The 72,089-nt window shown below is 40.2% G+C and overlaps 2 protein-coding genes across 2 annotated transcripts; both read right to left on the bottom strand.

The window, feature by feature from the left end:
- Nucleotides 1–14,564: 14,564 nt before the first annotated feature.
- LOC101390819 (rho GTPase-activating protein 20-like) lies at nucleotides 14,565–46,200 on the bottom strand. Its single transcript, XM_014784489.2, has 14 exons — nucleotides 46,136–46,200; nucleotides 45,007–45,174; nucleotides 38,505–38,654; nucleotides 37,407–37,448; nucleotides 36,688–36,772; nucleotides 32,599–32,676; nucleotides 30,229–30,295; nucleotides 25,261–25,428; nucleotides 22,403–22,578; nucleotides 20,837–20,998; nucleotides 17,956–18,065; nucleotides 16,975–17,164; nucleotides 15,621–15,759; nucleotides 14,565–14,698 (listed from the first exon to the last, which is right to left on the bottom strand). Exons 1-14 carry the CDS (start codon nucleotides 46,198–46,200, stop codon nucleotides 14,565–14,567), a joined length of 1,734 nt encoding a protein of 577 aa, XP_014639975.2.
- Nucleotides 46,201–59,122: 12,922 nt separating this feature from the next.
- MAD2L1 (mitotic arrest deficient 2 like 1) lies at nucleotides 59,123–67,008 on the bottom strand. Its single transcript, XM_004426536.3, has 5 exons — nucleotides 66,846–67,008; nucleotides 65,856–66,002; nucleotides 63,169–63,289; nucleotides 62,047–62,150; nucleotides 59,123–61,324 (listed from the first exon to the last, which is right to left on the bottom strand). Exons 1-5 carry the CDS (start codon nucleotides 66,916–66,918, stop codon nucleotides 61,152–61,154), a joined length of 618 nt encoding a protein of 205 aa, XP_004426593.1. The 5' UTR covers nucleotides 66,919–67,008; the 3' UTR covers nucleotides 59,123–61,151.
- Between the last annotated feature and the right edge of the window lie 5,081 nt (nucleotides 67,009–72,089).

Here is a 72,089-nt window from a genome sequence, read left to right as displayed (position 1 = left end):
TGAAGACATGCATTTATGAGACAAAAAATTAGAGCCACCTTGGAAGGGAGTGTAAATAGAGAAGAGCAGATGGTTGAGGGCAGCATCTTGGAGCGTTCCAAAAATTGGAAATTGGCAAGATGCAGAAGATACACCAATGGAAACTAAAACACAGAGCATCCAGGGAAACAGGGAGAAAACCTGAGAGAGTCTGCTGTCCTGAATGCCAAAAGGAAGGAGCAGTCAAATGCGTCAAGAGCTTCTGAGAAATCAGATTAGATGAAGACTGAGAATTGACCATTGGATTTGGCAATATGGAGAGCTTGGATAATATTTGATTCAGTGGAAAAGTGGGTCAAATCTTATTGGAGCTGGATCAGAAGAGAATGGAGTTGAAAAAGTGGGGACAGTGAGTATAGAAAACTTTTATAAGGAATTTCATTATAAGCAAGGCAGGCAGTTCCAATGGCAGCTAAACAGGGGATGTAGGGTTAAGGGGGGCTTCTACTTAAATATGGGAGATAATACAGCATATTGGTATGCTGATGGGAATGACGTAGGAAAAATTGATAATGCAGAAGAGAAAATAATTGTAGAAGCAAAATCCTTGAATGGTGAGATACGAGGTGATAAGATGCACAAGTTGAAAGGTTGACCTCTGTGAAGACCAGGAGAAATAGCAGAGCATGTAGGTTTAGGTACAGGTAGGTTGGTAAATTTGGTGGTGAAAACATCAGGTGGCTTCCTTGTATTATCTTGGTGAATTAAGAAATAAGGTCAACTGATGAGAGTGAGAAAAGTGGATAGGATTTTGGATGTTTGGAGAGAGAAGATAGAATCTTCTGGAAGCGAGGGAAGGTTGATGAAGGAAGTGTTATTGAACTGCTGGGCTTTATCGAGTGTTCCTTTGAAATTTGCTGTCATAAATTTAGTATTGTTGCCTTGTAGTTGTAAATCTTGCATCGTGAATGCAGTTGTGATTGTGTATTTTTTCCCAGCCTCATTGATCTAGTCTGTTACAGGTGTGAGATATGTAAAGTGGCAGGTTTAACAAAGTTAAATTTGTGCAGGCAACTAGGACTTAGGGACAGAGGGGCAAGGTTGTCAAGGCTGTATGAGAGAGATGAAGTATAATATTGGGTCATCATTAGGGCAGGTGAGTAGGAAATGAACTGTCTTTTGTGGTACTTGAACTTGATGTCAGAAACTTTACAAGTTTGGGCAAAAGCCTTGGCAGGGAGCATCGAAACTGAATGCTCAAGCCAGGAGACCTAGAATAGTCTTACAGGCAATGAGCAGGAAGGTAGAATAGGTAGGATAAAAGAAGGTCAGGGATGGAAGAGAGAATAGAGCAGGCAGACTGCATCAGCCTTGAAGAGGCAGTGGGCTTCAGTCAGCCAGCAGTCAGCTAGGCTGGAGTTGGGGGCAGTAGCTGGACTAGAATAACTTACCACGGGATGTGTTGTGCTACCAGAGACAGCTACCAAATGCAGTCTTTCTGTGGGGGGCTCCAGGGCATCCCTGAGAAGCTCAGATGGTCCATCCTCACTCTAAAGAGGCCAACATCAAGAGCCCAATCCCGGTGAAGAAGAGGCTTGAAGTCAGTTCTCTCGTGTTGGCTCACAGGACAGCCTTAAGCTTTCACGGTAGACCAAGGACCTTGCCACAAGCTTAATGGGAGCTGAATTTCCAAAATATCTGGCGTGGCCACAGTGTGTCACCAAAGCTGGGAAAAGGGTTCTCATAGCTGGGTATGTGACTGGGTTGCTGACATGCTGTTCCTTTCTGACACAAAATATGAGTGCCAAAAAAGCAATTCTTTTTCCTGTCATTTGCTCGTGAGGATCCATTATTATACTTTATCTTTTTCACACACCCTGTTAATTGGCAGAGTGCATGATTTTGTAAAAAAATTTCCTTTTCTTGGTAATAGGAAACTTCTTTCATGTTGTCCAAGGATAGTAAGTATCATTTATTGAGAGTTTATATATGCCAGACTACACTAAATTCCTTAACATGTTATCTCATTTATTCATCTCAATATGCCTCTGAAGTAGGTATTATCATGACTCTATCTTTTTACATATGAAGTCATTGAGGCCCGGAAAGTCTAACCAACCTGCCCAGAGTCACATGGCCTATAAGGGTAGGAGCCAGGACTCAAACCCAGAGCTTCTTCCAAAGTCCTTGCTCTGAAACTGCGTCATACGCGTGGAGAAGAATGCGCCGTGGACAGCAAGAAGGGACGGATAGAAACCATGTGAGATGGGAGAAAATTCTAGCTTCCACTTTCTCACTCTCATAAACATGTCCATTCTACTTAAAAAATCTCCCATTAAAGATTTATGGGGGTCTTCTGGGAATTCTTTTACCGCCAGCAAACTTTTTCAACAATGGTGGAGACTATTTTTTAAAAATAAAGAGGAGGATAAAACTGAGAAGTGGAAACGATGGAGAATATTTTGCCTTCCATGTCCAGGCAGATGCATTTCTCTTGTAGCTCTCTCGAATCCTGGTGGAAGATACAGACACTCAGCAAGTGAAACTAGTGCTCTTCCCAACACCTGCTCTGCCTGTAAGAGGACTAGACAGAGTCCGGGGAGAAGATCCTCCTCAATCTTCTCATCACATGCCTCACTTGATTGGCATTGTTCCAGAGCAAATAAATTACTTGACTACAGACAGAGCAGTTACACTTGAGCTGCAACTAAACAACAACAACAATAGCAAAAAATAACAATAAAAACAACTGTGGATTTGTTTGCCTATTGGATTATTCACAAATGTGAGGGTCACAGACATAAATGTGTCTGTTGTCTAACCCCTTGTCTTCTATGGTACATAATGATCCAAAACTTTGCCCTGAAAAAAGTGTGCGAAATTTACATAGAGTGAAATTCATAGAGCCCACAGTTTTTTGATTGTCCATTTGATCAGGGACTAATTACCATATTAAAATCACCCTCTATCAGCTACTTTTTTTTTTTTTAATGTGTGTTGGTTTCTTGTTTAGTCAAACATATGCATTTCATTTCCGCTGAGTGGAATTCTAATTCCTCATTATTTAACCTTGACCCAAATCTTACCCTTTTTTTATAAATTAGGACACAGTTTTGTAAAAATATTATTTCTAATTATCTGCTAATACTTTCCTTTCTCTTTCACCTCTAACAGAAATAATTGAATCTTTATGCAAAGATATCTGATGATACAGATTTTACAGAATACCATGATATGTCATTTCTATTGCATGACTCATTTTAGTGTTTCTGTCTATCAAGATATAGTATTCATATGCGGTTTCTCTAATAATGTTCACGCTCCTTGTGAATAAACATATATAAATGAAGTAACTGGCTTACAGCATGTAACTGGGCTGACTTCTTTGTTTGTATTTGGAGATTTATACAGTGATTTGTCTCCAAAAAGCAATTGAAGTAATTTTTAAAGATGGAAAACATAAACATTTTAATGTGAACGCTAGAGGGAAGGTTTTAATTAAGGAGAGGGCTGATAAATTTTCTTGCTGATGAAAACTCTGACATCATTGAATTTCTCTGTGAGGATGGTGAGAGAAAAGATAGGAGGGTGCTTTTGTAAATTCATCGTTACTCTTACTCAAGGCAATGAGCTCTTAAGTACAAGCTTAATGATGACCTCTGTTCGTCATCTTGATGCTTAATAATGCACCAGATGCACTCTTCCTGCTCCGTCTGAGTTGACTGAGAATTCTCAGCCAAATGTGTGACTGTCTGCCATCTCCAGAGGATATAGGTGGTTTACCCACATCTAGCCTCCAGGCAAGCACCAACTCATTTTCTTCTCAAAATGTCTTCTTCCCTGGGACAGGTTCCACCAGAAATTAGACTGGAAATTTGCGTGCTTCCTTACCACATCTTAGGTCAGAAGAAACAGAGGAAAAAATCACTCATCTCTGACTGTGCCCGTGATAAATGATTGAGATTTGTCAGAGGACAGAATAATTTTAAAAGGAAAACAGTTGTTTTTGACATGGAGGCTTTCCAGAAGCTTCATTAGCTCCAGGAGCTAATGACATGACTGTGTCCTGCACAGATAACGGCAAAGGAGCATGACTCATTCAAGTGCTGCTCTGCACCTAACAAATCCTTGAAAGTCTTTCATTTAGTTCTCAGAAGGGATGAGCTCAAGTTGAATAAAAAATTGTATTTTTTAAAAAGACAAACAGACGAGAGGTTATAAAAAAGAACATTTTAGAGTCTTAGAAATGGAAAGACGTAGATTATCCTTTTTTGATTCTAAACTATCACTAATGAAGAATACCATTATCCAATTTTCAAAGAGGGAAAATTAATATTAAATTCCAAATTTTCTTACCAATTGAATCACCCTTCAGCTATTTCAGGCGGTCACCATTGTTTTATTTTTGGTTTTCATGGGAAAATTTAGACCATAGTTTAGGTAAAATAGCAGCCTTACAATTTGTTGGAGTTTTTTTTGGCTAGATAGAGTATTCTTTTCATGCGTAACTCCAAAACTCAAGTGTTGGTCTTCAGTATTATACTGACAAATATGGCCTACGTAACATACAATTATTTTTGCCTTTCAGAGTAAAAGCTCTTTGTTCTCCAGCAGTTACACACACACACGCACACATCCACCACTTGAAAACTGACTTCTGTCAGGCCACTTGGCCATCTGTCCGTGAAAGAAATCAGTAATTTGATGGGCTTTGTGATACAGACTGACCATCTGCAGTCCTGGTTACAGTATTTAAACTCTGAGATCCCAGTAGGAAATCTGTTCAAGTTTGTTTTCTCAGGTCATCCAGTGCCTTATGTTTTCAGCAATTTTAAGACTAAATAAAAGGGAAATCTTAATTATGTTGGGAGAATTTCCTTTCCAAGCAGAGAATGATCCAAGTAAGCACTTCTGAAGATTATATCCAGTTGCATACAATTTGACATTGTGCATTTCTGGAAAAATACGAGATTTACTTGAAAATAGCAATCAGTAAACAGGGTTTGTGAAAAATTATGTTCAACAAATATAGAAATTGACTTTGGCATATCTATAGAATTAATATGTTTTGGCTATAATATTAGATAGTTTTAGTTCTTTAAAATTAACATAAGTTAACATAGTCACTTTCAGTAAATTTGATTCCCAAACTGAAATAAGGCTGCCTATGCTGTGTTATTAAATGGAGCATTTATAATATATATAGCTAGCCTAAGCAAAATGTGCTAGAGAGAAAAATTCGAAGATGACTTCTTGAAAAGTTCCATAGAAAAAGTCATTTCTACAAATTATAGAAAGAACTATTAGTTTCCATTCATAAATGTACAGTGAGAATATTTAGTTGGGTTAAGTTGTAAAAGACACACTCACACAAAGGCTATGCATTAAATAGTTAATTAATTATACAATAACTTTAAAATGGCATTTAATCCTCAATTTATCCTGATTTCCAAGTTTGCTTTCTGCACTGAATAGTTTATCTTTATTCTACGTTTGGGGTACACTTTTTTTCCCAGCAAATATAATTTTTTGACCTGCAAAAGACATCTTTGTTCTACTCGCAACATTTCCCCCTATTTCTTCAGAAAAATTTAGATCTCTATTAAGTTTGGTTTAAAAAGATAAAGTCTAACAAATTTTTCCCAAGATGTAACTAAGGCAAGTCTATTAACTTCTGATTTTAGTTAATGTGTTTGTGTGTGTATACCTTTTTCAGTTTATCCTCTAAATAATCAGAACTGAAGATTTTTTATTATCTTCTTATTAAAGGGGAGAAGAAGGATAGAAGAGAAAGACCGAGAGAGAGACTTTATCTTTAGTTTCCATTATCCAGTATTTAATAAACTTTGAGGACATTATTATAAATGTTCTTTCTATAGAAAAACAGAAGCTTTCACTTATGAGGACTTAATGGAAGCAAGATATTAGACCAGAGAAAATAAAGGCAGAAGGAGGAGAGCTGAAGGAATAAAAAAGTTTTGAAAACATGCCTTGCTTGTTAGATCTGGTGGATTTTTTGTTTGTTTTTGAGAGCTAAACCACCACCACCGCCACCACCACCAACAACAAAAATCCTATCAGCTTCCAGGTAGACAAAGAATGTCGACTATTCTATCAAAGGACATTTGCAAATCTCACCATAGTTCCTCAAAAATAGAGCTGGAAGTCAAACACTGATGGAAATAGAAGTATCACCTTCTTTCAAATCCAGCAAATGTTAGTTGCAGAAACCAAGTTTGTTTTCTCTTAAGTATTTGTTCTTTGATTAAGGGGAATCTTTCATGATAATGGCATTTTTTTGGTCTATTTTATTTTTCTTAGGAAAAAAGCAACTTAACAGATGCTCTGATATGACATTCAATACAACCCTGTTTGTAAATGTAAGGCAGACTATAAACAGGAGATAGAAATAGTCTTTTGAAAGAGACGGTGATTTCTTTGTAATACACTTCAAATATTCGTTTGAAGTTAATCCTTCAATTGGTCTTTGTTTTTATTTGATATTCTCAAACTTCAATTTATCTCTACGTTTTGTCACTAATCTCAGAGTTTCATTTTTTTCTCATTTACTTCTCATGTACCTAGTTAACATTAAACAAGAATTTTCTCTGAAACATTTCAGTGGAATTTAGACCTAGTTGAAAGAATTTATCCCAAAATTCAGACTAATTCAAATTCCTTGAAGAGATATTCTTCATTATTCCTGAAAAATTCCTTTAGAAGTACCTTTTCAGTGGTTAGAGTAGTGCAATTTAGTGGAATCAGCAATTCACGAGTTTTTAAATTTAGCTCTTCTTTTGTTGCAATCTAATTTTGTGATTTAATTTCAGTTTTAAATGAGAATTAGAATGAAAAGTATAAATGGCCCAGTGAAATCATGAATATGCTGGCAAATATTAGGCAGTTAACACCAATGTTTTTCAGAATTGTTTCCTTTTTTATTCACTGTTATTTGAAATTACTTTTTAAACCCTTAGGTAATTTAAGAAAACATTTGTCCTAAAATTTGTAAAAACATTGTATATAAAGCTAGACCTTTACTTATCATGTCCTATCACAGTCTGCCTCCGTCTCCTCCTGGTAGAAACCATAGTTGCATTTCAGTGTGCACACATGAAGAGATATATCAGTGTATTTATATGCATTCGTATGTATACATACAAAATATAAAGAACTTTTACAGGTTTTCTCATTAATATCATTTGATACATTCTTACTGAAATTTGATTTTTATTTTTACTCAAAAATATGTTTTGGAGTGCTTGCTATTTAAATATAGAAAGAGTCTTCTGAATGCCATAGTGTGGATTTCTCCGTCAGTGGTCATTCCAACTGTAAAGCTATGTTGAGGTGTACATGTGTATGTTTTCCTCTCAGTTACACATCTAAGATGGAAATGGCTGGTTGTAGAACTTGTGCACTTTCAGATTTAGTGGAAAATGCCCAACTGTTAAGAAAGTAGATGTCTATATGAACATTTCAGTTGCCCCCAACCTTGTCAACACAATGTTATCAAACTCTAATTTTTTCTCAATTTGTTATACTTGTCATTTTGATGAAGTTTTTATTACATGTGAGGTTGGATACCTTTACGTATGTTTATTGGTTATTATAAGCTTTTTCTTTTGCAAAATGTCTTAACATGTATGGCCCAATTTTTATTTAATTTTTTTAAATTACAAAAAGATAGGATTTTTTAATATATTTGGGATACTGATTTTTTGCTCATAATATATAGATATTGTTGCTTGCTCTATGGCTTATTTTTTCCACTCTTTAATATGGTTCTTTGAATTTATGTAATTTATTAATTTTGATGTCTAATTTATCAACATTCTCTTTTATGGTCAATATATTTTGTTTTTATTTAAGAAATTTTTCTTTAAACCAAGTGATTAAAATATTCTCCTGGTATTTTCTAAAAGCTTCATTATTTTGCTTTTTCCATTTAGGCCTGTATTCTTTTTAGAATTGAGTGTTGAGAATTAAGGGTCTAGTTTCACTTTTTTCTTCCATGTGGATATTCTCTTATGCCAGTGCCAATTTTCATTTTTTTGGGGGGGAGGGAGTGAGGAAGATTAGTCCTGAGCTAACATCCATTGCCAATCCTCCTCTTTTTGCTGAGGAAGATTGGCCCTGGGCTAACATCCGTGCCCATCTTCCTCTACTTTATATGTGGGACACCTGCCACAGCATGGCTTGATAAGCGGTGCGTAGGTCTGTGCCTGGGATCCAGGCCTGTGAATCCCAGGCCACTGAAGCAGAGCGTGCGAACTCAACCACTACGCCATTGGGCGGGCTCCAATTTTCAATTTTTTAATGTGTTTAATTTTTGAACTATCTGCCTCTTTCTTCCCACCCCAATAAGTAACTGTGGATGTTAGTTTCTTGTGTATTCTTCCATATATAATTTTAATGCATATAGAAGCTAATATAAATAGAGATTCTTCCCACAGCTACTTTGACATAAAATGTAACACACTATACCTACTATTCTGCACCTTGTGTTTCTTATCTAATAACATATCTCAGAGCTCTTTCATATTAGCAGAAAAGATTGTTTTCATTATTTTTAATAACTACATATTATTCTTATATCAGTATAATTAATGGAAAATTCTGTATTTTCTGCATTGCTTTGAGTCTCTGTCATAAGTCACACATTGACAATGTGTGGGGCTGTTTCTTTCTTTTCTGTATGTTAAATTGGTTTATTATTTGATTCTTGCACTAATGCCACATTCTCTCAATTACTGTAATTTTAGAACAATTCTTGGTATATGAAAGAGCAAAGACCTTTTATTATTTAATTAGCTATTCAATGCCTGCTCCATCTGTAATTATGATCACTTTTTCACTCCTGATATTTATTTTTCATTTCTAATTGTTTGCCAGGATTATGGCAAATTAATATTCTTTAATGCAGCAATTTTTGCTTTTTATTCACCCTCTTTATTTTATTTCTCTGTCTTGTTAATTTCCACAGTTAGGTTCTTATTTCCTTCTACGTGTTCATTCATTTTATGCTTGCTGACAACTTTTAGAGGTGGTCAATTTGCTTGTAACTCCTCAGTGTCCTCCTCTTTCAATGTTAATTTTAAAGCCAAAACTTTCCTTCTAAATACAGTTTCAGATGCAACCCAAAAGACATATGCCGCATTCTCCTTACAATTCCATTAGAACTATTTTCTAATTTTTATTATGCTTTTCCTCTTTGACCTATGGATTACTTAGATGTACAAATTTTCAAACATATCATATTTATATATATTTTTGTATATTTTTAACTTAATTACATTGTGGTTTATAAGCATTTCGTTTACACTTTCACAGTTCTTCAAAATATGTTGAAACTTATTTTATAGCCTAGCATATGATCAATTTTTATATGTGTATTTTGTGTGCGCTTGGAAAAAAAATGCAGTTTTGCAATTGGTGGTGGTAGGATTCTAAATATGTTCCTCAAGTTTTGTTTTAATCAAGTTAATCGAACATTCTATATTTTTCCTGAAGTTTTTTTCCTGCTATTGTGAAGTTATTTCCCATCTATTACTGAGCAAGACTACCACTTGATTGTGAATTTGTCCGTATCTCCTTATATTCCTCTAAGTTTTTGTATTTTTAGAGGCTATGTTATTAGATGCATACAAATTTAAACTTGGTTTATCTTTCTGGAGAGTTAAACATTGCATCATTATAAACCTTCTTTATCTCTATTTTTTATTAGAATTGCTTTAATAAAAACTGAGGTATACCATGAATACAAAAAAGTGGATAAATTGTAATCGTACAACTTGAGGAGGTATCAAAAAGTGAACACACCCGTGTAACTATGACCCAGAGCTGGGAGGAGAGCATTCCCAGCACACAGAAGCCCCCTCAGACTCCCAGACGGTTACTGCCCACCCTCTTCTGAAAGGTGCTCATCATCATGGTGTAGATGGTTGTTGTTTTTCTAACTTTATATACATGGATCCTTTTGTATCTGGCTCCTTTTGTTCATCAGTATATTTGTGAGGTTTATGTATCTCTTCTCCCATTGATGGACATTTAGGTTGTTCCTGGTTGTTGGCTGTCATGAATCATGCTGCTGTGAACATTGTAACACATGACTTTTGGTGCCGTATGGACACATTTCTGTTGTGTATTTCCTTGCAAGAGGACTTGCTGGGTCTCTCTCTCTCTCTCTTTTTTTTGCCTTAAATTCTAAATTGTCTTTAAAACATCTACAAAAAGACATATCCTCTCTCCGTCTTTTAACTTTGTCTCTGTTTTCCATATTGTAATGCTCAAATTTTCCATGCCCTTTGTGTTAGATATGCCCCTTCTAAACAGCATATAATTGGATTTAGTTTTTAGCAGAGTCTGACAACCCTTTTCTTTAATAACAAAGCATTCAAGCTGCTCATATTTATTCTTTTTGTGTGTGTGTATGAGGAAGATTAGCTCTGAGCTAACATCCGTTGCCAATCCTCCTCTTTTTGCTGAGGAAGATTGGCCCTGGGCTAACATCTGTGCCCATCGTCCTCTACTTTATATGGGACACCGCCACAGCATGGCCTGACAAGTGGTGCATCGGTGCACGCCCGGGATCCGAACCTGCGAACCCCGGACAGCCGCAGCAGAGCACGCGCACTCAACCGCTCCCCCAGAGGGCCGGCCCCTCATGTTAGTTCTAATTACTGTTATATTTTAATTTCTTCCTAACACCAATTACGCTATAAGCAAATAAAACATAAACAAAAATGGAAAATAGAGTTACCATCTGTACTGTATTTAGAGTACTCAGTGGCTTCTTTGGCTAACATGGAAGGAATTATAGAAGCATATGGAAGGCATTGCCCAATGCTTTCTGGAAAACAGAGGCTTTTTGTACAAGTATATATACTCCATCTCCCAAATTCTTACATGGTGCTTCTGTGGAATAAAAATTGTGTGTGTATATATATTCCATTCCATATATCATAGTAATTGATTCTCACCATCAATGAGAATTAGTTTTCCGATATGGGTAGCCTAGGCATAGCTTTCTTTCTGGAATAAAGTAAGATATTCATCCTCAGTACTTTTGTTTTACTTTTGGAAATGTTTCACCTTAATTATATCCCTAAGTGCAGATTGACTGATGATTACACAGATCTTTCCAGCTATGTTAAAGACCAGTATCAGAAAGTCTAATTGCCTTTTATTCATTCTAGATTAGACAATTGGGTCCTTTTACCGTTTATCAGTACTAGGATCTTTTCTCAAAACTAATATGTTGCCTTTCTCAAGGAGATATTATACTTGAGTATCCTGAGGGAAAAACTAACATTTATTACCTATTTCCCCGTGGCAAGAATTTCCTGTATGAGTTGCAATTGACAAATTAGTTGAATTTCAACTTTTCTTTACCTTCTCTTATTTTTATCTCTTCTCCTTTTCAAATCTTTCTTGGCTCAGAAACTCACAGATGCATTGCCCAGCCATGTGTTTTGCCTCCCTTATTCTGAAAATGTTGCTATTTAAAAGAAATTTCACACAAACACGCAATTATTTCAATATATCACACCGATATATTATTTTTCATATGATGAATAAAAATAGTATATCCCAGAACCTGTTAATAAGTAAAAGCTGTGAAGTCATATCTAAAAAACTTAGTCAAACTGGTGTCTTATTGCCGCTCTGTGAAGTTCCATATGTGCTGTGTTCCGCCTCTTCTGCTTTTCAAAATTTGCAGTCATTACCAATCTTTGTAAAATCTCTACACTCTTAGGAAAGTGCACATATTCATTCATATATTTCTTTTAGAAGACATTTATCCAGGCATTAAAAGTAATATAAAACCAACACAAGATATAGTCATTTACCACAGGAATTTGGACTTGTTGGATGACGTGTAAACATACCAGCATAATTCCTGATGGTGCAAAGCAGCATATGAGCCAATATCTGTTGGGGTCAAGTGCTCATGCGTTCTTAAAGAACAATTAATTTGAGGTCAGGGAAGGCTTTGTGAAGTTTCTGAGAGAGGAAAACCCAAATGCCTATCTAGAGTGTAGATATATAGAGACCAAGGGGAGTTGAGAATTGTAATTAGAAAAAGGAGTGTGTCTTGTTCAGGGAACAGTGAAGTATCTGACCTAGCTAAAGAAAAGGATCTTCACTGGGAAATAGTGAAGATAAAATTGATTCCTAGAGAAGATTGCATTGTGGAGGGTCTTAAAAAGGACATTTTCCTGAAAAAGAAATCAGAAGATCCATTGAAACCCATTGAAGCTTTCTGAGGAGGTGTGTGAAATGGTAAAATCTGTGACTTAAGAAGATAAATTTAGATTAATGTTTATTAGTGTATGTTCCCAGGATCGTTAACTAATAGAGTTCCTCCAAAAGGGTCTCCCAGGTCAAATAAATGTGGAAAATACTGGGTTTCTTGACTGGGTGGGTCTTCTCTAAGACTTAAAATGTTAATGGGCATTTTGACTTCCAAAAGGAAAACACAGCATTTCCCAGACCGCTATTTGACCCGGTAACCCTTTCTAGGAAAACAACGCCTGGATCCAAGTATTTCATATGTATTGGTGCTAATCTCAGTCTACAAAGTGATATGTGTAAGAAATGTGCTGTTTTGTATTTTTACATAACTCATTTGATCTTTAGTTTGCTCCTCTATCCCTAGTTTGGTAGAAATTCAGGATCGCTCTATTTTCCCCAAGAGTGTGTCCATGTTCTAAAGTCTTCTAGTGCCGAGGAGTTAGGAGGTTGTGGAACAGTGGGGTGGCCTTCTCTGGTCCTCTGTGTCATCTGTGTATGCTGAAATCTGCTGAGATGTCCTAACTGGTGTCTGGTCCTGGGAGATTGGTCTGTACAACTGTGGCTGAGATATGTCTCATTCAAATCCAGTGGCTCTCTTTGTTACTTCCATACCACTCTGGGATTGATGGGAAGAATTTCACTGATCTGTTCCATGTGGAAGTATAAGAAACTCTGGATGAATGTGCGTGACTCCATCTTTCCTAGACATGTCATTTAGCTATTCTGTGAGTGCTTCTTGCTTCCTTTTGATTTCTGTTCAGGAAATGGGGCACATATCCCATACACCTATTGGTTTTGGGATTTTCCCATGAGAGTTCCACCTAAATCTTTATGCTATGAATCATTTTTGTTTCCTAGGAAACTAAGTTTTTAAAATTCATAAGCAACAAAGAGCTTTCTTCTCCTCATATTCAGCTCTAACTTCTCTTCCCTGATGAAATGATCCTAACTTTCTCTTAAAACAGCTTAAGACAGGGAGAAATGTAGAGGCAAGGAGTATCTGAGGAAAAATATCAGTTATTATTTCAAAGATATTTCCTATCGCACTTGTAATACCCTTTAGGAAATGCTGGTCTAAAGAATGTTGGGTTACAAGCTGATGAATAAAAGTATGTGTGTGGTAGTGGTGCTGCCTTGAGTTTTGATTACCATGTGTGGTAGATCACAGGCATAGCGCTCAAGAAATAAGGAATATCCCCTCGTCTAATAACTCATTGTCTTTGCAGTCCCTTGTGCAGCCCCTCCGACGTTGACACTGGGTGTGGCCATGTGACTGACTTTGACCAATGGGACATTAGGACATGTGAAGCAAGCAGAGGCTTGAAATGCCCCTCTTGCTGCAGGGAACTCTTCCCCCACCACATAAAGAAGGCTGGGCCAGCTTGTTGAAGACAGGGGGAATGACTAAGAGCCAGCACCAGCTGACAGACACGTAAGTTAGCTCCAGTTGAGCTGCCAATTGACTGCAGGTGCCTGAATGACCTCAGTTGAGAACAAAACTTCCCAAGTGAGCCTCCATCAAAGTGTTAATATGAATTATGAGCAAATAAAATGGTTGTCTAAGGCACTAGCTTATGGAATGATTTTTTTTTTTTGTGAGGAAGATCAGCCCTGAGCTAACATCCATGCTAATGCTCCTCTTTTTGCTGAGGAAGACTGGCTCTGAGCTAACATCTATTGCCAATCCTTCTCCTTTTTTTTTTCCCCAAAGCCCCAGGAGATACTTGTACGTCATAGTTGCACATCCTTCTAGTTAATGTATGCAGGACGCGGCCTCAGCATGGCCGGCGAAGCGGTGCGTTGGTGCGCGCCTGGGATCCGAACCCGGGCCACCAGTAGCAGAGCGCGCGCACTTAACCGCTAAGCCGTGGGGCCAGCCCTGGAATGATTTTTATTGCATCAACGTAAAAATATTCAGTACAGCACAATACAAAAAACATATAATACAATATAGTAGGAATGGAAGGATAGAAGAGATATTTATTTGTGGGGAGGTTTTCTCAAATATGGATATATGCGATCAAGGAAAAGAAAAACTCCAATGGGATGCTCTGGGCGCTTGTAAGGTCCTCATTTTTCACTCAGTCTTCCAGCTAAAAACAAATGATCTAAAGTGGTTGTCTTAGTTCAAGGTGCCTTCTGCCAGAAAATTCACTTATTTCTGGATAGGACCTGAGGATTTAGTCCAAATTCAGTATAATCCTGCTTTTTTATCTCAGTGGGATATTGTGGGAAGTAGAGGAGAAGGAAGGGTCAAGGGAGATAATGGACATTCTCATCTTCAGTGACTAGAATGTTGTATCAAGGTAGCTGGGTGGAGCCATGCCACCCGGGACCTTGGCATCATCCAGCTGTTGTGCCTTTTTGTAAAAGACTACCACTGTCACTGGCTTGGATTCAAGACGTGGTTTTGTTGTCACTGCTGAAATGAAAAACAATTGTCTTAGTTTAAGCGTATTCTCAGATACTAGACTCATCTCATTCTTGATGAAATGGATTTTCCTAAAGAGTTCCTCAAAGCAATGAGGTAAATGTCATAACAACAAGAAATGTCAAAAATACAAAGGGAATCATGATACATGTCCTCAGGTTCTGAACCTAAACTGCACCCTACACAATGGACCCCTGACAGTTTGCTGGGATTAGCGAGGCTCCAACACCAGCTCCAGTCTCACGGGCACCCCTACTAGTCCAATTAAATGCTTTTTTACACATTTATTTTGCATCCCTTATCTTATTTAATCTTTGCAACAATTCTAAGATTTAGACATTATTACGAACATTTCAGAGAAGAAGAAACAGAGGAGCTAGAATAATTGGCCAAAGATAAAACACCTGGTAAACGGTGGCACAGGAGTTTCTACCACTCTGAAAGGTTGAATGATATCAAGTCAAGTCCTTTCTTCTGAATGATGCTGGTTGCTTTCAACCTGTTTCCAAGAGCACTGGAATCCCGCGGTGCCTCAGGGACCAATGGGCGGGAAAAGGAGGGAGGGAGGAATCAAAGCGGCAGTGCTCTGGAGCCCTGACTCTGGTTTCAACCAGAGCACGTCTATTATACAGATAAGGGTCCCGTTTGAAGTTTGGTTTTAAAAAGTTCCCAAACACTGTATCGTCCCATGATGTCTCCAAAGCTATTATGATCTGCACTAGCAACTTCTTGAAGTCAGAGACGTTGACTTCTTGTGTCTTTGGTCTCACGACAGTGTGAAACCCTCCCCGAGCTGTGAGCCAGCCTGTGGAGGAAGGAGCAGGTGGGAATCATTGCCCCTGGGATGTGCTCTGGGCTCCCCCTGTCTAAGCATCTCCCATGAGCCCCGGCGGCCTCGCAGTCTGTTGCTCACCAAAGTCAATCAAATCAGTCCTGGTCTCCGTGGCCTCCTGGCTGCGATCACAACTCGTGGAGCTCTCCCCCAAGAGGGAAGGGATGTTTTCTCCAAATATCCTCAGGCATTTCTCAAGGAGGAATTGTACCAGAGAAACCTGGAACACACAAGGGCGAAAACGGGGTGTTCTCTCTCATATGGCGTAGTTACAAATCACATTGCATCTATGAATCTTGGCTCTAACGAACAATGTGAAAGAATTCTGAGAAAAATTCCAAGGTGATAAAAAATATATATAAACCAGTTTTCTCTGAGAAAGAACTGTGATTCTCTCGTGAGTACTTTGGGCACAGGTTTTAAAATACTTTTCCTCAGTGGACTAAGGGCATCATTTGTGGTCTAGTTTAATGGCTGACATCTTTATATCAATGGTTACATCTTGCAAAGTAGGGTAGTTTTCAAGTGTAACCCACCTAGGATGTTTGGGGGAAAGATGTATACTCTCTTACTAAATTTTACTCATTCATTGTTATTTAACATTTTTTTCCAGTCTTCTTGAGATATAATTGACATATCATATCTTATTAAAATTTATAAAGCAGGCAATAAGGCAAAAACTTGTGAAATTCATTCTTAAGTTTAGGTTCTGATTAAACTTGGAAAGCGGAGGTTTCTGTGTGTTTTTGTGAGGGAAGGAAGCCGCTGGAGAGACACCATGTCTGTCTGTCTAACTGCAGCCCCTCCTCTTGCATTGCCTGCCTCACGCTTGCTCTCTGGGTGACCTTGGGGAAGAGCTGTGATCTTATTGGGCGTGTTGTGGCTCTATAGGGATGTTCTGGAATCTTTTGCTGGTTTCCTCACCCTGTAGCAGAGGCGAAATAGTGGCCAACTATTTTTCTGAATGAGCCACAACCGGCAGAGGAGGGTCAATGTGTGTGGAGCCACGGGGACCCATGTGGCCCAAGCCGCCTAGGATGTGCCAGCAACGACCAGAGGAGCTGGATGTTGTCACCACTGTGCAGGGATGAAACCACGGCTGGGAAACTTCACCCAGGGTTACACATCCCTCGGTGGGCAGAGTGGAACCTTGGTTGGTCACACTCCAAAGGTGAGGAGGCCACTCCTCTCTCTCTGTTGTTTAGTCAGGCCAGAGTTTAGTCTCCTGGCTGGGAAGGGAGTGACTCCACTGCTCTCAATTCCCCCTTAACACCCCCCTTCCCATCCCCACAGCGGGGGATGAACGAGTCGGCCACTCCAGAGTGTACTTAACGTGAGCACTTTCAAACACTGGTCTGTCAGAGTTAATATTGCACGTTTTGGGTTAAAAGTGGGGACTCTGCCACGAGGACATGAAAATGAGCGCCCACATTACCTTTCTTCTTGTGTCACTTTCCGATTCCCAGCTGCAGGCATTCGGTGAACAAAGAAGGCTCGGGGCTATACACGTTGATAAATTATAAGAGGTCATCTTGTTGTGTGATGATTGGCTCTGGATATTGTGTAACACTCCAAACAGATATCTCAAGAGCACCAGGTTGGCTGTCGGAAGCTGGTCTAAAAGCCTAAAGACAACAAAATGGACTTTTAAATAAAACAAGTCATTTCGCTTAGGAAGTTGGAAATAGAGAGACAGGGAACAGAGGAATTCTTCGTAGACCAGGTACAAAGCCCAGTGAAACTCCACAAGAATGTAGAAATATGTCTCATAAACATACTGCCTGAAATGCCTATAATGGGTTTTAATTTGGGCAGAGCTTAGTAATATCTAATTCAACATAAATCTATTTTAAAACTCTGAAACATCGCAGAATGTGTTCAATCACAGTTCACAAAAGCTTAGTGATTAGATTAAACAGCAATGAAATTTAAAAGGCCCCCTTTATTTTTCACATAGCCATATGGGAATGCTATCTCAGGGTAAGAGCCTAGCAAAATTCCAGGCAAAAATGCGTACACAAATGTTTCCTTGAATTCAATTCCTGAACCAGATAAGAACTTCTCTGGTTAGTTAAGTGTTGGACAAAGTTAAGATCATAACCCCTGGCGGACTGGTCCTCTAGCACCTCTCTTGGACCAATGGATTTCATCTCCTATCAGATTCACATACTCAGAAGGCATTAAAGGTCAAGGAGGCCACATGAATAAGATTAGGAGAAGAACAAGACTTCAATAACAGCACTAAGACGTGCCTCTGTTTTTGAACTGGCCTCCGAGGGTGTGGGCAAATCAAACTCTTTGGCCTTGGTCACTATTTTAGTGGACAGAGCTGTAAAGTATAAGCTAATGTTTTCCTAAGAGTATGCTGGTTGTACTTTTGAGGTGTGCCCCGAAAGAGTAATCATAGCATCGTTACCTCTGAACGGCAGTGAGTCTCTCCTGCTCGTTCCCTTGATCAGTTACACCAAGCCACTTATCATAGAGATTGGATGTAAATATACTTCCGGGGATACTTCGAAGAAACTCCTGACATAGATCAAAAGAATAGTATTATTCTTATGGCAAATTTGTACCGGAGAAATTACAGGGAAAACATGTAGTTGAAAAATTGAGTTTCTGTCCCCAGTCCCTTCACAGCTCCCCAAACTGTGACCCACGTGGTGCTTGGCTCCGCCTCCCCACTGACTTGCACACCCAGCAGCAGGTGCTGGGGATTTGCTCCGACTAAAACTTAGAAGCATAAAGGCAGAGTCTGGGCTGCAGTGGGAATGAAGATGAAGCCCCCTTCCGTCACATGGAACTTCCTCTTGGTGTACATTTTAGCGAACTGGTAGAAACTGACACGGTCTGGTCCTAGTCATCCTCAATCCTATTGGTTTCGTGAGAAGAAATAGCCACAGCCATTCTCTTGTTTAGTTTAGACACAGTGCTGGCTCTTACCTCTAGCAGGAGAAGTTCTGAAACAAACCAAACAGGCCCCCCCTCGTGCCCCTGCACACATATGAAGAGAGAACTGAGGTGTGTGTACTCCTTGGGAGAAAACTGCTCTCATAATAGCTTCATTCTTCCCACTTTTAACTGTATAAAAGTTCAGTTCTGCAGACTTGTACGCAGCAGGGATTGGAAATATATCCAAATCCCCAAAGGGTTATGACATGTTACCCGCTGCAGCCCCATGAGTGGAACATACATATCCTTCCAAAAAACGAACCTTACTCAAAATTTAGATATATCACAACCTCAGGCCTCTGAGCATCAGCGTTCCAGATCTACAAATGTCAGCTTCATAAGTGGAGGCCTGGAAAGTCAGCCCACTTTAGAGGGCTGAGGAACAAGCTTCATATCGCAGAATTGGCCCTATTAACATTTATGAAGCTGTACTGTTCCTGCAAGACGGAGAGGAAGTGGTCACATCGTCTTGCTGGCTTCCAAGGCACACCTTGCTTCCACTGGTCCCTCTAAATAGCCCGAGACTTCTCTTCATAGTCGCTCGCTCAGGAAATGCTTCCGGGCAACTATCACGATTATAATCCAGTGATTGTTCACTCATGCTCATACTTAATTGAGCTGCTGTTTGTGCCAGGCACTGCTTTGAGTACCGGGGACAGAGCAGTGAAGAAAATGGACAGAGTCCCAGTCCTCTCTCACCTTTACTCTCTTAATTGGTGTACAGTACCCACCCACGGGAGTTCCTGTTTTTCACCGTGTTTCCTAGGGAGCGCTTCCAGTATCTTTGGAGGGAGGAAGCGCTCCAACTCCGGCCGCCTCTGGGAGTCTGGGAGGGTGCAGGAGGGCCTTTGCCTCCTGTGTACCACACTACAGGCACTCGGAGCGTGTGTCTCCTCTCTGTTTCCTGGACCCCGTGCTGTGGAGTCCATTGGTGAGGCTGAGTGTGACGAAGCCAGAACGTGACCCAAGAGCATATGCCAAGGGTACTCACTGTTGGACCTCTGTCTTTAGACAGTTCAGGGGCAACTCAATGTGGGTCCTGATGATACACTCGTTTCTGGTTCAGGCCCACACTCCAGTTCATGGGGCATGGTGTCCTCAAGGCCATGGTTGCAAAGTCTGATTCCCCACCAAGATCAGTCGAATTTGGGAATGCCTAAGAACTGTACCCACAAGTGGCCACCCTCTTGCTAGTCTGCACTTACAGCATCAAGATAGGCAAGACTCTGCAGATGGGCACCCCTAACTCTGGCTGGAAAATCAATTCCAGGTGTGCACCTTACAGAGGGCAGCACTCAACTTGCTATCTGCATACCTAGTGTATATTCCTAGCGGTCCCAGTGTCATAGTGGTCGACTCAGTCACGTTCCTGTTTATCACACAGCCGAACGTTAATGGGGGACAAGGAAAGACCAAACGTAATCGCGATTCTAAGATAATTTCAAGAACCTGTTCATAGTCATTTCTACATTACGATATTCTTCTCTAGAGCTGTTAACAAGTACCAAGATGGATTGATTAAATTCTTTCTCTGTTCTGTTATTCCCTTTATAGAAATGTAACTGGATATTGGTGATTTAGTTGTATCATTTAAAAATTAATTTTTTGGTATAAATGTATTGAATTTTCAGAGTTCCAGACAAATTTGGGTTGCTGCACCTCCTTTAAAATTCAGATTTATAAGAAGAGGCGTGTGCTCTTCTTATCTGGTGCTATGTAACTGTAATCACGGGTGGTGGGTGAGGCACAACAAACGTTAACAAAGCATGCCCATGTTGGTAAAGGTGAAAGAAGTCACAAAAAGTGGACTCACCCCTACACTACTTTTAAATTCAAAGGCATTAAGAGAGACAGGCGAAAGAAGGATGATGAAGTGAACAGAGCTTTTGGTCGCTCATCGAACGGTGTTGGGTTCAGTGTAAGGCAAATGTTGGCTTACTCACTACGGGAAACTTCTGTATCTATTTTCGAATCTTGAATATGAATTTTCTTTTGGAAACGTTGCCTTCATTAGGACGATGGTGAAGAAGTCACCAAAAGTAGGATGTCTGTTTTGGTAAACGTTCTGTATATCTAAGCGTGTATTTAAAATTTGTATGACTATTATTCCGCATGGAGTGTGCAGGAGTGAGGATGGGGAGGGTGGTGTTTGATGGAAAGGGAAAGTATATCTAACACACGGGGCTTTTAGCACTCAAAGTAGCTTCCTTAAATTTGACTTTGTGAAGTGTTTTTGAGTTTCCTAATCTATTAACCCTCCCGTGGTTCTTGGGCAATCGTGGTGAAGGAAATCGATCGTGTAGCTTCAGAGTTACGCTGTGTGTGGATAACGCTAGAACTTTCCCTACCTTTAAGACAGAGGCCACCACAAGAACAGATTCGGCTTGCACATAAACTTTGTCCCCAGAATTCAGTTTCTGCTTTAGCTCTCTGCATGATTTTATATTGGCCGATTTTCTGAAGATGCCTTCTGTGAGCGGCCCTTTTTGATTGATGAGGAGAAGCATATCCTGTAGGGAAGAAAAGAAAGGAAACGTCGATGGCGTCCTGTATCCACGGGCCCAGAGCCCCCGCTCAGCCCCTCGTTGACAGAGCTTGGGTCTCAGTGGGTGTAGTGCTGGAGCGGCAAGGACGCGAGCAAACTTGCAATGTTTTTTTCAGTGTCTTCTCTGTATGGTTTCTACCCAACAGTCCCTTCTACATTCATACACTCAAACGTTTGAAACACTTTTTAAATCAGATTTTCCTTTTCAGTGAATTTACACTTTTCGATCAAACGTCCCTGTTTCCAGGCCTTTGTGGAATCACCCTCTCCTACTCCATCATTCTTTTCTCATTATGCCCTACTATAGACACTCTTCTCCAGCTGTGGGAATCTTTGTGCCACACCCATGTCCCACTGTTTATTCCCCTTGATGGGGCTGTAGAGCCCATTCCTACTTCCTGTAACGCCTTCCCTCTTTGCAAAATCGGGCTCCAAACCCCTCTCCTCCTTCTCTGATGACATCCCCTTCTCATCACCCTCCATTTCCTTTTGCTGGATCTTCACGTCCTCTGCTTGCAGTGTAGAAAAAGGTTCCCGGTGTTGGACTCAGGTAGTCCAAGGGACCTGAAGTCTTTGATGCTACGTCTCGGCTGTGTGGCCTTGGGCATAGTGCACACTTTAGTGAGGCTTCTTTTTGTTTTTCGTTTGTGAAGTGGGAATGATGATAATCATAGCTACCCCCTTAAATTTGCCGTGAAAGTGGCAAGGACTGGGGTAGTGGCTAGCGTGTAACTAGCGCGACACCTGTCTTCACCTCTAGCATAAAATTCCCTACATCTGGTATAGTGCTTGGAGAGATACAGGACACTCGATAGGTGTTAACACGGGCAATTCAACACACTAATTTGAGATAACACAGGCCAAACTCTGTGGCTTTCATTTGACACATTCTGTTCGCATGAAAAGATTCCTTTTGGCCAGGAGATGAGTCTTTGTGCGTGAGCACTGGAAACACAGATCAAGTCCATGTGAGAGATTTTGAGTTGTGGGATTGAGGAGACTCAGCTGAAGGAGAATGGAGACCAGTGTGGAGTTGAGGGAAGGAGATAAAAGAGAAGATGAGGAGGAGGGGGACTCTCAGAGACTGATACACGCACAGAGCCCATTTTGCTTGATCTCAGCAGGCGTGTGCGGGTCTTGGCTGAAAGCTGTGGAAGGGATAAGGGTATATATATTCTTTTGTGTTTGCCTTATGACTCTGCAGCACCTAAATCAGATTTTGTTCTTTGAAGTAATATTAGCAGACTTCTCCCCAAAGCCAGGGACTGTCTAATGATTTCTCCACTTGGGGGTAGATTCGGATGAGAACTCTTGACCTCTCAGAGTTCCCCTCCTCAGGAGAGCTGCAGAAGACCAAAGTGAGACCCACCAGAATGGAGGCGGGCAGATTGTCGTTGTCACACACATTCTGGAGGCCAACGCCGAAGAGCTGTCCCGGCTTTGCGGACGGTGGAGGTGTGCCCCGGAGGTCCCCCCCGGTGCCGGAGCCCTGCCAAGAGGCCCAGTTGCCCAGAGAATTCATTTTAGCTGACTTCTGGCCTGAATCTAAGGAAGAAGTGAGATCATAATTAGTAGTTAGTTTAAGTCACTGAACCTGATTTTTACCATTTCCATCTTACAGCATGTTCATTGCGATGGCTGGAAGAGAGAGAAACTGAGTCAGTTTTGTGTGTGTTGGATTTCCAACGTTCTGAAATTGGCTAATTGCATCCCTGTGGTGTTAACGTGTTCTTCTTCCCCACATCCTGCAAACGGGGGGTGAAACCTAGAGGCTTGATCAGACTCAGGGTCAATTCTTCCAGTGGAAGTACTTGCTAGACAGTGCTGTCTCCTGCCTGTTGAGCCGCGTCATGAGACACTTAACCTGCAGTTGGACGTGTTTTCTGATGCTAACTAGGAGCAGTGGATTCACACCACCTTTTAAAAGCTAACCAGATTTTCAAACCAAGCAAACCTTAGCAATCATTTACTTTTATAGTAAGTCTCCACCCACTCTTAGATTTTCTGTTTGTGTTCTGAATGCTAGCCATGGTCAACTTGCCTTCAACAAGATCTGCCTTTCATGACACAACCTGCCTCAGCCCACTTCTAAGCCAGCCTCTGTACCCTCTGCTCTGGGGGACCACAACTGTCTGCCATCTCCATGGATGACCTTCTGCAGTCAGTGTCTTTGGGGTGTAGTCATTAAATGCTGGCTATGTGGTAAGACTCCAGGTGGCCTTGCTTCTTGTGGCACCCCACCCAGCTACCCAGAGATGATTTTTCACTACCCAGCAGCCCCTCTGAAAGGAATGCTGAAGAAGAGCTTCTCAAAGTAAACGTGATATGCTGAGTTCAAAGTTTCTACTGCTCAGCTATGAATGTTTTCCTAATAAGGTACCTTAACATTTGTTTCAATAACGTTCTCATACCGAATACTTAAAACATCAACACAAGAGCCAACTTGTAGAAAGATAAACGGCTGAGCAACAGTTCACCAAATATTCTTAAACGCTCGTCCACTTGGCTTTTCTGGGAAGTAGTGAGTGCCTCTCCACATCCACTCACATGAGTGCAATGCTCCTGGCGCTGGAACAGAGATCAGGATCAGAGAACCTTCTGGTTCTCCGCCATTTAGTTGGATAAGTTTCCTCAAAACTCTTTGAGCTTTGGTTTGCTCAACTTTAACATAAATGATGCTACCTACACTTCATTGGACTGAATAATATAATGTACCACTCAGCACAAGGCATGGCTCATAGCAGCCTTGACAAGAGTAATTTCCCTCACTCAGAGGGCCTAAGGCAGCCTAGACATCAATCTCCTCCTTGCAGCACAGACCCCTCCCATTCTTCATTTGATTTTGCAGCCTCCAGAACGTATGCAGTCGTGAAGTAATACCACTAACTAAGGCTCTTTCTTCCTGCCTGACATTCATACCTCCACCGTTTTAAAAAGAGAGAAGAAAGCAAATACATTCTTAAATCCAGGAGGAGATTCCTGTATGTCAACATGAACAAATGTTTGTCTAAGATACATGTTAATATATAAGTTGAGTTATTGTATGCAACCTGGTTTCCCGACTCTTAACCTGATTTTATTATTTCTGAAACTATCCAAATGTATTCCATTATTCAGCTTTAATAACAATACTCTTAAGAAGAGTGCTCTATCCCTCGATACAAAGCTATATATCCAGCTACTCTTAGGAGCAGAGGCAGAAAGCAGATAGACATTGAGTCCTGTACTTTCTCAAGAATATTTTCAGGCTTAGCTGGACCTTTGGTAATCTATATTACTTGGTGTTGGAGTTCATTTTGACTCTCTGACCAGTAAAAATATATGCTATAGCCACGAAAAATACGGGAATGATTAACTAAACTAACTTTATAGAAACCTAGCTTCTCTTAAACAGTCTTGGCAAGATTTAGGTTAGTGATTCCTCATGTTCAAATTAGGGTGTGTTAAAAAATAAATTTTTTGAAACTTTGTGCTTATAGAATAACAATCATAACAATAAAAATACTTTAAGTAGAAATTCTATTCTGGCCCAAATACTTACCAAATAAATAAAATGTTTTCTTCAGAAAAAGAAATATCAATGGGAGAATATTGGAATGGTAGGGAAAAAGTGTCCAGAAGGAAGATAGAAAAGCCCTGACCATAAATATTCAGTCTAGTTTCAGTCTCAACCTGGGTCTGAAGCAGACGTGAGCTTGCTGTGGAGGCAGAATTGAGAGTTCAATTCTAACTGGAACCCCCAGGCCACTTTAGCCTAAACCCAGAATAGGTTCCAATTCAATTCCAGAACTCTTTGCTCCACTGGAGTTCTTTTATTCTGGGTGTGTCTAAGCCATGTGGTCATCTGATCACCTCCTGTGATGGACTGAGATACTGGACAAAATCCGGGGACGGGGAAGACACGTTCCCAGCCGTAAGAAGCACATACTCTTATGAGACACACAGACGTGGACACACATAGTTACATGTAGACGGTGCTCTGGGGATACAGAGAAGGGAGCAACTGCCTACCTAGAGGATTAAAAATAAAAACCTTCCTAGAATTGAGTTGAGTCTTAATTTCAGACCTTTGGGGTTTCTCTAAGCTTGATTCTGGGTGGGTGTTGGGTTCCTGCCTATACTGTCCCTCCACCCACACGTGGAGAATCAGCTCTAAGTCATGAGTTTGTTTTGAGGAGTGCAGACATGAGCCAAGAGAAGGCACTTGCAGGAAGGGAAGGGGCTCACCTCTCCCCTGCTGGTTCCTGGCTGGGTGCCTGGGCTTCAAGATGAACTGGCCTGGCATCTCTGGGAACTCCTGGAGGGTGGAAGGAGAGGCGGAGTCCTCTGGTCCCTGTGGCAGGAGCACAGTAGCTGGAAGATGGCTCATTTTAATTCCATAGGGATGTTCATGCCCTGTATGGAGAAAAATCTAAATATAGATCCAGGATGATGGTGAAGGGCGTGATCAAACCTCCGGACTGTGAGCGTGTGTGCCACACTGCTGTGTGCTGCCGTACTTCGGAGCTTCTGGATGGAGAAGGCTGTGCCTCCTGAGGGAGCACCATGCACACCCCATGTGCACCCTTGTGGGGGACACCTTGCAAACAGCAGGTGCCCAAGCAGAATTGTTTAAAAAGTAAAGAGAAAAAATTTTTTAAACACGTCGCTTCCTGTGGAATGCATAGATCCGCCAGGGCGTAGCACCGTGTTGACTTTTGCTGTGTTTCCCTCTAAGAATACTTAAGGCCTTCTAGTTTCTGCCTTGATACTCACTAGATCTGTACATCTTAGGCAAGTTACTTGACCTCTCTGAGCCTTATATTCATCCTTTTAAATGCTTACCCTCACACAGACTTATAAGGATCAAAGAAAATATATTACTAAACATCGGTGGTCAATGTTTTTTAAATAATCGGACTATATACGTTCAGAGTTGTTGTGATCACTGTTCTCTCCCACGTGATGTCAGTTTAACAAACAGATTTTCCATTTCCTTTTGTCAATTCTACAGACAGGGCTACTCAGAGCAGCAGTGGGGTTTGCCTTCTGCTTCCCTCCCACTGCAGCCCACCCTCCACGGGCCCTGCCAGGCAGTAATCAGAGGGAGGCTGCACGGTGTTGGAAACCCAGAAGCAAAATGCAAAACAGTGTTTCCAGAGTGGAAAACTGCACCCAAAATCATCTGGAGTTGCCTGCCGAGTGATTTGTTTTGCTCTTTCATGCTTTAAATTGCTTCCTCTCCATAGAATTCCCCATGGAGAATTTCATTTTTCTCCAGGACTGTAGCACGGATTTCACTTTTTAAGAATACAGGCATGCCTCGGTTTATCATGCTTCACTTTACTGCATTTCACAGATATTGCGCTTTTTCAAATTGAGAATTTGTGGCAACCATGTGTCGAGCAAGTCTATTGGCACCATTTTTCCAATGGCATTTGCTCACTTCATGTCTCTGTGTCATATTTTGGTAATTCTCACAATATTTCAGTCTTTTTCATTATTATTATAGTTGTTGTGGTGATCTGTGATCAGTGATCTTTGATGTTACTGTTGTAATTTTTTGTAATAATTTGCCACAAACTGCGCCCATATAAGATGGAGAACTTAATCGATAAATGTTGTATGTGGTCTGACTGCTCCACTGACCTGTTCCCCATTTCTCTCCCTCTCCTCGGGCCTCCCTATTCCCTGAGACACAACAATATTGAAATTAGGCCAAATAATAACCCTACAATGGCCTCTAAGTGTTCAAGTGAGAGGAAGAGTCACACGTCTCTCATTTTAAATCAAAAGCTAGAAATGATTAAGTTTAGAGAGGAAGGCATGTTTAAAGCTGAGATAGGCTGAAAGCAAGGCCTCTTGTACCAAAGAGTTAGCCAAGTTGTGAACGCAAAGGAAAAGTTCTTGAAGGAAATTAGAAGTGCTACTCCAGTGAACACACAAATGAGAAGAAAGGGAAACAGCCTTATTGCTGATATGGAGACAGTTTTAGTGGTCGGGATAGGAGATCAAACCAGCTACGACAGTCCCTTCAACCAAAGCCTCATCCAGAGCAAGGCCCTAACTCTCTTCAATTCTATGAAGGCTGAGAGAGGGGAGGAAGCTGCAGAAGAAAATTTGAAGCCAGCAGAGGTTGGTTCATGAGGTTGAAGGAGAGAAGCCATCTCCATAATAGAAAAGTGCAAGGGGAAGCAGCAAGTGCTGATGTGGAAGCCGCAGCAAGTTCTCCAGATCTAGCTAAGATATGTAATGAAGGTGGCTACACTAAACAACAGATTTTCAATTAGATGAAACAGCCTTATATTGGAAGATGATGTCATCTAGGACTTCATAGCTAGACAGGAGAAGTCAATGCCTGGCTTCAAAACTTCAAAGGACAGGCTGACTCTCTTGTTAGGGGCTAATGCAGCTGGTGACTTTAAGTTGAAGTCAATGCTGATTTACCATTCTGAAAATTCTAGGGCCCTTAAGAATTATGCTAAATCCACTCCACCTGTGCTCTATGAATGGCCCTACAAAGCCTGGATGACAGCACATCTGTTTACAACATGGTTTACTGAATATTTTAAGCCCACTGTTGAGATCTACTGCTCAGAAAAAAAAAAAAAAAAGATTTTTTTCAAAATATTACTGCTCACTGACAATGTACCTGGTCACCCAAGAGCTCTGATAGAGATGTACATTGCAAATAATGTTCTTTCCATGCCTGCTAACTCAACATCCATTCTGTAGCTCATGGATGAAGGGTAATTTCAACTTGCAAGTCTTACTATTTAAGAAATACATTTCGTAAGGCTATAGGTGCTATAGATAGTGACTCCTCTGATGGATCTGGGCAAGTCACTTGGAAATCTTCTGGAAAGGATTCACCATTCTAGATGCCATTACGAATATTTGTGATTTATGAGAAGAGGTCAAAATATCAACATTAACAGGAGTTTATGAGAAGTTGACTCCAACCTTCATGGATGACATTGAGGAGTTCAAGACTTCAGTGGAGGAAGGAACTGCAGATGTGGTGGAAATAGCAAGAATCTAGAATTAGAAGTGGAGCTTGAAGATGTGACTGAATTGCTGCCATCTCATGTTAAACTTTAACAGATAAGGAGTTGCTTCTTATGGATGAGCAAGGAAAGTGGTTTCTTGAGATGAAATCTACTCCTGGTGAAGATGCTGTGAAGACTGTTGAAATGACAACAAAGGATTTAGAATATCACACAAACTTAGTTGAGAAAGCAGCAGCAGTGTTTGAGAGAATTAATTCCAATTTTGAAAGTAGTTTTTAACCACAGTAGTGTGGTTAAAGTACTATCAGACAGTCTCGCAGGCTACAGAGAAATTGTTCATGAAAGGAAGAGCCAATCGATGCAGCAAACTTCATTGTTGTCTTATTTTAAGAAATTGCCACAGCCACCCCAGCCTTCAGCAGCCACCGCCCTGATCAGTCAGCAGCCACCAACATGGAGGCAAGACCCTCCACCAGCAAAAAGATTATGACTCACTGAAGGCTCAGATGATGATTAGCATTTTTTAGCAATAAAGTATTTTTTAATTAAGGTATGCACATTCTTTTAGACATAATTCTATTGCACACTTAATAGACTACAGTATAGTGTAAACATAATTTTTATATGTACCGGGAAACCAAAAAATTCATGTGACTTGTTTTATTGCAATATTCGCTTGATTGTGGTGGTTGGGAACCGAACGCCTAACATCTCCAAGGTGGCCTGGAGAATGAAAGTTCTCTTTCTTTTGTTTCTGATTTATTATTGAATGTAACTTGGGGAGCTCTTGCTTTTCCTTTTCATCTGGTGTAGTTACAGTGTCAATGCTCCTTTCAGAACAAGAATCACAGTGACTTCCAGCCATCTTTTAAGACAAAAGAAGCTTCTATGACAGCAGTAAAATGCAACCAAATCACCAGGATATTGAGGAGTTAATCCACAGTTGAGGACTGAGAGCATGTTAAAAAATGTGTTCAAAATAGCTGCTAAGGGATCCTCATGAAGGACAGGCTTTTAGGATTCCTTACAGCTAGCCATGGTGTGTGAAGCTGTTCTTAGCCTAAAAGTTATCATCTACGTTGTTTTATCTAAATTAATGCATTTTATTAAAATAAATATATTTAAGTGTTTATTTGATCTTTTTCACTTTATTGCTGACTGACTTTTATGAAGTCAGTCAACAATAATAAAAAAACACGAAATGGGTAGGGGGATTTTGTCCTCAGATGTGTACTTGGTGACTCCCTAAAGACTGAAAATATACATTTCAAAGAAAAAACCTGGTTGTTTAGATTTTCCACATGACTTGAAAACATTCTGCAGATCACTTGAAAAAGAGTTACAGCCTCACAGGATCGTTGAAAGGATAAAAAAGAACAAGCTAGTGCATGTAAGAAGGGCTGCTCTGAGATGTCCCGCAGAACGTGCCATCCCCGTTGCTCCGCTGCAAGGTCTGCTGCACGTCCTGTCCTTGCCCCTGTCCTGATCCCTCCAGTTCCGTGAACCACACTGAACCAATCTTCCGCTCCAAGAATTATTCCTATTCTTTTAGCTAACTTGCTCTAATAACTACTTTAGGAGAGGTGTAATCTGTTTATCAATAACCTCGAGAACAATGCTGGAAAACTCAGCCTGAGACACAGCAACGTACAGGTAGTTTAGTCAGTGAAGACTTGAGGAGTCTAACTGTGATTGTCTCATTTTCTTTATGATGCTGAGAAAAGTTCCAGACACAGAGCAGGTGTTAAATAAATATTTGTACTTGGATTCAGAGTTATGACTGGATTTTTGAGGATTTTCACACAATAGAGGCTACTTAGCAGTTAGGAAATGGAACAGAGGAATTCAAGACTGGAATATAAAAACATAAATATATGGGAAAAGAAATTCCAATCCATCTTGCTATCATACCAGAGTAAGTAAAAGTTTTTCAAGACAGCTCTGTTTGTCAAGTAAAAAAGCAGAGAAGAAAAATTCACATTTCTCTCCCCAAATAGACCATAAGCTGCTGAATGAAGAGATGTTATCAGTGCCTGGGATAGAGTAAGTGCTTGGTAATTATTTAATAAATGTGTGAATGAATATTGCATGAAATTTTCACTTTTAAGGATATTTGAGCTTGAGACCGAGCAATCCTTACTTTGACACTTCAGAGTTACAATTTTGAACCCAGTCCACCCCTCTTAGATTTTTCTCTGACACTTACCAGTGAGTGGGCATGGGGCCTCTTCCTTGCCAGAACTGATCCACAGCTGGTAATCTTTCTCAGAGCCCTTGGAAACAAAAAGAACTATGCATCACACTAAATCTTTCACAGTAGGTACCATTTCCTTAGCATTTCGGTTTCCAAAAAGAAAAATTGGGGCCAGTATAAATGCTCTTCGGTCCATGGGGGTGGCTACAGTTTTTGAGTCAACAGTGCTGGTTTCAGTAACCCCTCGTCTCTTGCACAGCCTCCAACAGACTGTCCCAGGTTCTTGTCCCTTTTGATAAAGGCCCAGGATCTACGGAACCATATTTCCAATCAGCCCCTCACTTTGGGGGTGGCCTGTGGCGTAAGAAATCAGTTATGCCCCTTTCACTAAGGAGCAAAAGTCTAATCTCAAGAGTCCTGCCTTCTGCTATCTCCAGACTCCTTGGAGACGGTTGGCTTTTGCCTTCAAATGCCCCTGCCCAGACAAGCATGTTGTCCAGAGAGCCATACACCCTGCCATGACTGTTTCTTAGAACGTAACACTTGAAAGGTCTCAATAGCTCAGCAACCCTGCACACTAGGAGACAGGTGCCCAGGAGGCCTTGGGGAGATGGCAGAGTGAGGTCAGCACACTAACTCTGGTGCAGAAAAGCCCCACTCTAGGGAAAGTAGGGACAAGAAATGTAACCGAGAGAACAAGTCAGATGAAGAAGACAGTCACTCCCAGCAGAACTATTGCCCAGTAATACTGTAAATCCTACTTGAAACAAACAAGTCTAAATTATGAAGACTGCTGAATTATTTTAAAGAGTCCTCCAGGAAAGGATAAAGCAAAAAATGTTTTACGTGGAGTTGTTGGTGATAGGTACTGTGCTTGCCCCTGACTCCTGATTAAAAATCATGGCCTTGACCCTATGAAGAAGGGTCCCAGCTATGGCAGCAATCTCACACACACACACACACACACACACCCCTAGACACACACGCAGACACATGCACGCACAGCTAAATCCGCTCAATATTGTGTTGCAAATAGGAAGTGAAAGCTAACAAAAATCTTTTTTTTTTAAAGTAGGGATTAGAAACACTATGTTGGACTCTCTTAAATCAGGCATACATATATGGCCAAATAACCCCAATTCTTCAATAAAATAGAAATTTGTTCTTGTCTAGTGAGATTGATCACCTTAAGCAAAGGAAAATTACAAACACGAAATAAAATGAGCTATACATTAATCTGTCTCCCCAACCTCATCCCTAAAAACACTCACTCTCTTCCAAGATGTAATTGTCATTCAGGGCATATATATCACATAGGTTAGAAATCGATGCAGAAGTGTGCTTTACTCTGTGCATATAAATTCCATCTCATTTCAAATGTATTATTAAATTGTTTGCACAGAAATCATTGATTTCTTATGGCAAATTCTGGTTGCCCTTAGTTTTTAAGGAGCTTTATTATACCATTGGGTCAGGCAAAATTTAAATACAAATCTTGTAATTATGTCATGTCACAGTAGCAGGACATTTTTACATTGACATAGAATTTTACATAAGGAGTTGTGCTTTAGAAGTGCTTCCTTCATTTCTGTCCCTCTGAATGTCACTCTTTCTCTCTTTTCCCTTATACAGCCTCATCCTCAAATATACCCACCTCTTTCACCAAAAAAATTTCAACAACTCACACCAGCCCCATCAAAACATCAAGGAACAGACACTTAAAAGCAGAACGGGATGAAAGTGATGTGTACACAAGTGCACCCAGCTTCATGGTCTTATTTAGAACTTGTCTCCTCCTTTACCAGTTCACAAGAGGCATCAGCCATCTCATTCTCAGGATCTGCATCAAGAGCATGTAGCTTCTAGCCAGGTGGTCTTTATGTCAAAATTTACAACAAAACGTGTTATTTAGGATTTATCATAGACAAAGTCCTATAGATTGAGTCCTTGAGTGATAACCGGGAAAATGGGGGTGGGAGGGAAGGAATCAGGAAAGAAGATACAGAAAGAACAGTCCAGTGGAGGAGGAAATATTTAGACTTTTATAAATATTTTACTATCTACATATAAAATATGTACAGTAAAAATGTGTGTTGTTATTAGCACTCTAAAATTATAGCCCAATTTTATTATGCTATTACTTTCCATTTGCACAAAATTTTAAGTGGGAATACAAGAGTAACACCCATGTGTAGGCTAATAGCTTTGCTGCCTTCAATTTCCAAATCTGGAGGGGGGAAAAAATATGACTTTGATATCTATAGTAACTGGTTGTCATGATGGGAGCTGCATTACACACACACACACACACACACACACACACACACGAATCTCAAAAATCAAAGTTGTTTTTTAAGTAAAAATAGCTTGCAGGTAACTTACAGTTATTCCTAGCATTGGTAGTGACTTGTTGATAGTGTCATTCACTGTGTCTGAATTTGTTACTGTTACAGTTACAGACTGTAAAAAAATAAATGATAAAAATTGCTATAATTTAAATTTAAAAACTTTAAAGCAGGTGAGTAAATAATTTGTTGTCAAATGACTATCCGTACTCTAAAGGCAAGCTTGTTTTCAGGTAATGACGAAGTATAGCACATGTAGAGCATGAACCCCTAATTATAATTTACTTTCATTCCTTTATATAACATGAAGCTAGCAGGAAGCGTTTCAGTAAAACATATATTTCTCTTAAAGGATTTGTGGCACACAACATGTAACAACTTAAGCAAGAAAGAGAAAGACTGAGAATTCCCAGAGGGCACATGGGCTGGTCCTCAGAGCCTTAACGCTATTTCTGTAATGGAAGGGCAATAGTTTAAAAAGGAGGAGCTGGACTCTTTCTCTTCCTGAGTTGTGTTTTTGTAGTATGGCTTTATTTCTTTACAGTAAAATCAGATTAAGAACTGGCTAGAAGAGACATTTTTAAAAACTATTTAGTGAGTACTTTCTTTGTGTCAGGCATCATGGTTACTAAGTTTTCATTGTTGAAATCTGTTGAGACAGTGAAATAAAACCAATGAGTCTAGGAAATGAGACTAAAAATTTTAGAAACTTAAATTCCATTCCCAACTCTGCCAGTGAATAGGGTATTCATAATAGCTCTCTGCCACACCTCCCATTGAGAAACTGCTCCATCAAAATAGGAAGACGATTTACAGAAAAGTACCTGAAAGGGATTAATAGTATTCTGAGGTAATATCCATCAAACTATCTGAATTCCAAAAGACATATTAAAATAAGACAAAATGTAACCAAGAACGTTTACTATGCACATAGGTTTTATAATATTATCAGGCAATAAGCCTGTGTCCTTTGATAAACTGCTTAAAGAAGACAGACAGCATGAGGGGACATTCCCAGGCCTTAAAAATGATATCAAAAACAAAGTTGAAGGAAATTCTTTCATATTTCATTACTTGTCCTTTCGTTTTATTTTTCTTCTTATGAATTCAATTCAATTGCTTGAGATGACAGATGGCCCTGAAAGTTGTTTGATAATTGAACTTTTATCAACAAAAGCATTCATTGATTTCAAACTGCTGTAGCCCTAAGGATTGTGAAAAAGTGTTTCAGAACCCAGCATAGAGCTCAGAGTACCCAAATTCGGGGACGTTGGGAGTTTCCTGTGCTAAATTTTCTGGGAGGATTCAAACACTGGGCTTTAGCTTGGGGTTTAATAAGTAACAGTTCTGCTATTTTTTAAGATGTCTGAAAACCATTCAATACAACTTAAAAATTCTCCCACGAAATCTTTTGTAAAGTAAAAAAAATCTCTTTTGCAATGCTAATAATTACTACCTAATTTATCTGGGCTGTAAGATAATGGTTTTTCATGGCATAAGGAACATATTATGTTCAAAATAGTAATTCCAAGGATATATGTATTTCTTCCTGCATGTTGTCTGTTCTCCAAAACAGATAAATTCCAGTAGATACAGCTTTTTGTAGACAAATAACTTAAAAAAATAAACTATTTTATCAAATAATCTGAAAAAAAATGGAAATGTGACTTTTTTTTCATATGAGCTACAGTGTTACTTGATATATGCAGAACCAGGACAATGTGATCAATTCTCAAGAGTTGAGGCCAATCCTGAGATGATCTGAATGTTCAAATTATTAGCCCAAAACAGCGATTACAATTATGCTTAATTATATAAGTGAAAATATGGTCATAATAAACAAAAATAAGCAGTCTCAGTGTAGAAACTGAAAATATTGAAAAATAGAAATTTTTTATCTGAAAAATATCTGAAAGAAAAAATTTACTGGATGGGCTAAATTGCATAATGAAGATGACAAATGGAAGAGTCAGCGATTTTGAAAATAAGTAATAGAAGTTATCCAGTTTGAAGAATAAAAAGGGAAAAAAAGATTGAAAAAAATTAGCAGAGCCTGAGGGACCTGTGGACAATATGAAAAGGTCTCATATACATGTAACTGGATTCTCAGAAGGAAAGAAGAGAGAATATTGGCAAGAAAATAATATAAGGTAATAAGGACTAAAATTTCGCAAACTTGAGACATAATTTACATACATAAAGACACAAATTTAAAAATTCAAGAAGTTCAGAAAAGGCCAAACAGGCTAGATTCAAAGAAAACCATGATTTGACACTTCGTAGCCACACTGCTAAAAACCAAAATTAAAGAGAAAATCTTGAAAGCAGCTGAAGACAAATGACCAATCACATACAGAGGATTAATGTCTGAATGATCACAGAGTACTCTTCAGAAAGCACAGAGACCAAAAGACAGTGGAACATCTTCAAAGTGTTGAAATGAAAAAATTTGCAAACAAAATTCTATATCCAGCAAAAATATCTTCCAAGAGTGAAGGTGAAATAAAGACATTTTCAGATAAAAGAAACTAAGAAAATCTATTGGCACCAGATCTGCACAACAAGAATTGCTACGGAGAGTTTCTCCAGGATGAAATGAAGTAGTATTAGAGGGAAACTTAGATCTTCAGGAATGAATGAAGAACATTAGAAATGTTTATTTTGTGTAAAGCATATGTAAATAAAGTTGATTTTTAAAAATTTCAAGGTGATTTTCCATGAAAAATTCTGAATGTGAGGCACTGCCATAACTGACATCAAAGCAGGCAGAGACAATAGTGTGCTTTGCTAGGGAACTCTCTAGTCATATCTCCCTCCAGCAAGGCATCTCTCTGATACTCGGAAACAGATCAGAATATTTACATGGATTTTCCCATTGGCTTTTCCCATTGGCCAGAGAAAGAACTGTCTTAAACCACCTCTTTTTCCACCTTCACATACTATTTTGTGTGAGCGGGAGCTCCTGTAAAGTGTAACAGAACAAAGTGTCATAAAAAATACCCCGAATATCTCGCTCAGTAGGGTAAATGTCCTGGCTCCTGCAGTACAATTTCAGAGATCAAATTACACACAAATAACGGAGGTGTAGGTTTTTTTTCCCCAATAGTATAAACACAATAAGGTAGAAATTTGCTGCTCCCTTAAAAGTGTCATCCCTCTCAGCTCAATTCAGTGCTGACATTCCTCAGAATGAAAGACCTTTCAAAACTCCTCTGCATTTGGCATAACAACTAACTGCAATACCTGACCCTCCAGTGGATTCTCTACGGAAAAGGGACATTCCTGAGGTCAACCGACAAAATGGGAACGTGAATGGTAGATTAAAGTATTACACCAATGTTAAATGTCCTAAAGGTGATAACTGTATGGTGTTATATAAGAGAATATCCTTATTCTTAGGACATACCGAAGTATTTAAGGGCCATGGTGTATGTGTGACCCTCAAAAATAGGTATCCTCATGCACAATAGAGAGAAGGAGAGACAGACAGGGACAGAAAATAAATGATAAAGCAAATGGAGTAAAATGTTACTAAATAGATCAATCTAGCCGAAGGGTGTATGGGTGTTCTTTACACTATTTTTATTTTTGCAGCTTTTCTGTAAGTTTACAATTATTCCAAATAAAACATCATGGGAAGAAAAAAACTGTGGAAACAACCCAGACCACTCTGTATGGAAGTAGCAACAACTGGAAAAAATGTTTCATTCTAATAGGAAATACCTGCCTGTGAAAGTCACTTTACTACAACAAGCCACTATAATTGCCACTGGAAGGATCCAGAGAAACATTATGGACACTTAACATGCAGTATTCTTTCCATGCTTAAGCACTGTAGCTATCACAGATTCCTCATGCTTCATATTGCCTAGGATTCATGTTTTATAGACACGATGTGTACACAGGAAAATACATTTTCCCACATGGTACTTTCTAAATTCGCTCTCTTCCCCTCTCTTCCTTTCTCCCTCCTCCCTCCCCATCTCCCCCTCCTATCTGTGTCTCTCTCTCTCTCTCTATTTCTATCTCTATCTCTCTATGTCTTTGTCCATGTCTATGTCTCTCTCTTTCATTCTGCCCAAATCAGGAACTTGGAATTTAATTTTTGGTCTTAAAAAATACTTACACAGACACAGTTCTTAATGTCCTCAGTGAAGATTTTGAGGGGAATGCTTTTTGGCTGGTCCTTCTCTTTGGCTAGATTGATGTACCTAATCAAATTCAATAATAACCCAAAATAGAGTAGAATGAATTAGCTATTAACTTATTTTCAAATCAATCTACATTGCTAACATTTTCAATGTACTTGGCTATTTTTAAAAGCATATAAATAGACTCAGCAAAATCAAATTATGGGTTGGAAGACTATGCAAAATATTTCAGGAGAATAAGATGTGACCGGAAAATAACAGGTTGCCCCTGTCCTGTGAGATTTGGGCAGCAGATCCAGACGTCAGAGCTTTCCTGCCCAGATTGGAGGGCCCAGCACATTCCTTGGTTCAAGGGCAGGAAGTAGCAGTTGCTCCGAGAATCACTCAGTAGAGTAATCTGCTCTAAGGGAGTTCAATGTGTGTTTTGAGAATAATGTCATCTCCAGTCATTAGGTTGGAGAGAAGGGGAAGGTGAGAGTGATCAGCAGAACTTCCTCAAAAATAAGCAAAACATGCATGTAAATGAGAGGACAGTATTTGCAGTAGCAGCCAGGGTAAATCTAAACAGGAAGTTATTTGAGGATGGTCAATTTCTACTAGGAAGAGGGAGAATAGTTTGAGGGCACTGCTTTGAAGAAATCTGCATTCTTTCATCGTGGATCAAAGATTTAAAATATGTATGCTGACAAAATACCTTTGAAGGGAAGAGTGCCATTTTTCCTTTAGTTCTGAAGAACTGCAATTTAAAAAAATGAGAGAAAAAAATTAAACTACATAAAATACTTCTACTAACACATTAAGACTGCCATTCCAGATGAAACCATCAGCAGCCAGTTATCACTGATGTGGATGCCTGTGTAAGCTGTACTCTCCTTATCATTCGGCTTTTGATGGACCCTGCACTTTTACAAGCAGTATTACAGCAATGGGAAATAGATCTTAAGGTGAAGAGATGTTGGTTTGGAATCTAAACACTTAATTGCAACTATGGGATGCAAACTATGTGATCATGGGCAAGTCACTTAACCACTCTGAGTTTCAGTTTCCAGAACGGGAAAAGGGTTAATTATACCTCAGAGTGTTCCTGCAGCTGGCAGTGCTATTCAAATATAAAGAAGGAGCCCTGTGAACCCAGGAGTGTTGACTCAGGATGTCCAGGGTGGGGGGCCACATTCCCCATTCTCATGCCAGCCTAAGAATGTGTCTTGGAAAACTAACTTGTACTCCATGGAATCATACCTTTGTTTTAGATTGTCACCTTTCTATAGACACCAGATAATATGCACACAGCAATTCAGGCAACCTAGTATTTGAGGACATGATTCATTTTATTTGTATAATTAAATACTATTTTTAAGGGAACTAATTTGGGATTACAAAGCAATTTTTCAAACTTAATTGGACTATTTAGTAGTACTTGCTTAAGAAGATATTCCAGTGATTTAAAAACACAGCTGCTCCCTGGGGATTAGGGGCAGGATGTTGGAGAGGGTCCCTAGCACCCTGCTCTCTCGATTCTCCTTCCACATGCTTTGAACATCCACGTCCCCAAGTACTCCTAGAGCCCATTTGAAAAACCACTGATCCAAACCAAAGGAAATTACTCCAATAGTTCCCACTATTTGTGATCAATTTGCACACATGTGCACATAAAAACCTTTTTGGGGAAAGTACCAGACACACAGTGTCATTATGAGAGGTCAAAAAGTGAGCCACTGGCTTAATATACAATCAGATTAAAATGTTTTCCTTTTCAACCCATGTAAATACAGGGCCAAGCTGTGGGTCTTACCTGAAGGTGGCCACGAAGGTCACCGTGGGCCAGCCCAAGACAAAGGACCTGCTGGCACAGGTGTTGGCTTCCCCCACTTCGTCCGAACAGTTGGCAGTCCATATGGTGTTCAATGGTATTTCATTTTCTATCTTTAGGGTTTTTTGGTAACTAGAAAGATCACCAAACAAGACCTCTGTTAGTTTGTTTCTTAAGTGTTATGGGAACAGCTGTGCTCACGGTAAGAAGCCAATTCTCACGGCTCCGGGGAGAAGCAAGCCTCCTTTCTCTCTGTTACCCTCTGTGCACAGCTCAGCCAGTGGTTAGATGGGGCTTTACAAAGCGTCTGCTGAGGGACCCCTGGCCCAGGAAGGCCCTGAGAACACTTTCTCGATGGCAGCAAATAGCCATTTTTCTGAATGTTGAGTATTGAGTACGGACCATACTCTATATTTTAGAGCTGTATTAGAGAACCATTAATTCATTTAGTATTCATTTAATATAGTTCTATTTGTTCTTTATTATTATATCACATATATAATTTTATTAATTAATTTATTAATTATGATAATTAATTTACTATTCATTCATGTCTTGCTTACATCAAAAAGCATCTGAGGGGCTGAACAAAGATACATGATTTATAAAAATAATTATACACTTTTTTTCTTAAGAGAGACAGATTAAACAAAATAATAAGCTTGGATCAGAGGGATTTAAAATACATTTTCAGCCTTAATTTTTAAAAAGATTTTCTAGCCTTTAAGTATAGGTTATTTTAAATTTCCTCGCTTAAGATTTTGTTCATACCATTTTCCCTTAGAGTCTGGCTGAAACTGAAAAACTGTTAGCGTACAGACTGAACCCAACTTAAAAATCAATCAATCAATCGATCGATCAATCCCAAATCAGTGGCCAGGAGGTCTTACATGTAAGTCATGGAGGTATTTCCCATTTATCTTTGGGGAGTCAGAAGGAGATCGACTTTGTCAGCAGTGAAATTGCTTTCTGACAATTTCTGCCTAATCTCCTTTGAACTCTGACACGGAAACCACCATATCTCTTGGTTAATTCACAAATTTAACTCTCAGATGGGCCTGAGATTTAAATAGTTACAAGCCCTCTGAAGGATGCCTAGGGAAGATGGGCACACCACTCTGGAATTCCCTGCTGTTCAGAACCACATGTGGAAACACTAAAGCTAAAATGTGATCCAAGCCACCTCATGTGCAAAAACCCCTATGACTCTGCTGATTCATGGAACAAAACTAAAAGGCTTCAATGGGATTTATGAAATGAAAATAAGTTTACAGGAAGCCCACCTGAAGGATAATCTAGATTCAAAGTATAGGGCACAATGAATGTAAATAAGATGGAAACATGCCTTGTGATACAGGCGGCTTCTTTCTGCATGTATTTCACATTTTTACCCTATGTTGGTGTATTTGAAGATTTTTATGAAACACAATCAATTATCACATAAAATAATTTTTCTAGATAGTAACTCCAAAAGCATTAGGAAGCTAAAAGTAGACGAAGGCCAATAGGAAAGAGAGACACATATCTGCTTGCTTTTACAGATTTTTAAAGTTTTCTAATGTAGGTGTCCACATGTGTAGACACCTAAGGTACTGAGTGGTAACTTCCAAAACATTGACCTAGAAAAAGTCACTTCAATAATTCTCTCCTAAGTTCAGTAAAGTGCCAAGATTATCCACTCCCTTGAAACCAAGCCACAGAGTTATCCAAAAGCCCAGAGTATGGTTTTCATCCTCCTCTAACATTTATTGAGCTCTCACCATATGCCAAGCACCATTCTAAATATTTTATAAACATTATTTCATTTAATCCTCAATCAACTACATCTATGAGCTCCATTTTATAGATGAAGAAACTCACTGAGAGGTTAAGTAAATTGCCCAAAGCAGCAGAGACGGGCTTTGAAGCCAGACAGCCTAACTCATGAGCCTGTGCTCATAACCACTTGGCCTCTATGAGTCTTGACCTGCCCAGTTCCATGAAGTACCCTCCTCATCTTTCCTGCCTTCAGCCTCCTTTCTTTCCACAGAGCCTTCAGGCTTTCTGATGAGATTGTTCTCTCATTTTGAGAGTGAGAGGATGAATCTCATGACATTCTATCAATAAAGCTAAAAGCTAGCCTGAAAATATTGAAAATGTTTTGTAACAAAGCCTTGTACTACAGTGGGTTCTCCTGGGATGGTACTGTGTTTCTTTGCTATCAGTCACTGACTCTTCAGATTATGTCAATAGAAATGAGAAAGGATGAACCTAATGTAAACTGTCTCAGAGGAGGAGGAGGAAGATGGCAGTTATTATTTCTACTGTGTGGGCCCTCATTCTCTTATCTGCTAAGATGGCGGTATCCCTCTTGCTTTCCTCTACCTCAGCTTGTATACCGGAGGGTGAGCGCCGGTGAACTGTGGACATGTACAGATTCTAGAGAGATTCCCCCTGTTCTAAGATAGCAGTGTTCCCTTAGATGCTTGGGAGTATCTGTAAGAATCTGTTTGTAATTCCACTGAAAATAAGCTAATAGTCATCTTCATGTTTTGATGTAAACAAAATCTGATTTCATTGTTTCTTTATTCTTTAATAACTAAATATGAGGACAGAGATGTCTAAAGAGGATGTGAGCTAAGGACAGTCCCTCCTTTGCTGTAAATTCTCCACGGGCCTCTACTAATGTTAATATCTTGATATTTATGAAGTAGATCCTGTTTCAAAAAAACAAGTCTTAATTTCATTTCAAAAATAACTTCTTATTTAGCTTCTAATGAATATCAAAAGTATTAACAAAGGTCCCATCTGACTTTAATTCTTGAGAAGTTTCTAATGTAGTATGAAAAAAATGACAAAAATCTCACAACAATTTTCACTGACTATTATTAACATCCAGCACAACTGGAGAAATATAATTTCTTCATGAAGAGAGAAATATTTGAATCCCCTTTATTATTACACACAAATTTCACTTATTCTGACTAACACATAGACAGCAGTTAGTCAACTATTTATTCCATTTGTGTTGATTTCTGTAGCATCAACCTAAAGACGAAAGAGTTTCCAACTGAAGCCTGAAGATGTGCTGAGGAAAAATGGAACCTAAGTCACTCCACCCCTGCTTACGGCTGAGTGGAAAAATGAGGCACTAAACTCAGGTAATCAATTTGAACAGATTGATCCAGGGCATAACACAATCCTCCATCTAAGAGTGAGGCATGACAAAAAAGAAATAAGCTTGCTCTTTTAGGGGGCTATTTCTTTGTAGTTGTTGTTTCTTTCTGAAAAAAAATGTAAATTTTTTCATATTAACAGTAATCACGAATGTACCCAAATGTTAGCTATGGAAATGATCTAGTAGGTAGTTTTCTAAAAATTGTGGTAAGAACTTGTACAAAGTGGCAGGATTCGGTACTGTTTGGCTACTGCTATGGATTGAATTGTGTCTCCAACTCCCACCCCACCCCCATCCCCACCCCGCAATTCACATGTTGAAGGCCTAACTGCCCATATGACTGTTTTTGGAGATAAAGCTTATAAGAGGTAATTAAGGTTAAATGAGGTCATAAGGGGTGGGGGGCTCCTAATCCAATAGGATTGGGGACCTTATAAGAAGAGGGAGAGAGAGACCTCTCTCTCCACATGCACGCACTGAGGAAAGGCCATGTGAGCACAGGGTGAGAAGAAGGCCCTCTGCAAGCCAGAAGGAGAGCTCTTACAGAACCCAACCCTTCTAGCACCCTGATCACAGACTTCCAGAACTCCAGAATGTGAGAAAATACATTTCTGTGGTTTTAGCCAACCAGTCTATGGTATTTTGTTAGGGTAGCCTGACCAGATTAAGACAGGTATCTTATCAAAAATCTGTATTCTCTCAATATCAAGGTCTTATAAACCAAATTCAAATGCCTTAGATCACTTACACGTTCTGATATCCCCAGTGGATGTAGAAAGTATATAAAAGTAATCTTTCAGCAACTGAGTCTCTTAAACAAGAACATTATTAAATAAATTGATATAGATTTTGTCACATCATAAAAACCCTTGAGTAGAAAGAAAGAGCTATCTCAAAAGCAGTATGTGAAAAATGAAAGATATTGCACATCTTTTATGATAATGGACCAATTGAAATACAAATTTAGCTCTTAAATAGGTGCAATTTTCTAGGGGAAAAGAACACTGTCTCTATATAAAATGTTTTTAGCAGAATTCTGTACGTTCTATAAAACCCATTCAGAGATTAGCAATATCTGGGACAATAAATGGCTTCTGGTAAGAAAACGAAGGTCTTCTACTCTTTCTAAATACTATAATCATTACAAAGGTGAGAAAAAAGTGAAGGAGAACATGTTCCCCTTAAAAATAGAATGTGAGTGGTTCTGCAGAGTCCTAACAAGCAGGAGATGGGTGAGTGGTTGCTTGTTTGTGTGTGTCTCAGGCTGAGCATGGAGTACTACATGATGGCAGGAAGAGCGCGGCCTTGGGATGAAGGCAGGCCTGGGGCGAGTCTCTCCCACCATTTTCCTGTGTATGACGTTGGGCCAGTTCCTGAGCCGTCCTCAGTCTTCGTCTTCATATCTGAAGTCTGGAGATGATAACAATACCTGCCTCGGAGGGCTGTTGGAAAGACTACACAAGCCATCTGTGATGCTCCTAGAGAACACATCCAATAAATTTCAGATTCCTATACTCACCTTGGTTAAATAAAGAAAATGGTAACTAGTCTACATTTTTAAAAATAATGTCTTGTCCCTCTATCAGGAGCGGAGTGTTTCGAATGGACCTCATGCCAAGACATGGACAGAACCTTTTTTCTCTCTGTCCTCATGATGACATCACCACCTCCCCGGCTACATCTGTAGGCAATTTCACTCATCTTAAATATATATCATTATCTTTATCTTTGCCTCTGTTTTTTTTTTTTGATAGCTAGACTTCTCATTCATTTTTCAGTTGCCTGAGCATTCTGTTCCATTTCTCACCAGGTACCAAGCAGATGCGAGTTAGTCATTTCCTCACCACACAGGAAACGTTGATTTCGATGATGAGAGAGAAACTAGGTGATTGTGGAATGTTCTGTGAAATCCAGACAAAAGAAAGAATAGAGGCGGCAGCACCACATGTTGGGTAAGAGCCTGTGTGCTGAAATTAACAGACCTAGTTTCAAATGTGGCCTCCACTAATCGCTAATGTGTGACCTGGGAAAGCAAGCGACCTCTGAACATCAAGGTCCTCTGTAAAATACAGAAAATGATCCCATCTCACAGGGTAGTTGTAAGGATTAGACAAGATTAGGTACATAAAGGCCTTAGCATAATACCTGGCACAGAATAAACTTCTGATAAATCATTCCTCTTTTTATTCATGTTACTCAGATTAAATATAGCATTTGGCAAAATCAGTACTTGCATGTCTTACCTATGCCATGGTGTAACTGGCAGCTGGGGGGAGGGCAGCAGAGAAGGGTTTTAGTTTTCTCTAGTAGTGAAAAAGCTTCTTGATATTTTGTTTGTTGAAATGTTCTTTGTCTTTTATGGTGTTTCATAAATCATGAAAACAGAGATGAAGCAAGACGACCTTGCATCCACCTGCTTTGGACAGTAGTTGAGCCATCACCATGGTCTAGGCTGGATATTAGTTGCATTTGTGTTCAGGGTCGAGTGGAAAGTGCACCCAATTGGTTCTGTCTCCAGCATATATTCCACATCTGTCTGCTGCCTCTTTCCTTTTCACTGCCACTCCTGAGACGGAGTCCTTGTTATCTTTCATCAGGACTATTGCCTCCCCTAAGGAGTCTCCTTGCGTCCACTCTTGCTTACCCACCAACCCATTATCTACCAATAGGCAGAACAACATGCTAAAAGTATAAACCAGATACGGTCACTTCCCTAATTAAAAACCCTCCAGCATAATATTTCAACCCGTTACTGTGGCCTGTGGAGATGTCATGTGAATGGACCCCTGACCACAGGATCATCCCTGATGTTGTGCCCCACACTGTAGGCTCCAGTCGTGTCAGCCTTTCCTAGACTCCTGCCTCCAAAGGGCCAAGTGGCTCCCACTGAGACCTGCTGTTCCCTCACCCTCGAAGGCTCAGCCACCTTGTCTGGGAATGGTGGCTGCTTCTTACCCCATAGGTGGCAGCTGGGAGAGGCCCTCCTAGACAACCCCTCTCCAGGATGGTCCCGTTTTCTCCTCCACGTGGTACCTTATCTGTCTCTTATCAGAAGCACTAACTTTGATCTGTAATGTCCCCCCGCCCCCTTAATTTTACCATCTGCCTGGAAGCCCCAGACAGGAGAGACCCTGCCAGTCACATTCTCAATTGTATTCTCTAGAGGGACATAGCACAGAACAAAACCTCCATGGATACTTATTGAATAAAGGAAGGATCAAAACATTTGAAAAACAAAAGAAAAAAACCACTTAGTATTTTCTTATGGTAAGAGTTAGTGAAAATGCAATTTTATGATAATCAGGAGAGCATGTAGTGTATACGTACTTGGTATTAGTTATAAGCAACAAGTCGCTGAACAAGAAGAGGTGCCGCTTCTCCTTCCTGCAGCCTCTTTTGAGTTCTACGGGGCTGTGGATCAGCGGGGTACGACCGGCGCCCTCAGGTGAAGTAGCATTTTCACTGTGGGCGTCCACCTCAACAGAAGGGCTTCCCCTGCGACACATCAAGCACCACAGAACAGCGAGTCACTGACCAAACGTTTGATAGACATTTATGCTAAATGTCAAGGTTGACACCACACTAAAAATCAGTCTCAATCCCCAAAACAGAGCTCCATAGCTCAAACACAAGAGTCACCGCGTTACAGAAAGCTATCGAAAGAGATGAGGTCACTTAGGGAGTTGAGGTAGATGGAGAACAGTTTCAAGGACATGCTCTGGGGCATGCCAACTTTTAGAGGTGGGGAAGAGGAGAAGGCAGCAAAGCAAAGCTGGTCATGAGCTGTTGGGAAGGGGAGAACCAAGAGGCCAACGGTAGAGAGTATTACAAGAAGGTAAAAAAAATAAATAAATAAAAAAATAAGTAAAAATAATAAAACAGGACAATTTGTGGCCTGATATAGATAAAATAAAATGATATGGAGATTTGTGAAAAAGTAATTACAATTTAGTTTCATGTTAACATAAAAATTTAGGTAACTGAAGATTCTGGAAAATTGACTCTAATCTTATCTAAATCAATATTCAAATTTTGGGGGAAATTCTCAAAGATCAGCAAATAATACTGGAAACATCAAAAAGTTTCTAAACACAAGGAAATTCTTAGGTATTATTTGGTTGAGCCATAACTAAGCTCTAAGCTATGACTCTTTGGTCCTAATAGGTATAACAACTAAATTTAACAGAACACAAAAACTCTTTCATAAATAGGGTAGATATTTTCATAGACACACAGAAAATTTTCTCTCATGGAGCCAAGAAAGTATCTCCCTTGAGACTGTAAAGCCTCTTCTCTTGTGCTCAGCAGCACTGAATCTTATGAACATGAGAAACTTTTCATGAAACCAGTACTGAAGTGAAGAATTAGTTCATACATTTTAGAGGAAACAAAACAGAACACTTCCTGTGAGTGCTAGTCTCTTCTGACAACCAAAAGTAGTATGTTAACAGACTACCTGATGCGGTGAAGCCTTGAGCGACCACCTAAAAGCTCAAAGTGCTTTTTGATTGACGAGAACATCCTTTTTTCTTCAATTCTTGGCACTGAAAACCAAGCACGTCTACAGGCCTTGGCAGAGCTCTGTAAACTAGTTCATGAAGCCTGAGGATTCCGTAGTCGTCAAGATCACTGGCCATTATGATGTCAGGGTTCTAAGGCTCATGCCATAACTGACCAACTGACATACCTATTTCCCTGATTTTGCCTCCATCTTTTGATTTTTTAAAATTAATCTTTTTATTTTGAGATAACTGTAGATTCACAGGAAGCTGTACGAAATAATCCGGAGAGATTATGTCAACCTCTTACCCATTTCCCCCAATGGTACTATCTCTCTAAACTATAGTACAATATCATAACTAGGATATTAACATTGATACAGTCAAGGTACAGAACATTTCCATCACCACAGGGACACTTTATATGACCCTTGCACAGCCACACACACTTCCTTCCCACCTCCACCACCTCCTTTATTCTGGGCAACCACTAATCTGTTCTCCATTTCTATAATTTTGCCCTTTCAAGCATGTTACATAAATGAGATCATACAGTATGCAGCCTTTTTGGATTTGGTCTTCCACTCAGCATAACTGGAGATTCATCTGGATTGTTGAAGGTATTAAGAGTTCATTTCTTTGTATTTCTTAGTAGTATTCCATGATATGGACATAGCAGTTTGTTTAACTGTTGAAGGACTTCTGAGTTGTGTCTGGTTTTTGGCTATTACAGATAAAGCTGCTATAAACATTTGTGTACAGGTTTTTGTGTCAACGTAAGTCTTCATTTCTCTGGGCTAAATGCCCAGGCGTGCCATTGCCGGGTTGTATGGTCGTTGTGTGTTTTGTTTTTTAAGAAACTGTCAAACTGTTTTCTTGAGTGGCTGTGCCATTTCACATTCTCACCAGCACTGCGTGAGTGATTCAGTTTCCCCACATTCACACCAGCTTTTGGTGCTGTCATCTTTTATTTTAGCTGTTCTGATAGCTGTGTAGTCATATCTCATTGTGGATTTAATTTTGCATTTCCCTAATGGTTAATGATGCTGAATATCTTTTCATGTGCTTATTTGCCATCCGTATATCTTCTTCAGTGTTATGGAACCTACTGTAGTCTGTTAAAAATGTTTTATGCAAAGACATGTTTTCTTTCCACTAGAAAATTGTCCATTTTACAGATGAGGAGGCTGCTGCACAGAGCGGTTAGGTACTTGGAGGCCAAGCAGCCATGATGTAGCACAAAGGATTCAACTCCAGCTGACTCAGCAGGTGACACAGCCTCTGGGCAGGGAGGCCCTCTAACCTCTTCTCACAGGGACAGTCTCTTTCCTTTGATAACTGTGGAGGACTGAAATTTGATCCTTCTAAAAAAGTTTGTGGTTTCCCTTCTAGCCCCTCTAATAGCTATTTGAATACATATCTTTTATTCCCCACTAGACTCTAAGGACTTCAAGGAAAGAGTCTATATTTAATTTATCATTTAATTCTCACAGGCATTGGCACATTGGAGGAATTCAGAAAATTTTATTGAATGAATGAATGAAATCATTTTCTGCCCTAAATGGAGAAAAAGAGGGATGATTTAAAATAGTCTCTCTTTCATTTGCTTCATTCATTCAACAGATAGTGTTTGAATCTGTCCTGGGAGGAAGGCACTTGGTTAGGGCTGGGAGCAGGGAGCTAAAGAGACCCGCCAACTCTCACAAAACCTGGATTTGAATGGGGGACATGGAACTTGAACGAAGAGTCCCACCAGTCACTGTGTAACGCCAGACTCTGGTGGGTGCTATAGAGAAATGTTAAAAGAGTGAGAGGAGAAACTAAAGGAGGGACCTGACACCAGACTTCGATTGTGGGGAGGGCAGGCAAGGAGGGCTTCTTTGAAGAGCTCATTTGAAATGAGCTTTAAGGATAATTTGGAATTAAATAGAGAGAGAGGGGAGAAGAGAAGGGGCAAGAAGGGAAGGGGAGGGAAGGGGAAGGAGTGTGTGTTGGGAGGGGATGTTTCATTCTTCATGTGGAAGAGAGAGAACCCGAGTATATGAAGTTTGAGAGACATGAAATAGTTTGCTTGATTGGAGACACTAACAGAAGGTACAGGAAAGTGAAACAAACATGAAAAAGTAGATTGAGGCCAAAAACACAGGTCCTTTTAGTCCTTTTAGACCTTGCTAAAGCCTCTCATCTTAAGACTAAACTAGCACAGAAGCAGTGCATAGACAGTGGCCTCCGGAGACTTCTAACCACTTTTAAAGGGACGATGCTAGTCTGGACATGCTTGACTGTATTTGGAACCATGGTGGCTCACGGGGCAACACTTTCTGGCCTTCCATCAAGCATCTGACAGAATCTATTTAAGGGAAGAAATGTGGGCAGACTTATCTCCGCACCTTCTCGAGTTCCTTGATCATCTCTCATTCTCTGCCTCTCCCTTTCGGAGAGGTTCGAGGCCAGGAAAACTTCTCTCCCTCTAGACTCTAGTCACTGATGATCAATTGTGATTTGCATCAGAATCACTGAAGGGAGTTTTTTAGGCACTCCTCTTCAGAGGTTCGGATTCATCAGATCCCGAAAATCTGTAGCTTAAAAATTTTTTGAGTGATTCTTATATGGAACCAGGATTGTGAGGGACCGTTTCTTAGGATCCACTGAGAAAGAAGTGCTGTTCTGATACCATCTTCCCCTTGTGGTAAAGCAAAGGAGAGAAAACTTTTTCTTAGAAAGATCAAAGATAAGGCTTTCCTTAGTCATGTTATAGTTACCTTTACATGTAATAGCTAAAGATTAATTTCTTCCAAAATACCATTGTTCTTTCTTTTAATTTCATAAAGGACCTCTAAAGGGAATAGCAGTGACAGAGTCTGTTTTCATTTATTTCACTGAACACTGAATTTTCACCCTAAATATCAGATAGAAGAGATAGTATAAGGTGATCCTGTGCCAATAATACCAACAAGTAAGCATATCACAAAGACAAGACTATTTTCTTAATTCTATTTTTTCTCTTAAATTTTTAAATCTTTGATTAAATGTCTGTATTGGAAAACAGGTTGTGTAGTGTCAAGAGCATGAACTCTGGAATCCAGTGACCTAGTTTCGAATCTCTTCTCATTATTCACTACTCACATGACACTGGGAAACCCAGTTACACCTTGAAAGCCTCAATCTCCTCATCTGTGAAATAGAGATGATGATAAAAGTACCTGCTTCATAAGGTTGTAATGAGAATAAATGAGATAACACTCCGGAAAACTTAGTATAGTACCTAACACAGTCATCCCTCAGGTCGTGTTAGGTATGCTTATAGGAGATAGCGAGACTTGATATTCAAAAATAGCAAAGCAATATCATGGGTGTTCTTCCATGACCAAAGAGAAGGAGACAGAACAGGTAGTAACATCGATTAACTACAAGTGGCCAAACTCTTTGCCAGGCAGTTTATCTATATCATCTCATTTCCTTGCAGCAGATTTGTGAGATAAGAATCATTATTTCCATTTGTACAGATGGAGAAACTGAGGCTTAGTAAAGTTAAGTAACTGAGAGCCGCATACCTAACAACTCACAGAGTCAAATTTGTCTAATTTCAAAGTCGCATAGTGTTTCCACAACTAAACGGTGTTTCCCGTCTGGACGGGGGAAGAAACTATATTTTAAGCCATATCACGTTGAGGTTGGCTCCCAGATTATTTAACTGGCCTGTGTCTGAGTGTTTTCATCAACTGTCAGCGTTTGCATTTGGTGCCCACAGCCCGCTCAGTCTCTCCTCCCCTCAGTGGCTGCTCGTGGAGCCCTTGGCCACTGCTGGTAGCACGTTCCACCTCTCAGACAGGGAGTCTGCATCAGTGCTCAAGGCAGATGGTAGACTCCCGTCACCTTCAGGAGCCAGAGCTGGGGCTTCAGACAGGCGGGGAGGAGCCATCAGGGTTGTGAAAGTGCTCTCACTGGCGATTCGCCCCCTGGTGTCCAGTTGTTCACAAGTCTGTGGCAGATCCCAGGCTGTGAATTGTGGCTAACCCTCTCCGCTGCTTCTGCAGCCGGATCCCCAGCCTGTGAGCAATTTCTCTTCTGACTCGGGCACTCTGGACCTTCTACTACAGTCTAACGGCTTTTGACCTCCAGAGAGAGAGGGAAAGAGAGGGATGCCAAGCCTTGGCAGGGAGATCTTGCTGCACTGCCTTTGCTGTCCTCTGCTGACCCTACCTGGAAATTATGTTTTACTTTCCAGGGCCTTGGCATAAGACAGATACCAGAGTGAGGGAGTGAAGCCTGGCACACAAAATTTAAGGGTGTGCCAAAAAACTAAATGAGGTAAATGATATTTTCATGCAATATTCTTAAAAGTCAAATTTCAAAAAATGTATTTCAAATTTCAAAAAAAATGGATGATCAACAAAATACGTAAATGCACCCTAAACTAGTATTCTTGGCTTATGTGTACATAGACCCTGCCATCCATCTTTTCATTCAAGGGTGAGGTCTAATACCACAATGGAAAATCATGCTACCAATATTGATCAACCTTTTTCATCATTCATATATATGGAAAAAAAACCCAGAAAATTTAGAAGAAATCAACAGCAAAAACGAGAAGGTCCAAGTGGAACAGATATGACAGTTGACTCCTGAAGAAAACAGATAATTAAGAGAAAAGAAAAGAAAAACTGATTTAAAACAAAAAACCTAACACCTTCAGAGTCAAGCAGCGAAAGAATAGGAGGCTATGAAACAAGCACAATCGAGGAAGGAGAAAGAGTTCTTGGAAATTAAGGCTGTGATTGGCCAAATTAATAACCTAACAGAAAGTCTTGAAGACTGAGTTCAAGGAATCCCATTTGACTGGGAACATTCACCTCTCAGTTGTAATGACATAAGATTACCTTTTCTTCTCAAGAAGTTGAGCTATTCAGCCCTTCAGTAAGCAGTAGTTTAATAATTAGAATAATGTAAAAGGTATTTCAATTTGTAGAATCAACATATAAACATGTGGAAGATACTAATGACTGTAAAAGATAATCTAATATTAACATTGATGATGAAAAAATGGGAGTCTGAATGTTAAAGCAGCAGAGAGATGTGGAAGGTAATGTCAGACACAGATTTTTCTCACCTTATATCAAGATATACTATCTAAAATTGATGTGACAAAATACTGAGTTTAAGCATATGATTTAAAATTATAGATAACCACCAGAAAAATCAAACTAATATAACTGGAAAAACTTAGGAGTGGATGGATAAAGAAATATGAACTCGGTTCCTCATCTTTAATAGACACTGTCTAAAGGTGATAAGCAAGAAATGGAAGCATTAACATAGGTGTCAGAGGTGTGGTGATAACCACGAGCAGAACAAGAAATGTTTAAAAAGTGGGAGCTGGAATAGAAATGGGATGTGGGGGAACAAGGTCAGGTAGAGAATTTACTTTTCATTTGATACCACTCTGTACTGTTTGAACTTTTAGAACTCGTGGACTAATGTTACAGTCTAACAATTACAAGTAAAAAGCCAACTTTCTGCAGCTGCGGCTCTTGGCCCCCTCTCCTTCCCCAGCTGCAGCCTCTCTCTTCACACCAAGGTCAGATCCTAGCAAGACAGGGAGCTGTGAGAGAGAACAGACAAGGTTCTGCCCTGACGGTTGGGTTTTCTGGGGTATTTGTGTGCGTGTGCTTGTGTTCTGTCTGTTCACTGGCCCAACCTTTTGGACTACTACGTCTTGACTACTTTAATCGTGATATTTAGAATCTCCTTAAAGTTCTGCTAAACGTTGGTATCCTTCTGTTACTTCTTGACAGGAGTAATCCTAACTCAGTGGCCTTTACTATGATCCTAGTATTGTAACGTTTTTTTTCACTCTTGACTCTGGTCAACTACTGCCTAGCTGGGTCCAAATCAACCTGCTTAGGTAGGAATGAAAAGTCTATGGAAGAGTGATGACAATTACTATTATCAGAATAAATAAAACGTGGCATATTATTAAGTTAAAATATAGTGCTAAGGGAGGAGAGTGATGGTCATGACCCCATTCCTCATGTGTGCATAGAGAAGAGTGTACTTTACTGTCCTGCAGAGAACACACTTGGAGGAATTGGGGAGTAGAGGTTTTCTCTAGACTGACCACAACCTGGCCCTGAAGTGCAGAAAGCACGAGACACTAGGCATGAGGAAATGAAGACACCAGAATATCTAAATGTTCTAAGAAGGCAATAATGTCTCAAATGTCACTCTCGGAGAGAAAGTAGGCAATATACATGGGGAGATCTTCACAAGCATCACCAAAACAAAACGAAATAAAGAAATGCACACACATACTAAACGTGTGGAGGCACGACTGTTGATGGGCAGTTTCTGCTTGGAGAGTGCAGATTCGCAGACTGTGGACTCGGCAGGCGTGCAGCTGGCTGGGCTACAGTGGGACTGACACCCAGCTGCTCTTAGGCCCTCGCTCTCTCCAACACAGGAACCACTAAGGTATCTGCCATGCTCTATGGCTGACAACGGCAATGTCGAACGACGTTACACCGTTCACTTAATTTGGGGCCGTAATTTTGCTTGTGCTAACTTCTCTAGTGGAGCTGCAGTGTCTTTTGTGACTACTGAGCCCTTGGAGAGTAGAACTAACTAGAGATTTGAAATAACTTTGAAGAGGCTGAGGAAGCTACACCCATTCCTGTGAGAAACAGCCCAGGACATGCTGCAGCTGGAGGAACCCAGGATCTGAGTCAGCCCCTCTGGCTGAGACTGAGCCAACTGTATAAAATCAGGAATGAAGGCATTTGTACTTTAATTTCCGTGCGCTTTTATTTGCAAGGGGATTTAATTTGGGGGAATTTGAATAATAAGGAGAGTTTCATATTGTTCAAATTTGGGACATTTTTATGTTGTTGATCTAGTCCTTGTTTTCTTAAAGTCTGGTGAGCTATTTTGGACAACGTGACTGGACATAATTAGTGATGAGAAATAGAATAGGGAGTGAATTTTCAGCCTAGGGTGCTGCATGGAATCCTGACTCATGTTGCTAGAGTCTTTTGTGGGCAAAAAGCGAGATGCCCACCAGCAGTTCCAGAGGGGCTCTGTGTAGAAAGAAGCAGGCCTTCCTTCTTTCTTCTTTAGGATGGTGGAGCACAATAACTGTGAGCACGCAGACCGTCCTGCTGAGAGGGACAGCCCACCTGGGCTTGCTTCTGACTTGCTTAAGTACAATGGGTTAGCACATTGTTTCCCAACCTTCCTTCATATGTGTGCTGCCTTCATGATTTTCTGTGTTTTCATATCACCCATACTAATACCAATCTATTTTCTTTAAATACGCAGTGTGTATTTTTAAAATCTTTTGCTTACAGTAGTGTTAAAATGTATTACATAGTTTTTCTAAAAACAGATTAAAATATATACGTAATTAAGAAAATTTTTTAAACAATGCCTGTCAGCATGCTACCTAAAATCAACTCACATAAGGCCAGGGGAACACACACTGTACTATACTAAAAGATTACGAAGCTGGCACACATTGGGAGGGATGCCTGTTACTCCACTCTTCAGGCCTCCCTTCTAATCCTGATGACGGAAACTGGTATTGGAGAAATATTTGGGGCCCCTTTCTCTACTGCTTTCTCACTCCATCCCAAGCAACAAAGAAGACGTCTTTCTAAGACTCACAGGAGCTCAAGTAAAGTGCTTCCTCCTTCTGCCCTGGGCTTTCAGCCTGCAGGGCTTACTCCCGGGCTGGAGTGGGGCTTGTGAGGAAGACTGAAGTTGTCTGACCACTCCATAGCTCATGTATGGAGGAGGAGTAGCAAACCCTATTTCTGCTTTAGGTCTAAGCCTTGTTCTCCTACCCAGCTTTACTAGGGAACCCCATAATTTGGGTAATACATACATTTCAGTCTCCTTCTGTTTCCTGTGTCTATTTCTTAAACTGGTTAAAACGCATAGAGTACAAGCCCAATTCCAACGCAGCATTTGGTTACAAAAACAAGTGAAAGAATGAAAGAAGAAAGTGTTGGTGGAGAAAGATGAATGCTCCTGTCATACAGCAAAATAGGCTGTGTTTGTGCAATGATAGCTTATTATGAAAAAGTGTTTTTAATAAAGCTAATAATGCAACTCGAATATTGTGGCTACAAGTCCTCACTTCCCCAACTTGGAGTTAGATTCATGTGGAACTGTATCTTCTTGGCTGATCTGTGCACACTGGAGCACAGGGACCCTCCCTTGTTCCCTAGTCTCTGAGAGGCAATGAGATATAGTAGAAACTTGGGCCCAGGGATGGATTCCAGATGTCTGAAGTTGGACAGATTACTAAACCTTCCTGAATCTCAGTTTTTACACGTGTAAAATGGGGATAATAACCCTCATAGGGTTGTTGTGAGGACTGAGATAATGCACGTAATGAACTAGATTGATGCCTGAGCCCCTCCCTGCCCACAAATTGAGCTCAAGATACTCTATGAAGGATTCTTTCTCCCTAGTGTTTCTTCATGGTTATTCTCTGGGACTCACTGGGCATCAGCAGAATTGTAAAACCTTCATTTTGGATCAAGCCCTTCTTCTCTCTTTGCACTCTTTTCCTCTCACAATTGGCTCTGAATTGAGGTTTTCGGGCTGTTTCTTACTCCAGAGGACTCCTCATTTGGGACTCAGACTTCATCATTTTCTTTGCCTCATGGCTCTCCCCACATCCCAGCACCAGTTTCTAAGAACACAGGCTATGGCCCAAGTCTCCCACTTCCCCACCAACCCCTACCTCCATTCACTTAGAAGGAACCAGGATGAATTGGTTCTTGGCATGCAGTAGATTATCATTACCCATGAATTTCCTTTCCTACACCTGGAAACTGTGAACTGGTTTTTACCGAGCTGTATTGGCTATTATGATTGAGTACACCATGATCCAAGAACTGTATTTTAGACTTGAAAGACTTTGGGCATTACAGACTCAACCTTTAAAACCACTAACTTCTGCACTTGGTTAGTTGAGACTGCCATTCAGAAAGAAATTCAGCTCTATGTCTAGGCATCCACTGGATGTGTCCATATCTAGATAGTTTTTAAAGACATTTGAGATCTTTCCCTTGCATGTAAATGGAGTATGGGTGGTCCTGCTTATACTCACAGGCTTTTTTTTTAGCACAGATAAAATTCTAAGACAATAAAGATTTTGATCTAAGTTTCTTGTGCAAACAAACTTGCATAGCAAAATGGTGCAGATAAAAGTAGATGAAAATGGGGTCCGGCCAGGTGGCACAGCGGTTAAGTGTGCATGCTCCGCTGCGGCGGCCCGGGGTTTGCAGGTTCGGATCCCGGGTGCGCACCGACACAGAGCTTGTTAAGTCATGCTGTGGCAGCGTTCCATATAGAGTAGAGGAAGACGGGCACAGATGTTAGCCAGGGCCAATCTTCCTCAAGAAAAAATGGGAGGGTTGGCATTGGATGTTAGCTCAGGGCTAGTCCTCCTCATAGGAAAAAAAAAAAGTAGATGAAAATGGAGTTTATACAAATAAATGAAACTATATTATGTTTCTCTAGTATAAAAATAGATCAAATGGACAAAGAAGACAAAAATAGGTGAAATGGTAACAGAAATTGACTTGTGTAATCAGAGGGTCAACTCTGGCATTCTTCTCTCCAGGCCTTTTCTAATAGTTTTGTTGCTAGGGCTACAGTGTTTTTGCCAGATTGGAACAGGATTGTCAACTTGAGTGGAGATTAAGTAGCTTTCCCAAATAGATTTTTTTTTTTAATAAGCATCAGTTAATACTGCTAGCTTTTAAAGCCATATTCATGAAAAATGGAATGATCGCTGAAGAACTGTTTCTAGAAAACGTAACTAATAAAATTAGAAATTTAATAGACAGGTTCTGTCCCATAGTTATTCCAACACAAACTTTTATCACAGTTACATTGAACAAAATAACTTGACATTTAATAAAAAAGAATAAGAAATTATTGTTTACAAGTAAAGCCAAAAACTAATTCCCCAAAGAGTAACTGAGGTTGCTTAATACCAATTCTTCTGATTAGTTGGAAAACTATGTTTCACAACTGCTCACAAATTCACACCTGGTTTACTCTTTAAACAGTAGATAAGGTATAAGATAAAGTCCTCTGTCTTTGGTTCCTTCTATTCAGTGGTCAGAGTCAGGTGAGGAAAGTGTAAATATAAACTCACCCAATGAGACATGGTCAAGTTTTGTAAGGTGCAGTAAAGGAAAACCAATTTGTTCTGGACACTCAGTTGCTAAAAGGATGTAAAAAGTAAGAGCCATTAGGAAAAGGGTGAAGAAACACTTCTTTCGATGTGCTTGTTGAGGAGTCAGAAGAGCTTCCTTGGCCGTGGACAGAAGAGACCTAAACTTTAAAAAACTGTAATTGGCCCATTGACCCTGCAATTCTACTTGTGCACTAAAGCATGAGAATTAAATGAAATAATTCATGTAAAGCGCCTAGCAAATAACAGATACTATATTTTTCCTCCTGATGTCTTCATATGTTTGTAGTCAGAAATCCTAATGTTAACTTCCAATAAGAAAAGCTGAATATTATAGTCTTCAGAGTCGAAAGGAAATTCACCTTAATTTGAATATTACAGCATTAATGACATCTGGTGGAAAATATAGGTATTACAATGTGGCATTATAGCTATTCTGATCTTTCATGTGCGGTTATGCACCACATAACGTTTTGGTCAACGACGGACGGCATATGATGGTGGCCCCATAAAATTAGTACCATATAGCCTAGGTGTGTAGAAGGCTACACCATCTAGGTTTGTATAAGTACACTCTATGATGTTTGCATGACAACAAAATCACCTAATAGCATATTTCTCAGAACATATGCCTGTCATGAAGCAATGCATGACTGCATGACTATATAATAAAATTAAGATAAATTTTGCAGACTAAGCAACTAAATGAAAACATAAAGAAAAAATTTAAATGTCTAGTGGATACCTACATTATGCTAATAATTTTTGAGTCTATATTCTAAAATATTAGGAGGGTAATGAAGCTAAGAAACTTGAATGCATTCTAATAATAACATTTATCCAGCATACATGTTTATAGGGTGATTAAAAATAGATGTATAGGGCCTTTATGCTATTCTGAGTCTCTTTTTATGCCTCATATGCCAAAGAACCTCCCTTTTCAAGTTTTCAGATCAAAATTCACTGGGGGGTGTCCCGAGGAGTACCTCAAAAGAATAGCCAGTTGTGTTTCAGATAATATGGAATTAAGATAAAATAGAAAAAGATCCAATTTGAGATCCTACGGATGGAGACAGCAAATGGTATTGTTTTAAATGTGAGCCTTATATATCACAATATCAAATGCTCTGAGCTAGAGAGGGGTTTGAATATTTGTGACCAGAAAGGCAAACTGTGTTCTATTAAGGGTCAGCAAACTACAACCCATAGGCCAAATGAAGCCCCTCTTTGTTATTGGAACACAGCCATGCTCATTTGTTTACCTGTTGTCTAAGGCTGCTTTCAAGCCACAATGACCAACTGGACTAGGTGTAAGAGACCATAAGCCTGCAAAACCTAAACTATTTATTATCTGGCCCTTTAGAGACCAAGTTTGCCAATCCCTGGTCGATTAGATCACTTTCATCAGATTTTCACACACCCCTCCACCCATCTCCATGGGAGGAGTATACTTCCCTGGCCACTGAAGTTTGGCTTAGCCATGACTCGCCTTGATCAGTGGAATGTAGAAGTGTCAGTGTAAGAGTTCTGGAGCTAAGGCTTGAGTCCTGGCGAGCCACTGCCCCTTCAATGGTAGAAAGACATGTGATCTGCAGACTTGCATGAGAATGACAAGCACCCCCACTGACCTGCAGACTGGCAGTAGAAAATGCTTCTTGATATTCTATAGTTGTCTGCTGTGCACCATAAGCCAACTAATACATGAGATTGTCATACCTCAATGTAAACATTCCCACGGAGGCTTGACTTCTCCCATTGATGACCCTGGGAGAATGATCTTGAAGACCAAACGTGGTTCAGTCCCTTCTGGGACTCTATTTCAGACCTTGATGGGCTCGACTGGAGCATGTTTTCATTCCTCTGCCTATGGTGAGCAAAACTGAGTCAGAGTCCAGGCCAGGTCTAGAAGCCCACCAGATTCTCTTGGCATCTCGGCTTCTGTATGTTGAACATGGGGTGGAAATCGGTCATGATTCTTTCATCTGTCTGTTTAAATATCTCCCTGCTAAGGTGAGCCTCAAGGTCAAGAGAGAGGGTGGGACAAGTCCAGTTGGAGACATAGGCCAAGGCTTTTCCAATCTAGCTTTATCAATAAGCTCATAGCTTGGCTCCTACTCAACTCTGATATTCAATTGATACATAATCTGTCAGGGGTGAAAAAGATCAGGACTAGCTCCTCAGAAACCTCATACAAGTGAATAGTAACATGCAGATAATGTAAAAATCTAATTTAACCCTGTTCACAATGTTGGCTGAGATGAAGTGCTCAAAATATCTAAAATGTGATTTCACATAATTCTTAGTCTTACATCTCAGATTGTTAAAACACAAACGAAGCTTTTCATTATCACTTTTCTTGAAACCATCAGTCATTTGGATAGATCACCGGGTAACACCAGTGGTCCATTTATTACATACAGTTATGCAGAGTTCACACATTTGTCACTGAGAACCCTGAAGCTGCCCTAGTTCTCCAGCTTTCAGCCTTTCCTTTGGTGACTTATACAGCTAATAGCCTTCCATTAAATTTTTCCAAAGCCAGTTTTTGCTGTTTTCAAATAAACAAGAGCCTAGCTGGTACAGAACCGTTACTAGAGAGTAACCTGCAGGCAACAGATTGTACGGCAGAAGCTCCTATTATTGAGACCAACACTCAAATCCAGAGCACGAATTTCCGGACGTAGCTCTTACAGAAGAGAGGTCAGGACCATAATAAATCACAAGTTAAAAGTAGTAATATTAGGATCATTTAATTTCACAAATAAAGACATAAATGACAGAAACTTAAGTGTTATTAGTAATATATTAGAATGTTGCTACCAGCAAGGTTTTTGGACGAAGAACCACGTTTCATTATTCCCGTTGTTTAGCAAAGAGGCATTCAATGTTTCCCGAAGCACTCACTCACTGCTTTCTATAAAGATTTTCAAACATATTTCCTAAAATAGGACCACAATTTTCAACTCCCTCCATATTTTTACTGAAGTTCTATTTCTGCTTTCCTTCTCAACCCATATTTCAAATGTTAAGAGGTAACGAACAACCCAGGAATTCAAATGTTTCAATCTTAATAGTGTCCACTTTGTAATACACCTCATGTTGTCTGGAAGCCTGACTCTTGCCTATACCTAAGTCACTATCATTTCCATTTCTGCAAAACTACTTTTCTTATTCAGGAAACAGAAAGCTCGTGGGTGGCCCTCAATTAGACAGCGTCAACCACTCTAAGAAACGGGCTTTCACAGCAGCATTCACCATGCTCATCATCAAATACTGGCTCCTATTTATCCAGCACTGAGAGATGAAAGAATGAAAGACAGCATCCTTTATCCTTAAACAGCACACCGTTGGATCAAAGAGAGAAGATTATCCAGGTGAAATAACAAAGACTAAATGCATAATGAAATGAACCTTTCTCTCCTTCATAAGACCTCAACCTTCAGAAAGGCCAGGATCTTGTTTCATTCGTTCTGGCACTTGGCAAAGTACTCTACATATTAATAGATGCTCAATATGTAATTTTTGAATGGATGGATACAGATTCTATGTATTTACTTAATAGTGAAGGTTAAGTGAATTAATATATATAAAGAGCTTAGAACAGTGCCTGATAATAAGCAGTTAATAAACTGAACTATTACAAAATAAGATAAGATTTAGAAAAGACGTTTTAGAAGTCTGTCTTAAACTGACCTCAGAAAAATAGTTGGAAACTGGATAGAAAGAACATACCTGATGAGAGTATTAATGAAGGCACAGGAATAAGCGTGGTGTTTAAGTATATAAGGAAAACTAGGCTGACAGGAAGACTAGGAGAATAGAAAGGCTCTACAATTCAATGTTTGCTAAACTGAATTAATTCCAAATGACATTTATTGTTTTACAAACAATAATGCTTATTTTAAAACTACTGTTGAGATGAAGGGGGTATAATCAAAGCTTGTCCATTAAACTGAAAGTACCTCAAGACTTAACTCGACTTTGTATCCTTAGGCCCTACAACCTAGTGGGCACAAGAAATCATTTGCTGCACAGAATCCATCCTAACTACTATTTAACTGTATTAAACCACACCAATATAAAAATATTTTAAGACGAATTTAAAACATACACATTTAACTTTATTTCATCATTGTGATTTAAAGCTTGATTTTATAAAACATAAAAAGACATTTTTAAGAGATCTGTATCATAGGAATTGAACCAGTAGAAATATTCATAGCTTCATGGGTTCAAGTTATATAAATTAAAATCAAATAATTGGAAGTGTTTTTAATATGGAAACTACAAATGCAATAAACAGCAAAAGGACCTAATAGGAACAATATTTCATTACTTATGGATAATATTGGTTACTTTCAAGATCTAAACAAAGCTTCTGAATATTCAGACTTCTTTTGCTGTATCTCCCTACCCATATTCTGAGTCAAGTTACTTGACCAAAAAGTCTTATTTAGGAAGGCATTTAGCTTTACAGCAAAAGTTTTCCCATCCACAGTTACCAACTTCAAAGGAACTGACATGACAGTGCTGATGTAATCTGCTGGTTCTCTCTTGAACAGTGTCCAATAAGTTATGTCAACCCTATGGAAAGTCAAACCGGTACCAAAAAATGGAACAATTATGCACAGTTCAGTAAAGTATGTGAAGTTTTCCCCTTCTAGAAATTAACCAATGAAATAAAACACATCAACTACAGTTGACTTGGCTTTAGGAAAACCACATTTGAGAATTACAACCACATTATTGTCCTTATCTCATCTTCAGTCATTGACAGGAATTTTGTAGGCCACCATGCTATTTACTTTGTGGATTGTAGTAGTAAATGAACGAAGCCGGACTTCCTCCGAGTTGGTAATGAACTGTGGTCCTGATTCTTCCCATTTTTCAGGTACAACCAAATCTTTGTCTGTATAAATCAGTAGATCAAATGAACCTAAAATGGGGATAAGATGGTTAAAGTACATTATTTTTTCAAAAGTAAAACTACCCTCCTTGTCTCTCTCACATTTTCAACCACCTGAGGTGTTAGAAAAGATAGTTTAGCCTGGTCTCTACTCACTAGTTAATTGCTTTTCCTCAATGGAAATTTATTTTAGTACACAAAATATTGCATTCCGTATACATTATCTTACGAAAACTTCAAGTTTTTTTTCTTTAACGAGAAAACCATTAAAAATATTTGCAGAAAGTGTATAATCACATGGGATAGTATGAATAAGCCAGAGGAAAGCTAACATTTTGGTTCTGTGACTGCTGTGTCCCAGTGCCCAGAATAGCGTCTGACATATAGTAGGTATTCAGGAACTATCTGATGAATGAAGGAATAACTAAGAAAAGCAAGACACAATTAGAGCTATCATCTTAATTATAGACATAAAAATGTGTAGAAAATAAGAACAGTGAAAGGAATTACATCAAAACATTCAAGAGTGAGTATTGTGGAATACTTTCATTCCTTTCCTTTTCAGCATTTCCAAATTTTCTAGAATACATATAACAATAGAACAACAATACTTTTGTTTTATAATGCTTTTTTCCTCATTTATATTACATGATATTGATAAGAAAAAACTTCATAAAGGGGTAATTCTTAAATCAGTAGCTTAGTCTCTTCTCCAACAAATTTAAGCCAATGTGAAGTTGTACAATACTTACAAGAAACTTCCAGCAGTGGCAGAAATGTCACCGTAGCTGTGATCTGTCTGATCACTGAACGGATTTCATCTTGGATAGCTTTCTGAGACTTTTCTCTGGGTGCACTATCAAAGAAACCAAATCAATAAATTCATTTTAAGTTTTAACAAGTTATTTAAAAAACTGGTAAGATTATTTATCTGATTAAATGCTTCCAAAATCAAATAAGTAATACATTAAAAGAGGTTTTTAAAAAATGAGTATAAGTATATCCTTCGGACCTATAATCTAGTAGGCACAATATGCATCTTTATTATTTCATTTATCCTTCCAAGCATCTTTTAGGATAGGTCTTAGTACTAGGTCATTTAATATCACACGACTAGAAAATCTGTCAAGTGTTTCAAGCTAAGAAAATGTCAGCACCTCTTAAAATAAAAATAACAAGTGGTATCTAAAACATTTAATTGGTATAATCATTTTGTCATTTTTAGTAATGCTTAAATATCTAATTCCCTATTGCCTCAAATAAGATATTAAATTTTAAGTCAAATTATTTTTATAAGCTAAAAATGTTCTAAAATAGACCAAAGGCTTCAGAAGCAAACTGCATTTCATTATAAGAAGTGGTTCTGAGTTTACAGGTAAGCACACCTAGGACAATGGTAGACATTAGCATATAATGACGGGCATTTCCCATCCAGCAGGTCTGGAAACTTCAGAGTTTATGAAGTGTCTCAGGAAGTTTGTGGCACTAAATGAAGTACAGTAGTGTGGCACTGTAAGCTGGGAGAGAGTCTAGGATAATCCCTTACGGTTAAAAGTACCTTTAAACAATTCATTATGTGGCCCATCTAGTACATCATGTGTAGTTTTGCATATACCACCATAAATACTAAGGTTTGAAGGTCACCGACTTAGACTAAAGGCAATTATGTTAAAAGTACACTCTCTATACAAATCAGTGATATGCTAAAGTGAGCAAAATTCTTTTCCACAGGAGACTAAAATCAAATTAAACATATCTTAGAAACAAACTACACCTTATATGAACCTAGTTCAATATAATTAGAACTCATTTAGTAAAGAAAACAAGTTTTGGAAAAAATACATGAAAGTGAAAATAGTCTAATTCATACTTACCTGTCATCTTTTGCAGTCTTGTCACACTCAATATCAAATTGCCATCTTTCAAGGACCTCACCATTTTCAATATTTGAGATGACTACCACCAGTTTCTGAACTGAACACTTGTATAACCAATCTGCAATATACAACAAGGCATCTTTTTTGGTCCACTGCATTACAAATCAACTCACTTCTCAGGTCCCACCTCCTATCAGCAAATTCTTACCACTGGTATTTTGGAACTCCTCCAACCTGCACAGAAACACTGCCCCATCACTGCCCCTGTTTTCAAATTCTCCGTGTTTGTACCAGGTATAGTGGTGGGGGCTGAGGAGAGTAGTGAACATCCAGTACTTCCATCTTAATCCAAGGTTAGAGTGCAGGAGCCAGGCATTAACCTCATCACTGCACCAACACATGTGAAACTATAATTATACAAACACTCAAAAGGGAAGAGCATCTGCCCAGAGGACTGCAAGGAGGCCAATACAACTGCAGTTAAGCAAGGGAGAAAGAACAAGGTAAGTCTGGCCAGATGCATAGGGCCAGACAAGGCCACGTGGGCCAAATTAAAGAAATTATACTTCAAGAACCAGGGAAGTCATTACTGTGTTTGAAGCTCGGTGTGAGGTAATTAGACTTGTATTTCAAAGCCATCAAGTCTGGCTGTGATATAGAAAGGGGACTGGAGGTAAAGAGGGGATCTAGGGACACTAGTTAATTAGTAATTAAAACAAGAGGTAACGAAAGCTTGTAGGAGGATAAACTGGTAGAGATGGAGCAGTAGACAGAGTCAAGAGATTTTGTGGTTATAATGCTTCAGATTTATTGGATTACCTATGAGAGTAAGGAAGAGGAAGGAGTTGGGGACAGCTCCCAGGTTCCTGGCTTACATCAATAGTTGGGTGGCTGTCCATTCAGAGAGGAAAGAGAAGTGAAATGGAGATGCTCCTAAACTTAGTTTTTAATATGCTGAGTTTGAAGTATCCCTGAGACAGCCACATGAAGATATCAAGAGAGCCACTTGATATACGAGCTTAGAGTTCAGAAAGACTTGGGTTAGATGTAAGTTTGTGAGTCAACTATACAGATGTTGTTAATGGAGCTAGGAACCTGTCAGAGATCATCGAGAGAGAGATTATAGTGAGAAGAGGGCCTGCAATTGACCCCTGAATAAATCTAGGAAATTGGGATAGTATATCCAGGAATCAGCAGTTTTTTTTTTAAAGAGACAAAATAATTCAGTAATATTTAAGGCTTGTGGGCCACCTAGGTCTCTGTTGCATATTCTTTTCAAAACAACCCTTTAAAAATGTAAAAATATTCTCGCTGACCCCTGGCATATATCAAGAACTTTTTCTCAGTTTAGCTCTGAAAAGGAGGAGATTAGGTGGTAATTTGAAGATTTGAGGTAGGTGGTAATTTTTCTTTAAAATTGGAGAGAGATGAAACCAACGGGAATAATCCAAATCAAAACAAAGAAGTCGAAAATACAACAGAAAACATAGGATAAAGTCCCTCAGAAGGCTAGAGGGATGGGATTCAAAACAGATTGAACAATTTGCCTCTAAGGAGAGCAATTCCTCCATTTTAACTAAACTAAAAGGAAGAAGTTAAATAGGAAGGTCTAGATACATCTGAGGTGTCTCAAAGGAGACAATCCAAAACACCAGTAGCTTAGGTAAGTATTGCTTCTTCATCAAATTAAGATGAAGACACAGCTCTATAGTTGCCTAGAGGTTTCCAGGCCAAATAATCTGAGTATAGCCGTATGAATAAGTATGGGAAACTATGGGTAATTTAGCCCTGAAGTTAATAAAAATACAATAATGTAATTTTAAAAATGAAGCTATTTGAAACAAAATATATATATATGCGATTCATGAATTTAAAAATTAAAAAAAAAAAGATGACCACTGTAGTGTGTTTTGGAACTACTATTTTGGATTATCAAATGGGAACATTTTACAACACAGAAAAATTAAAAGAATCCTAAGTGTTGAGAAACATAAAAGAGAAACTAATAGGAATTCTAGAGGAAGGAAAAAAAGGAATAGATGGAAAACAAGTATTGATCCAACAATACAGCAACTTCTTGAGCTAAAAAAAATGAGTGTTCAGATAGAAAAAGCTTACTGACTCACAGGCAAGATTTTTAAAAAAGACAAATGGAAACAGGTGAAAAACAAGAAAACTCTACTGGGCTCTACTATTTAGTACTTGTTCTTTTTTGTTTTCTTTTTTTAAGTTTAGTTCCCACGTTGAATCCAATTTTATTTCCTTGATCTTAATAATGACAACTTTAGACTCCAAGCAGCTACAGAATATATATAATATTAAGAATGTATAGTGGATTTTTCTCAGATAATGAACACCATCATAACTATGTAAAATTCCAACTTGTTCCATTTGGCCACATGAATTGCACGAGTCATTTCTAAGGGAGTTGATGGAGGCTGTCTTGTTAAGCCGTCTCAGATTCCTCACATCAAAATATTCAGCCCACTCAAAATGTGGTGGGGGAAGGGTGGGATTTCTTTCAATTTACATTGTTTGCTTCCTCCCAGCTGAGTCAGTATATCTGAGATGGTAGTGTGTTTTACAAACCTATGTACAGAGCCGAAAGATGACCACCAAGACGCTAGAAAATGTGGATTCTAGAAGGCCTGCAAAACTCAAAACTGTTTCCAACAACTGAATACCTTTTAGCTGTTCCACCACATTATTGAGGTATTTTATGAGCTCCGGATCAGTAGTTACAAGCAGGGTGAGTCCATATTTCTGCACTCGAGTAAAGGTTTCAGATGGATATATGCCACGCTGATATAAAATGCTATTGATGCCAAATGCTGAAAAGAAAAAAAATGTTGAAGTTATTATCACTTTGTAACTCTGGAAAACAAAACATTTAGATCTGGCTTTGGTTTCATTAATGGTATGTCTGTAAATGCCTGAACAGACGTGTTTGTGCGGGTCTTGCTGAAAGCACAGTAGGTACAAAATTTCATTAAAAATCCTTGAAGTCTTGCTTCTAAGTAAAAGAGAGAAAGCAATGCCTGCATTTTGTGGCAATAAAAGAAAAATGCCAAACTGCATTAATCTACCACTGCCAAATTTCATTTCATTGTAATCCAAGTCCAAATTCAGATTATGTGGTTCGGGGATGTCAAAGAGGCTTCGGCGCGCGTTAGCAACTGACTGGCTGGTCCAAGGCCCCGAGCAAACCTCTCCCTGTCTTTTTCCTCTCACAAGTCCTGCCAGGTTCTAACAGAAGGAAGGACCGGCCAGGTGCAGAACAGCGCTTCCCAAAGTCGAGTGCATCACCGCCAACCCCAGAATCACCCACACGTGCCCCCCACCCCGTCGCATTACGTCCCAAGGCCCTGGGGCGGCGCGGGGGCAGACACGGATCTGCACTTTAAAGAACCGCCCCAGGGAAGGGGCCGTACCCGGCGAGGCAGGCCGCCGCAGCACCGAAGCCTCCTCCTCCGCCATTAGCACCGCGGCCGGGGGAGACGCCCGCACCCGCCTCTCCCCAGATTCCTCCGGCCGGAGGGGAGGCCGGGACAGACAGGGCTCCAGTTCGCGGCCGCTGCGGGCCCCCCGGCTTCCCCGCCGCGGAGCCGAGCCGCGGGCCTACCTGGCGGCCTGCCCCGGCCTCCCCGCCCCCGGCCTCCGCCAGGAGGACTCACAGAAGAACTCGGCCACGATCTCGGCGCTCCCGCGCAGGGTGATGCCTTGCTCCCGGGAGAGCTGCAACGCCATGGCCAGGCCACAGACGGAGGCGCGCGCTTCCTCGGGGGGGCAGGAGCAGCAGGGGCTCCCGCAGCAGTTGCCCGCCACTCGTTTCAAAAGTAACGACGCAGCACGCCGTCGGGCCCTTCGCGCAGGCGCGACCAGCCTCTAAGCCCCGCCCCCGCGATGGGCGCAGGCGCAGTGGGTCAGCGTGGTCACGCTGTTCCGGGCGTCCTAACCCGGTGGGTGTCTACGGGCAGTTCCCGTTGCGGTCGGCTAGGTGGAGCGGAGGGAGCAAGACGACAGGTCCTGGTCTTGTTGGCCGCTCCCTAGGCCTGCAGACTGAGCGACCAAGGAGCACAGATTCTGTGTTCGGAAGATATTTTCAAAATGATATGAACTCCCGAGGGATCCCTAGTGGAGGGCTGAGACTTGGGCCGGACACGTTGGGAGTTCGGAAGGCAGCGGCGCGCAGCCGAGCCTCGGCTTTAGAGGCCTCGATGACCGTGGGAGCGCGGCTTTTCCCGAGGAACTGGGGTGGGGGCCAAAGGGGCGAACCGCAGCCGTTTTTCTGCCTAGTCTGCGTCTGCCCTGGGCTCCGCCCGCCTCCACCCCCAGCCCCCTGCGCGGCCGAGTCTGGGGCGGCCGGGGGTCCAGCTTGCTCTCCGTCCGCCCCGCCCACCCGCAGGCGGCTGGTCAGGAACAAGGTCACCTCACCAAAAAGGCCCCTCAACACTGAAGAACTTTTCCGTGGATTTTGACGCACAAATTCAATGACTTCATGTTAGGATGAGAGGTATAAAGGAGATGGTGCACAATTAATGTTCATGGCCGTTGTGAAACGATTTTATTCTTGTAGCAGGTGGAAAGATTATTTGTAAAATGCAGTCTGAAAAACTTTACCAGACATACTGTGTTATTTAACTATATGAGAAATGGCTGAGTGTATTAGTTTTCTATTGCTGCAGAACAAATTACCACGAATTAGTGGTGTGAACAACAGCCGTTTATTATCTCAGTCCTGTAGGTCAGGAGTCTGGGCGTGGCCTAGCTGAGTGTTCTGAAATAAAGGCGTCTGCACGTGGGATCTCGTCTAAGGGCTGGGGTCCTCTTCCAAGCCCCTTGGTGGTTGGCAGGATTAACGTCCTTGTGGTTCTTTGTCTTGCCAGCTGTTGGCCAGAGGCCAGGTTTGTGCCTTTGCCAGGTACCGTAAGCCTTCTCACACTTGTAGTCTCTCTGACTTCAGGGAGTTCCCTTTTAAGGGCTTGCCTGACTAGGTCAGACCCGGTCAAACAATTTCTCCTTTGATGAACGTAATCCCAGAAGTGATAGACCCTCATATTCACAGGTTCTGGCCCCGCTCAAGGGAGAGGAGTTATATAGGATGTGCTCCCTAGAGACCAGGAATTTTGGAGGCCATCTTAGAATTCTGCCTATCACAGTTATATATCAGATTTTGATCACTTTGAAGATTAAAACATAGGTATAATAAGTAAGAGGCTGACGACCCAACAAAATATTTTCCTTACATCCTTCAGTCTCTGTGGTACGTGTGTGTATCTGTGTGTGTAAATCACCATCTTTTCACTCCTTCCACCAGGAACTTGAGTTAGAGTGCAATGCTACCTTACTCTGTATACAAATTGTCTCTCTTTCTAAGGAACTTTATGTTAATACTCAGCAATTCAGGAAAGACTTCCTTAGGTTTCATAGTAATATAGCTTGTAAATTAGCTGAAGATGCAAATAATTGTTAGTATAATTTTGGAGATTCTAGAATTTAAAAGGCTAGCAAAATATTTTTCCATGTATAGAGGAAGTATTTTTTAAATACTTTATTTGTGCTCTGTGAGGAGATATAAGAAATAATTAAGGTTTAGAAGGTGTGGTCTGTGCTTTTCGAGTTTATAATCTAGTTTTGTTTAAATATGCATACTTAAGGGGAAAAAAAAGAAAAACTGAAGGCTTACAAATTTGACCTTACTTGTCTTCTGCCTACCTGGGCAGCCCCGTTTCAAATTACTTTCCTAGTCTGCCTGATCCTTTAGTAACTTTTCCACCTCAGGGTTTTTCATAATGTGCTTTCCTCTGCTTAGAAATTTCATTTTATCTGTTCAAATTTCGAGTTATGTTTATATTCTTCTCTTTTTTTTTGCTGAGGAAGATTCACCCTCAGCTGACATCTGTGCCAGTCTTCCTCTATTTTATATGTGGGATGCTGCCACAACATGGCTGCTGATGAGTGGTATAGGTCTACGCCCAGGAACTGAACCAGCCCGCGGAAGTGGAGTGCGCCGAACTTAACCACTAGGCCATGGGGCCAGCCCCTATATTCTTTTTTTAACTTAAATGTTGTATTAAAGAAATTTTCTTTGACCCCTCAGACTATAAGGTCCTGCTCTTAGGCATTTTCATAGCATTTCATAGTGCTATTTCAGAGCATTGCTTTCAAGGTCAGAATGAAAATAATTACCTTGTTATGATTATAGAATGATTTGAGTTCCATCTTCCCTGTTTTGGTGGAGGATCCATGATGATATTTGGTGGGTGCTCCACAAATATTTGTTGAAGGAATGAGCATTTGAATAGTTTCCTAGGAAAACTTGACAGAAGAACCGAAAACATTTTCCCATTGGAGAGCAGCTTGGATGGATGAGGTGAGGCCACATTTAGGGAGCTCTGAATACCCATCTATGTTGATTGAACTGGAAGTACCAGGGATTTCTAGGTTCTTAGGATTGAAATGATTAGCGGGACATTTTCTCAGGTGTAAATTCAGTAATGGTTGTAGAAATGATTGTGTACAGGACGACTGTGAGTGGTAGTCCTCAAACTTAAGAATGTGAAAGAATCACTTGGGTATTTTGCTAAATATGTATTTTCCTGGCTTCTATTCCCCCTTCTCCAAGCCTGAGTCAGTCCAGTACCACAGCTACTAGCCATGGGTGGCTGCTTCAGCATTTAAAATGTGCTGGTCTGAACTGAGATATGCTACAAGTATGAAATACCAGATTTCAGAGACTTACGATAAAAAAAGAATGTAAAGAATTACATTGATATGTTTTTTAATTAATTACATATTGAAATGATATTTTACATGCATTGGATTAAATAAAACTTATTAAAATAATTTCACCTGTGTCTTTTTAGCTTTTTAATCTGACTACCAGAACATTTAAAATTACATATGTCACTCATGTTATATTTCTATTGGACGGTGCTGGTCTACTTTATGGGGTTTAAGAGATGACGTGTTTTAACCAGTGTCCCAAATGATTCTGATGCAAGTTCTTAAATCACTTTTTGAAAAGCGGTAGACTATGATGGATATTTTAGCCATGCAGGCCTAGGAGGTTGAGAGCCTGGCCTAGATGGATGCCAGAGAGTTTGAATAAGAAGGCACCACATCAGGGGCCGGCCCTGTGGCTTGGCGGTTAAGTGCATGCGCTCCACTACTGGAGGCCTGGGTTCGGATCCCAGGTGCGCACCGACGCACAGCTCGTTCAGCCATGCTGAGGCGGCGTCCCACATACGGCAACTAGAAGGCTGTGCAACTATGACATACACCTATCTACTGGGGCTTTGGGGAGAAAAAGGAGGAGGACTGGCAATAGATGTTAGCTCAGGGCCAGTCTTCCTCAGCAAAAAGAGGAGGATTGGCATGGTTGTTAGCTCTGGGCTGATCTTCCTCCCCCCCCAAAAAAAGAAGGTACCGCATCAGAGCAAGACATTTTAAAACAAGAATTGAGTTGATGACTGATATGGAGGAAGAATGAAAGGGTAGTGCAGATAACTCCAAGGTGGCAAGCCTGTAATACAGGGTAGAGTTGTTCAAAGCTATGGGATATTAGGAAGAGCTGCCCAAACTCTGAACCTGTTCTATTTCTTATTTATCATGATAACACTTAACGATTCTAGGGAAAGGTTCAAGATGGTAGTGCAGGAAGGCCCTAAACTCACCTCCTCCCACAGATGCAAGAAATTTACAGCTACATATGGAATAATTTTCCTCTGAAAAGGACCTGAGAACTGGACAAACAGCACCTCTGCAGCAAAGATAAAAGAGATGCATCAAGAAGGGTAGGAGAGGCAGAGACTTGGTCTTGGCCGGGAGCCCATCCCAGTGTGATGTCCCACAATCAGGAAGGGATCTGTAAATATGGAACTTTCCCTTGAGGATTGAAGGGATTGTGCCACACATCAGGCACTCTGATCCTTGAGCCTGGCACCAGAAAGACAAGCCTGCAAAACATCTAGTTTTGAAAATCAACAGGGATTAAGTCCAGGGGAAACACAGAACTGTAGGAAACGGAGAATCTGCTCTTACAGGGCTTGTGTAGACACACTTGCCTTGAGATCCAGTGCAAAAGCAATAGTTTGAAAAGCGCCTAGAGCATAAGTGAGGGAGACCCACTTACCAATCCTACAGTGGCTGATGGAGAGGCAGGGACCTGCAGAAAATCTCTCCAGAGACAGAAACACTGGTGGATGTCATTTTCACAATCTCATTCTAAGTTCATCATGACGGAGCTGGCAGACGCCACTTCTGGTGCCCGTCCTTAAACCTGTTAACACCAGTGAGCATGCTCTGCACCTTGCCCACTCCATACAGCAGCTGCGCCACAACCAGGACAGGTGAGCACCCTGCACCCTGCCCTCCCTGCACAGCAGCCACATGGTAACTGGGCCAGGCAAGTGCCCAAAGCCCCACCCACCCCAAGCAGCAACTGCACTGCAACCAACCTACACAAGCATACCACACCTCCATCTCCCTGTGTAGCACCAGTGCTGCAACCAGGCTGGGTGAACACCCCACACATAGCCCACCCCGTGCAGCATCAGAACTACAACTGGGCCAGATGAACACCCTGAGCCCTGCTGACCCTGTGCTGCAGCCACACCACAACTGCACTGTGCGAGCATCTCACCACAGCCGGCAGGGGCAAGCAGTCTGCATGAAGGATGACCCTTGAGTGTCTGGCTCTGGAGACCAGGCAAGATTGCACTTCTGGCCCCACAGATCCTCATCATCACTGCGGAAATTCACAAGACCACTCCTTCAAGACTGAGAGAGGTAACTGTTACACCTAATACATATAGACAAACACAGAGAGTCAGGCAAATGAGCAGACAGAGAAATACTTTCCAAATCAAAGAAGAAGACACATTCCCAGGAAAAGACCTTATGAAATGAAGATAAGC

The sequence above is a fragment of the Ceratotherium simum genome, chromosome 12 (assembly GCF_057802395.1).
Source record: "Ceratotherium simum simum isolate JZ-2026a chromosome 12, ASM5780239v1, whole genome shotgun sequence".
In the NCBI taxonomy this organism is placed as follows: domain Eukaryota; kingdom Metazoa; phylum Chordata; class Mammalia; order Perissodactyla; family Rhinocerotidae; genus Ceratotherium; species Ceratotherium simum.
Note: the sequence above shows the minus strand (reverse complement) of the source record. Positions and strands in the feature narration are given on the sequence as shown.

What these genes read in the sequence shown, in the direction of transcription:
- LOC101390819 (XM_014784489.2), bottom strand. Translation starts at nt 46,200, where the DNA reads ATGTTCTCGTCAATCAAAAAGCACTTTGAGCTTTTAGGTGGTCGCTCA. An exon ending in ACCTTCGTGGCCACCTTCAG is followed by an intron (nt 37,449 to 38,504) that starts GTAAGACCCACA and finishes TTTAAATTGCAG; the next exon opens with TTCTTCAGAACTAAAGGAAA. An exon ending in ACATTAAGAACTGTGTCTGT is followed by an intron (nt 32,677 to 36,687) that starts GTAAGTATTTTT and finishes ATTTTTTTACAG; the next exon opens with TCTGTAACTGTAACAGTAAC.
- MAD2L1 (XM_004426536.3), bottom strand. Translation starts at nt 66,918, where the DNA reads ATGGCGTTGCAGCTCTCCCGGGAGCAAGGCATCACCCTGCGCGGGAGC. An exon ending in TGTGGTGGAACAGCTAAAAG is followed by an intron (nt 63,290 to 65,855) that starts GTATTCAGTTGT and finishes TGTATATTGCAG; the next exon opens with ATTGGTTATACAAGTGTTCA. An exon ending in AAGACTGCAAAAGATGACAG is followed by an intron (nt 62,151 to 63,168) that starts GTAAGTATGAAT and finishes TTTCTTTGATAG; the next exon opens with TGCACCCAGAGAAAAGTCTC.